At 36.3% G+C, this 72089-nt stretch overlaps 3 protein-coding genes and 1 pseudogene across 3 annotated transcripts; 2 read left to right on the top strand and 2 right to left on the bottom strand.

The window, feature by feature from the left end:
• Positions 1-26043: 26043 nt before the first annotated feature.
• Positions 26044-27189, bottom strand: LOC149021572 (putative F-box protein At5g50220). Its single transcript, XM_089147463.1, has one exon. It carries the CDS (start codon positions 27187-27189, stop codon positions 26044-26046), a length of 1146 nt encoding a protein of 381 aa, XP_089003589.1.
• A 3333-nt stretch (positions 27190-30522) lies between these two features.
• LOC149021571 (putative F-box protein At1g19160) lies at positions 30523-31665 on the bottom strand. The gene has a single exon (XM_089147462.1). The coding sequence runs from the start codon at positions 31663-31665 to the stop codon at positions 30523-30525; it is 1143 nt and encodes a 380-aa protein (XP_089003588.1).
• Positions 31666-36582: 4917 nt separating this feature from the next.
• Positions 36583-38259, top strand: LOC149021570 (glycylpeptide N-tetradecanoyltransferase 1 pseudogene; annotated as a pseudogene).
• Positions 38260-44553: 6294 nt separating this feature from the next.
• On the top strand, positions 44554-71751 carry LOC149021569 (tRNA N(3)-methylcytidine methyltransferase trm141-like; the record flags this gene model as incomplete). The annotated part of the gene is made up of 10 exons (XM_089147461.1): positions 44554-44706; positions 44791-44877; positions 66688-66792; positions 68142-68249; positions 68385-68456; positions 68548-68598; positions 69388-69450; positions 69539-69663; positions 70376-70498; positions 70708-71751. Coding segments are annotated over 9 exons (834 nt in total), but the record flags the coding sequence as incomplete, so codon positions are not given.
• Between the last annotated feature and the right edge of the window lie 338 nt (positions 71752-72089).

The following is a 72089-nucleotide window of genomic DNA, read 5'->3' as shown; positions in this document are numbered from 1 at the left end:
CATAATTACTATCTTTTTCAACTTCTTGAATTAATTTTTTTTGCATTAAGATATTTTAGATCTGATAAGAGGTTAGAAAAATATTATTTTATAGAATATACTATTTTTAATTGAATTTTAGAAGTTAATAAACAAATTTTTTTAATAATATATATATTGCTAATGTTAATTTTAGTATTTGAGGTATTATAGGATGCTTCAGTGGTTCAAGTAACAAGTTTGAACAAAATAATATGGTTTTAAGTCTGATTCTCATACTGTCAGCTTGTGTTAGGTTGAATAGTGTAAAATTCACACACATGTGAGTGTGGGGGCACGGAGACATGGTTGGGGATAGAGGATCTAGATTTCTTTGACCCTAGCCATAGCCTAGCAACTTTAAAATAAAAAGTATTTTAATTAAATAAAAAATAAGGTACACAATCAAATATGAAACTTCCAAATCTTTAGTTAGTAATTTAAAATAAAAACTATAGAAAAAAAAATTTCAGGTCATTATTATTAATTTTATATAATAATCCCTTAAGGAGACTTATACAATAGATAAATAGTCTCTATAATCTAACTTAGGTTATTTGACATGAAAAAATAGCATTTTTCAGTTTTTTATTATTATCTATATCCTGATAAATTTGATATAAAATAATAATCAATTACATGAACAATAGAAGAAGAAAAAAATATTTTAGAACCAATGCTAAACTTAGGGTCATGAATATGGTCAATATTAGCGATCGGTCGGGCTAGGCCCGACAAGAAAAACACTAATCCAAGTTTGCTCTTGGCTTTAGTTTAACGCTATAATATTTGGCTCTAACCCACCCTCAAAGTCAAAATCTTGAGCCGAGACCCTACTCTGGCTCAAGACAGGACATGGTCGCCAAGGTTAAACTTGCAGTCCTACTTTTTAGCTTCATGGAGTGTGTGTATGTGTTTTTTCTTTTTAGTCCTTAATTCTTAATGTTAGATTCTTGATCAATATTTTATTGCTCCCTTATTCCTAAAACTCTCCTACTCTAACTTTTATATTTGATCTCCCAAAAAACTCAAACTCCCACTTTTCTTTATTTCCTAATGTTTTTAAATACTTAAGTTACTCTATCTTTTTATTTTTCTTTAACTTAGTTGGTTTCTTTCTTTTAAGTTGAGTGGGTTCATATTCTTTGGTTCAAACTTATTTTGTTGTATATTTTCTAACATTGAAAAATAATAACTATAATCAATTTCAAAATTCACTTAAAGTATTTTATTCTTTAAATATTATTTTTAACCTCTCCAAAAGTAAACTTAGGGCACTCCACGATAGTCATTGTTATAAAAGTAGTCGTAATTATTATATTTTTCAACTTCTTGAATTAATTTTCATTTTGTATTAAGAGCCTATGATAAATATACACTTACCGATCATATTTGGTTTTCTCCAATGCCTTAAGTCTTCTCGTTAGTAATCTTGTTACTTCAATGATCATACGAATCCTTTTTATATGTCAAGCAAATTATGTCTAGGATATAAAACACAAAAATGGTATAAACAAACATTATGGGAAAGGAGTTGTTATAACAAAAGATCATGTGATTTTGTGCATCAGTATTCATACCTACGGCATGTTGTCCACGCTCTATAATTTTACATACAATTAGTTACAGTATGGGGTTGGCTCAGCTAGCAAATGTCTTATATTATGAGGTTAAAGTTCGAATATTCTTAGTAACAAGGCTAAAGCCCTACCGTTATTTAAATTATATATAAAAAATTATCCATTGACACTATAGTTGAGGTCTTCATAAGTGGGCCCAGATGAAACATTGATATTAAAAAAAAAAAAAAAAAAAAAAAAAAACCAAAATCCTTAGAATGTTAACTATTACATTATATTACAATTAACAATGTTAATTTTATAAGGAAATGATAACTTTACCACTATGTGATAGGCATTGTTAACTCTTTCTTCTTACCAAAAACAAAGAATAGGAATTGTTAAAAATGTCATAGGTTAACTTTGATTAAGATATAAGGTTCAGGAAAACGAAACAGATTCATTTGCAATTGCTTAGAGATTAATAAAGAAAAATATGTAAATTTTTTTTGGAATCATCTGATCCCATTAATGACCCAAAGATGTTAATGTTTACAAAGATTCATATTTCTTAGTTATTACTCTTCATAAATTGCGACGTAGAGACAATATGTAATTGAATATTAGAGTAAAACCATTAGAAAAGTTCAATACACCGTTGTTACTTGTTGCAGAAGTTGATTTAGTGTTTTGGTTTTAGACATTACAGGGATGATTATAACAAAAATAAAAGTGGGTAAATTTATCAATATTGATCTCTTTTACTCGAACAAGAATAATATAGTAGTAATAAAATTGGTGGCAATGAACCTTTTTATGTGAATAAAGTTCATCAGGATAGTTCTTATTTCATATTATGTTGTACAATTGGAGAACTGTTTGCTAAGTTGCTCGGTCTAGTTCCTATAATTGTATAACCCACAATTGTTGTTGGAAACATATTACCACAATGCAATCATATAAGATAAATAAAGTAGAATCATAAATATGAAAACTCATTAACTCCGCCAATGTTTTGCTGCCGGTCCCAAGCCCGGGTAAAGGAGGAGGGTTGGTGCGTCAGGTCGGCAGCCGGCACCGGAAAAAATCTAGCCAAACCTTTTTTCATGGATTCGACCTTATATGATAAAAGCTATGCTAGGGCGTTCCCCGACAAAAGAAGCGACGCGCTACACTATGGCTCGGGTGTAGTGATAAGTGGGCAATGGTTAGCTAGGGCGTCCCCCTGGTAGCGACGCGTCGCATCGGCGTCCGGATGCGGTGATAAGTAGGCAAGGGTTCCAGCGCCGTGGACGAGTGCGGGTAAAGAAGCTAGTCCATAAGCGTAGGATTAGATTGGCATCTTGGAACATAGGATCTTTAACTGATAAGAGCTTAGAATTGATTGATGTTATGAGGAGAAGAAGGATTAATGTAGCTTGCATCCAAGAGACTAGATGGAGGGGTAAAAAAGCCAAAGAGTTGGATGACTTTAAACTTTGGTATACTGGGGATAAAACAAATAAAAATGGAGTGGGTATAATAGTGGATAAAGATTTAAAAAATGATGTGGTGGATGTTAAAAGAGTGGGTGATAGGATTATTGCTATCAAGCTGGTAATGGAGAAAGAATGCATAAATATAATTTGTGCATATGCACCTCAAGTAGGATTAGATGAAAGTCTAAAGCTAGAATTTTGGGAAAGTATGGATGGATTAATGCAAGGAATTCGTCAAGGAGAAAAGATTATCATAGGAGGTGATTTAAATGGATATATTGGAAAAGATCAAAGAGGATATGAGAGTGTTCATGGAGGATATGGTTTTGGAGAAAGGAATGAGGAGGGGATTTCAATTTTGGATTTTGCTACTGCTTTTGATCTATCTATATTAAATATTTACTTCAAAAAGAGAGATGAACATTTAATTACTTTCAAAAGTGGACAGCATAGAAACCAAATAGATTTCTTCCTAGCTAGAAGGACTGATAGATTGTTGTGCAAGGATTGCAAGGTGATACCGGGGAAAGCTTAAGCGCACAACATAGACTTGTGGTCTTGGATATGTGCTTAGTCCCAAGAACACATAAAAGGTCCAAGGTAAACTATCCCGAATAAGATGGTGGAATTTGAAAGGAGAGTACTCTAAATCCTTCATTAATGAAGTAGTCAAACAAGGAAAATGGGATTTTAAAGGGGATACCAATGCAATGTGGAATGAGATGGCTATGTATATTAAGAAGGTGGCTAAAGATGTTCTAGGTGAATCAAAAGGAAAGACCCATTCTTATAGAGAGACGTGGTGGTGGGATAGTGAGTTTCAAGTTGCCATTAGAAATAAAAAAGCTAGTTTTAAGGCATGGCAAAGAACTAAAGATGTTGAGGATCTTCATAGGTATAGGTTGGATAGAAATGAAGCTAAGAAAATTGCAGGAAAAGCAAGGGAAAGGAAATATGAAGAGTTGTATAATAAATTGGGCACAAAGGAAGGGGGAAAATCTATTTATAAGATAGCTAAGATGAGGGATAGGAAGAGTAGAGATCTTGACCATGTTAGATGTATTAAAAATGGAGATGGTAAAGTATTAGTTTGTGAGGAGGATATTAAGAAAAGATGGGAAACCTATTTCTCTAGTTTACTAAATGAGCATTCTTCAAGCACTTATGTTTCGGACGATTACACTTTTCACCAAGGTCCTAACTTATACACGTAGAATTTCGATGTCCGAAGTAAAAGAAGCTTTAAGGAGGATGAAACTCGGCAAGACACAAGGTCCTGATGAAATCCCAATTGAAGTATGGAAGAGCTTAGGAACCCATGGACTAGTTTGGTTGACTAAGTTGTTTAATAAGATTATGAGCACAGGGAAAATGCCAGATGATTGGAGGAGAAGTGTTGTGGTTCCAATTTACAAAAATAAATGAGATATTCAAAGTTGTAATAACTATAGGGGCATTAAATTGATGAGCCATACGATGAAATTATGGGAGAGAATAATTGAAACCCGTTTGAGACACTTAACTACAGTTACGGAGAACCAATTTGGGTCTATGCCAGGAAGATTTACAATGGAGGCTATTTACTTAATTAGGAGACTTATGGAAAGGTATAGAGAATGTAGGAAAGATCTTCATATGGTATTTATTGACCTAGAAAAAGCTTATGATAGAGTCCCTAGAGCATTAATTTGGCAAGTACTAGAGAAAAGAAGTGTTGCAAGTAAATATATAGATATAGTTAAGGATATGTATGATGGTTCGGTGACTAGTGTTAGAACAAGTGGGGGACAAAGTAATGAATTCCCGATAACAGTTGGGCTACATCAAGGGTCAACTTTAAGCCCATATCTATTTGCACCGGTAATGGATGAATTAACCAAAGACATTCAAGATGAGGTCCCCCGGTGTATGCTTTTTGCGGATGATATTGTGTTGATTGATGAGACCCAAGTGGGGATTAATACCAAATTAGAATCATGGAGATTAGCTTTGGAATCAAAAGGCTTTAAACTTAGTAGATCGAAGACAGAATATTTAGTTTGTAACTTTAGTCATGATCGGCCGAGATGATGAGGTGGTGATACTTGACGATAAAGAGATTTCTCGAGTGATTGTTTTAGGTACCTAGGTTCAATCATAAGTAAAAGAGGTGATTTGGAAGATGAGGTTTCCCAAAGAATTAAAATAGGGTGGATGAAGTGGAGAGGTGCGTCCGGGGTCTTATGTGATCGGCATATTCCATTAAAGCTTAAAGGAAAATTTTATAGGACCATTGTTCGACCAGCTATGATGTACGGTGCAGAGTGTTGGGCTGTTAAAAAGAATCATATAGATAAACTCAGTGTAGCAGAAATGAGGATGCTAAGATGGATGAGTGGCAAAACTAGGATGGATAAGATAAGAAACGATCATATTAGAGTTGGGCTGGGAGTTGCTCCCATAAGTGATAAGCTTAGAAAAAGTCGTTTGAGGTGGCACGGCCATGTTCAACGGAGACCTATAAATGCTCCTGTACGGAGAAGTGATATAATCCATATTGAAGGAACTAGAAGAGCTAGGGGTAGACCTAAGATAACCTTAGGAGAAGTGGTGAGAAAGGATATGTATAGCTTAGGCCTTGTATCTAGCATGGCCTCGAATAGAACTGATTGGAGGGCAAGAATCCATGTAGCCGACCCCATTTAGTTGGGACAAGGCTTATTGTTGTTGCATAAATATGAAAACTCATGTTGTTTTAAATAGCATGAACAATCTACTTGTCGACAACTTAGTTACGTACATCCATCTAGTGATACACGAAACTTCGTAGAGTTGAAACGTGCCGGTAGTAGCCGGCACTTTCTTTAAAATATTTAAACACCGAATAGTGCATATGGTTTGATTAAGCTTTCACCCTAGTATCAGTCAAGCCCTCCATTGCAGATGGTGCACTTTGTGATTGATTGAATAAGGGATCTGTAAATTGTTTTCACAAATTTGCTTTAGGATAAAATTTAAACATATCTTCTAAAGATAATGTTTGTGCAAGAATAAACAACCCCTCCCGCCTTTAAATAGGTGAGTAAGAAACACCACCAAATGTTGTCTTCAATGAACACATCCCTTCCCTTAAGCCATATTTGTTAGCCACCAAACAAGCCTCCCATAAGCATGGCTTCAAACAGAACTGATTGGAAGGCAATAATCATGTAATCGATTCCATTTAGTTGGGACAAGGCTTATTGTTGTTTTCATAACTCATCACAAAAAGAAGATATTCCTACCTCACCAATTCATAAATTAATGGTACATAGAATATTCTTTTCAGATTGCGGAATATAAATCCAATAAAATGACCTAGTTACATTCCGCTCCAAATCCTGTACCTCCACTTTTTTTGGTACAAAATGGGCTTTATTAAGTCGAGGATGGAGATATTAATATACCTTAGCAAGATTCAAACCCATGATCTCTTCACTAAGAGGTGTTGGTTTCAACTTTCAACCACTAGAACAACTCTGCGTTGACGATCCTGTACCCCCACTACCCCTATGTCCCCAATATTTCACTCTTACAGCCCACTTGAAACAGGTGGGCTAGGGTGGCCTATGCAAGTGGGCTGGGAGAATTGGTGAAAATCATTTAGTTGAAAATGGATGGTATTGCAGGATGTGGTGAACTATATTAAGAATTATGAAGAATATCATGAGGAAAAAAGAATTTACAAAAGCAAGGACGATGATATATTCAATGCATTAGATAACATGCACAATGAGATTTTCCTAAAGGAACGGACACCAAATGCCAAATGCATTGGAACATGGGCTGTAGTTACTTGGTAGTTTTCAATGCAGAAAGTCCGTTTTACTCACAAGGGCATTTTTTATATATATGCGGAGGAATATTTCATATGTGAACAGCTACAGTCGAACACATGACCACTTCATTAAATGGTATTGGTCATTACCAATCAAGCAATCTGTTTTGACCATATTCAAGTTGTCAACAACACAATTTATTCATGACCTCTTACAAAACATCCGTAATTTTTCACTAGTTCCGACACCTCTCAAGATCAGATTAATAAAGTCACTGATTCTTCTTTTTCTTACCCTAACTGGGCCAGAGTTGAAAATGGCCGTTCAAGGAAGAGGATGAGGGTGAAGATTACAGCATGAGTTGTAGATTTGCAGCAAGTAAGAGACTGAAACAAGTGTTTCATCCAACGGGTGAAAAAGAAAAAAAAAATAAAATAATTGATTGACTGATTTATTGAATATAATAAATAAAATTAACTCTTTCAGCTAAAATTTCATTGAAAAGGATTATTTAATTGACTCTTTTAAAATAAAAAAATAATAAGTGAAAAAGAGAGAAAATCAAGTGTTAAAACTTTTAATAGAAGAGTTTCATGCAGAAGATAGGTAATTACATTATTTCCTATAAATATATAACCATATATGATGTATGGTTATAAAATGAATTCAAGTTCTTGAAAAAAAAGTTCTTCATTGTGGTCATCTTGTCCTGTCTCTCCTCTTTTAGGTTTTAGATTCGGGTTTTTGAACCTTCTTTTATTTTTGGTTCTTGGATCTCCTGTCGGTTCTTTTTCGATCTTGAACTTGCTTTCTTGGTTCTTGAATCAGTTTGCAACTTTATTCTGGAAGTTTTAATAACTACTGAAATGGTGACTCTAATCCCAGTTTAGCTTGAATTTTGATTGACTGAAATGCCATATTTTTACTACTGTTGATGTGGTGTGTATTTGTGAATATTGTTTTCCCCAGATCTGAAACTCATAAAATCAGGTAAGATATATATTTGTTCTATGTTTTAGGGTTTCCTCCAATATTTCAAAATGATTAAATTTTCCATGTGAAAGTTCAATACCCATATCCATTAATAACATCCAGTTTCTCCTTATGTTGTACAAAGCTCTTTCTGGGAGATGGTAAGCGGTTACTGGTCTTAAATTTGAAGGTAATCAACAATGCTAAGGGGTTTCTTTTGTTGTCTGCTTCTAGTTTTAATTGAAGAAAGATAAGTTGATGAGCAACTTTCTTCTGGATTATATAACAAGAACTTGGTCTTGAACGGGGAAGCAAGCAAGGGATCGGTTGATGAATATGCAGACCTGGAAATCATGTATGGTTGGAAAATGAACATTGAATATGAATTTTTTTTGGGCCAAGAACTTGCATGGAATGTGAATGATTAAAATGAAATCTACATGAGAGCAGAAGTTGCAAGTGTTATAGTTCAGCCACTGGTCATACTTTGCTGTTGGGGTTGGAACAAGACTATGTTGTAGCAGATAAGTGTAGAAGCTAATTTAAATCCCACCCACCAAATCCAGAGAATAATGGAGGAGATTTTCTTGAAAATTTTTATCTTCATGAGATTAATTTGGACTAAGAAATTTTTTTTTCATGAAAAACCGTTGGTGTTAGGAATTCACAGTTAGTTACGTGATGATGTAAGAAAAGTTAAATATTTCAAAAGGATAAAACTTTGAACGAAAAATCCATTTTTGACTCGTTTTTTCGTCTATCTCTATGTGGCTACTTCCTCTTTCGGTCATAAATCTTTACAAAGTTTGAGAGATATGCATTATGAATAGTGATTTTTAACCTTAAGATGTGGGGGGCAATATTGGAAATGGATAAATAAGAACTAGTTGAGACTATCGATGTTTGTAATAGGGGGTTATTTACCTGATAAGTTTAACTCAGAGGGTGGTATTAATATTATGGGCTAACTTAGGAGGCAGCGCTGAAAATTTCCCTAAAATTATTGGCACCTCTTGAATTATGCAATTTATTAGTTAGACCTATTATGGACATTGTTAGTATTAGTTTTTATTTATCTATTTTTAATGTTGCCCTTGCATCCAAAGGGAGAAAATGGATAAGGAAAAACAAATGAAAATAATATATTTGGGTAAACAGAAACCATATATAAGGCGTAAGAATGAAAGAATAAAAGTGGTTGCAGAGAACAGAGAAAGTGAATAGTAGTTGAGTATAGTTCATATTCTTGTCTTTTAAAAAAGTTTTACTTGCATACATAAACATTTAATTGTGATTTTATAACAGCAAGGGGTGTCATTGATATACTTTTCTCTTATAAGGGTTTGACTGATAAATTGGATAACTCTAGAAATGACATTAATTCTAAGCGATAACTCAAGCAGTGGCATTGGAAATTTTCTTTTATTTTTTGGAATTGGTAGTTTTATATTGGAAGGTAGTGACTGAAATCATGTTTTGCAATTCCCTACAATTAATCATTAGCTAATCATTGTAAGGTCTCTCGGTAGGTACGACCGTCATTTCTTAGGGAAGAGGTACGGGTTTGATTTTTTACCTAATGGTATACTATATAATACCCCCAATTTTAAGATATAAAAAAGGGTAAATATCATTTACCTCCCATCTTAGCCGAACAAATAACACTTACACCCCCTCTTAGTTGGATAATATCACTTACCTCCTCTTTTACATAGCAAATATATCAAATACCTCCGCTCTGTTAACTTTTTCCGTAAATTTAACTTTTACCATTAAATATTTTTCTAAAACTCCAAACTATCCTTAACTAAAAATATTTTTTATTTTAAACTCTAAATTACCGTAATCACCCTAGCAATTAAAATACTAATTACCCTCAATTAAAATAATTGTTAAAAACTAAAACACCATATAGTTAAAACTCAAATTATCTTTAATTATTAAAAGCCCAACATGCCACTTTTTTTCTTTTTTAATGTTTATCAAACAATTAAAAAAAATAACTAATGAATTATTTAATCAGTTAAATTTAGCGTGTAATGTTCACGTTAATTTTTACCTAGCGTGTAATACTCTTCTTAAAAAATATTTGTCAAACAATTAAAAAAACCAAAAATAGTAGTAAGTGTTTAATTTTATCAACATACCATTTTTTTAATTGCATTTTTAATTTCACTTGATAGTAGTACGTGTTTTTTTAATTGTTTGATAAAAATAAAAAATAAAAAGAAGAATGGTATGTTGGGCTTTTAATAATTAAAGATAATTTAGATTTTAACTATGGTGTTTTGGTTATAATGATTATTATAATTGAGGATAATTTAGTATTTTAACTGTTAGGGTGATTACGATAATTTAGAATAAATAATAAAAATATTTTAGCCAATGGTATTTTGGAGTTTTAGAAAAATATTTAATGATAAAAGTTAAATTTAACGGAAAAAGTTAACAGAAGGGAAGTGTTTGATATGTTTGCTAGGTAAGAGGGGAGGTAAGTGATATTATCCAACTAAGAGGGGGTGTAAGTGCTATTTGTCCAGCTAAGAAGAGAGGTAAGTGATATTTACCCTATAAAAAATCACTCGGTCAAAAAAAAAAAAAAAAAAAAATCAAAGCTACGAGGGAAGATTTTGAAATTTATGGAGAAAATTATAGGGATTTTACTAGAGGTAGTTTCTAATATAGGTTTTACTTGTTATCATTAGGTAATTTATTGTCACGTGTAACAATTCTAATGATTAATTATAGGGAATTGAAGTGACAAATAGAAGATTTAGGTTTTTTTCAATAAAAAAAAATAATAAAAAAGGTGTTTCACCATCACCATTAGCTTAGCACAGTTTGAATTCGATTATCAGCTTTTGTTACAATTCGCACTAAAAAGATTTTAGGAAGCAACAAAAACCTTATATATTTACCAAAAAAAAAAAAAAAACCTTATAATATGATTTTGACTCTAACTCTCACTCCGACTCAACTCGATCTAGCTTCTATTTTTAAGACCGTAAAACAATTGCTTTCTTTTCTACAATTTATCAAATTGCAAAAAATGTCCTCCTTTTTTCAGATAGACTAGTAGACTTAATTTATTTTTATTTTTATTTTTACTGATAATTTAGAACTACTCTATCCTACAATATGCATGATATTTTATAGATGATTTAGAACTACTCTAGCTACAATATGCATGATATATATTCCAGAAATGCATTATGCATGATTGAGGATAATAAATAATCATATCAAATCCGTATTGATAATCGGAATGTTTGTAGCTACTGTCTCTGGTTATTCTATATACTTATTTAGGTATAGTTTAATTAACACAATGACTTTCAATTTTGAAGAATGAGTTTGACATACCGGAGGCAATTGACATACCACTAATATAAGAAATCAGGTAAATTTTAATTCTAATTTCATAACAATATGAATATAGTTAAACTATTTATTTTTAATGAGTTGAATTATTATTCAAATCCTTCCATTACAAATTTTAATATATTTGATTATACATATAGACGGTTCTTGACTTGTTTATTTATTATAAACGACAATTTTGAAATATCATCATATTAGATTATTTGAATAAAATTATAATTTTCCAATTATGGAGTATAATTGTATTGAAATTGTTGTGATACTAGGTTAATATGATAAAATGATTTTTGTAGTATTTATTAATATTTTAATTTAGGTTAAAAAATTATTATTATTATTATTATTATTTTTTTAACTTCATGTATATAAAGTAACTTATCCTATCTTCTATAATTAAGGAGGAAAGTACATAACTAGTTAGTAAAATTAAACACAACAAAAAGAAATGAATAAAATATTTTAGCATTACAAAAATATCATTTATTGCCTCTCATTTAGCTCTTTTGTCTTACCACTCTAAAGAGCTTGTTGTGGAGGTAAAAATGAGCTCGGTGAAGTCAGTGTTCAGGTTATACTATTTTTAAACGGTTTTGCCGTAAAAATTCATTGCTCAAATGAGACAGTTAATCAATCCAGGCAATTATGCATTTATTGATAATTTTGTTGGCATCATTGGCAATGGTTACAACCTATTCATGCTTCAAAAAGTCTATGAAGCATAACAAAAGAAATGGTAGAATTTATTGCTATGACCTAATTTTTTTTTTGCATAGGATTTGCTGCTGGTCCTTGCTGTTCTGGTGCTGCACTTGCTACTGGCTGTACCGCTACCATCTCTTGCTGTATTTGTTGCATGTACATCTACCATCTCTTGATGTTCTGGTGCCACCTATTCATGTGGATTAGGTTGAGTTGCAACTGGCACCCGCTGGTCCTCTTTGGTTTTGTTAGCCAGCATTGGATTAGTGCTCTAATACGGTCACTTAGGACACGTTTTCTTTCCTATTTTGGAAAATGTTCATCTTCCCTGTCATCCATTTCTTTAAGCCACCTAGCGAAGCCTTGTGCAGTGAATGAAGCCTTCTGAACTGTTCAATACAAAATATTGTCATGCTTTGATTAAACTAAATCAAAAAACAACAACCACAATGTTCTTTCAACAAAATTGTAGATGGGTTTGGCCCAGTCCTATTTTTTGTTGGTGTGAGATTTTCAGCTCATAGGGCCATGCTCTGGTATAGAAATACCAATATAAGATTGGCTGAGCTACATTAGGATTGTTCATCAATTTGTTTTTATCCCTACAACCCTTTTTCCCTCTCGTTTTATCAATGAGATGTGTACGAAGTCATAACTTATATAAATTGATAGAAGTTTACATTTTCACTTCTGGTAAATCATTCCTTCACCACCAGAGGAATAGCACTACGGGAACAATCTAATTACTTTTAAAAAATTCATGGCTTTTAACATACTACAATTGACTGGAAATTTTTTTTGTCATCTCCTTTGATTTGAGGGGAGTTGATCTATTTAGAGCATTATTTGGTTTGACACAGTCAAGTTTCTTTTTGTTTCAAAATTGTTTTTATAATTTTATCCTCACTTGATAAATTTATTTGACATTTTAAATAATATTTGTAAGAATTTTTTTACACGAGTCCCCTTCATTTCTATTGAAAACGTGATGTGCCCCCTCCAAAATAAAAACCTTACAAGGCACCTTCACACTTCACACCATTAGTAAAGGTACACAATTAATTGCTTAAAGTCAAATTAATTTGTTAATATGACTACATTGGCCATAGAGTGATAAAACGATCATGCAATAGTTTTTTTAATTTGAGGAAAATTTCGATCATATAATCTAGGGTAATATGTGTTTAGGATTTTAAAATACATATTAAAAATATTATTTATGATTTTATATGAATTTATTAAGTGTGGGTAAAATGACAAAATCATATTCACGGTTCAAAGAAAACAAACGGTGTGAAGGGTGGAGGGAGTTTTGTAAAATTTTGATTTTTGGGAAGTGTTGAGTGATTCCAATCAAAATAGAGAGGGCTTATAAAAAAACTTTTTAAGATTTTAAATAAAAATTTATTTAAATGAGGGTAAAATTGTTAAATTAAAATTAAAACTAGCAAAAACCTAATATAGTCAAATATGGAGGTGATTTTGTAAAATTTCAATTTTAAAGAGAGTGCACTGAGTTTTCAATGGAAATGAAAAAGACTTCTGTAAAATATTATTATTATTATTTTTTTTTTGTGTGTAGCTATTATTAATGCAGTTAAAATAATATAAGTTGAGAACACAGAGGAGAACGTCTCCTTGGAAATGTGTAATGTGCCAGATTGCATGACCGACACAACCGACCAATCCATTGATGAAGCTTAAAATTTTGATCTAATTATCTGTTTATATGAGTATTTATTAGATCAAATGTAGTTTTCATCTGATTGGTTTCTGAATTTTCTTATTAGGGTCGTGTCAAATTATAATGTGAAGTAGTGAAATAAATTGAGGCATAAATAAATATTAAAATTGTGATGTTTATTAAAAAACTAATCATATAAAGCGTTTTTTTAAGTATCATTCAATATGCATGATATATATATATATAGTCCATAAATACATTATGCATGATTGATGATGATAAATAATTATACCAAATTCGCATAAATAATCGGAATGCTTGTGGCTATTGTCTCTAGTTATTCTATGTATTTAGGTATAGTTTAATTAACATAATGACTTTCAATTTTGAAAAAATGAGTTTGACATACTGGAGGCAATTGATATACTACAAATCTATAAGAACTCAGGTAAATTTTATTTTTAATTTCATAATAATATGAACATAGTTAAACTATTTATTTTTAATGAATTGAATTATTATCCAAATCCTTCAATTACAAAATTTAATATATTTGAATATACATATTGAATGGTTCATGACATGTTTATTTATCGATTATGAACTACAATTTTGAATTATCATTATATTAGAATTAGTTGAATAAAATTACAAATTTTCCAATTATGGAATATAATTGTATTGAAATTGTTGTGATATTAAATTAATATGATAAAATGATTTTTTTAGTGTTTATTAATATTTTAATTTTAGTTAAAAATTAAATTTAAGTAACTTATCCTATCTTCTATAATTAAAGAGGAGGGAAGTACATAACTAGTTAGTAAAATTAAACACAACAATAAGAAATGGAAAAAATATTTAGGCATTACAAAAATTAAAATATATTTTGATTGTGTTTTGTGTCGTTTCAAAAATTAATTAATTGTATCCTTGTTACTTTGCACTATCAGTCTTGGTTCATTTATTGCCTCTCCTTTAGTTATTTTATCTTCTAATTCTGATTTTCTTGATAAATTATAATTTTGTTAGCATGGTTCTGAATATCATTGGCAATCTTGACCACCTATCCATGTTTCAAAGAACTTAATGATTTCAATCGGCTTCAGAATCCTAATATTCTAGAGTATCTGAGTGGAGCAGCGAATGCATTTTTAAACCAGAAGTTCTTTAAAGCAAAACAAACTTGCAAAGGTCGCCATGGATGCTTCTTGTTAAAACTCCAAGATCCAAACACCGTTAGTAAAGAATTTTGAAGATTAATTTGTGATCAAGAAAGAATAAAAGAAATGCTAGAGAGAGAATAAAGAATGTATAAAATATGCAATAATGCAATTGAGGTTAATGTACGATACCCACTTGGTATGACTGCAGATTCTAACACCTTGGCTGCGTTTGTTTGTTTGCTGGAATAAAAGTGGGGTGGGAAAAAATGGGTGGAAAAATTCTTAAAAAATGTGTAGATTTTTTACTTTTCCCTTAAATCCCAAAATTATAAATTGTTTGGTTGCTTGGATTTGGAAAGTAAGAGACAAGCTTTCTTTAATCAAGAAAACTTGTCTGTTGATGTAACAGCCAAACTTTCCTACCCTAAGCCATTTTAAAATCTCACAAATTTGGTGGAATTTTGTGAAAAAGTAAAAAGTGGGACCCACCACTATCACTTTTCCACAAAACTCTTTCCTTTCCTTTCCTTCTCTCTCATCCCACTACATATGGGGCCCACATATTTTTTTCCCACCCCTTTTTTCCCACCCCACTTTTGCAAACAAACGCAGCCCTAATGTTCTTTTGAGATTCAGTGACGCAGATAAGAGTTTTTCTAATTCATTAAGCAAAGGTCACCCGTGCAAACTATTCATTGAGAAAGAAATGCTAATTAAAAGAAAGAAAAGGGAGGAGAATTATTGAACCAACTTAGTCAAACTAATTTGCTCTAGATATTAGTGAATTACAAGCAAAATTTTACTAATACAAGACGCATGGTTCTTATACTTATTTGTAGGGCGGCTGGGCTGGCCGAGCTTTTTCCAATCCAATCTCACAATTTATTCTTTACAGATAAGTTTTCAAGGCCAAAGATTCTTGTCCCTAACACACATGTCCTTGTCCTGACATGATTGTTTACGATCGAGTTGGAATGAGTTGGTCCTAATCTTGTCCTTCAATGGCCTAGTCCTAACCCTTGATTAGCCTTAATGGCCTTGCCTCTAGCTTAGAAATAGCTCATATGCCCTCAACTTGATTGTGCCTTTATGCTCCTACACTAACATGAGTGTGGTTCTCACACTGTTAGTTATGCTTGTGTTAGGTTGGGTAGTGTGAGATTCACACATATGTGAGTGTGGAAGCGTGGAGGGACAGTCAGGTCAGGGGTAGAGGATCTAGACTCTTTTGACTCTAGCCATAGCATAGCAACTTAAAAAAAAAGTATCTTAATTAAATAAAAAATTAGATACTCAATCAAATATGAAACTTCTAAATCTTGACTCATAATTTAAAAAATAAATAAATAAAGGAAAAAAAATTTCAGGTCATTATGATAATCCCTTAAGTAGACGTATACAATAGATAAATGGAATAACAAATTATGAATGTTTGATATAAGAATTAAAATAACAATTTTCAGGTTTTTATTATTATCTATATCCTTGATAAATTTGTTATGAAATACTATTTAATTACATGAATAATAGAAAAGAACACAATCATAGAACCTAACTTGTTAGAACTTTTAAAATGCTATTAAATCTCAGGCAAAATGAAATTAAATTGCATAATATATAAATCATCTCAAACTCCATATTCTTTACTTCATAAAACAATAAATAATTTTAAATTTATATTGTTGTCACGACCACAAAAGTAATGGCAAAAATTAAAGATACAATCAAGGCTAAACTTAAGGTCATAATGAGAGCCAATATTAGGTACTGTCGGGTTAGATCCAAGCCTGTTCTTGGCCTTAATTTAGCGTCATAATATTTTGGCTCCAACCCTCCTTCAGAACCAAAATCTTAAACCAAGACCCTATTTGGACTCAAGGTGGGACAAAGTCGTCGGGGCTAAACTTGCAGCCCTATTTTTTTAGCTTCATTGAGCGTGTGTTGGTTTTTATTTATTTATTTATTTTTAGTCCTTAATTCTTAATGATTGATTGTTGATCAATATTTTATCGCTCCCTTATACCTAAGATTCTATTTAGTGAAACTCTCATACTTAAACTTTTACATTTGATTTCCAAAAAAACCAAATTCTCACTTCTTATTCTTCTCTAAGTACTCCTCTATTTTTTTTTTAATTTAGTTGGTTTCTCTCTTAAGTTGAGTGGGTTTACATTATTTGTTCGAACTTATTATGATGTATGTTTTCAAACATTGAAATCAATATTATTAAATATTTATAAGTTGAAAAATAAAAATCTGATCAATTTCATAATTCACTTAAAAATATTTTATTTAAAGAAAAAAAAACTTTTTAACCTCTCAAAAAGTTAAACTTGGGCACTATGATAATCATTGTTATAAAGGTAACCATAATTACTATTTTTTTCGACTTCTTGAATTCATTTTTATTTTGCATTAAGATATTTTAAATCTGATAAGAGGTTAGAAAAATATTATTTTATAGAATATGATAATTTTAACTGAATTTTGGAACTTAATAATAAACGATTTATTGAATGTGGTTCTCATGCTATCAGATATACTTGTGGAGGCACGGTCAGGTTGGGGATAGAGATTAGAGGATCTAGACTTCTCTGACCCTAGTTGTAGCCCAACAACTTTAAAATAAAAAGTATTTTAATTAAATAAAAAATAAAATATCCAATCAAATATGAAACTTCTAAATGTTGAGTTAGTAATTTATAATAAAAATTAAAGTAAAAAAAACAAAAATTCATTATTAATTTTATATGATAATCCCTTAACTAGACCTATACAAGAGATAAATAATCTCTATAATATAACTTTGGTTAAATCTAGACCGTTCGACATAAAAAAATAGCACTTTTCAGGTTTTTATTATTATCTATATCCTGATAAATTTGATATCAAATAATAATCAATTACATGAACAATAGAAAAGAAAACAATCATAGAACTCTTATTGTATCAGTTGATGAAAGGGATTTACTATCCAAACTCAGATTTTTTATTTGCAAGGTTGGGGAAACCCTTCATGGGCGTGGAGAGCCAAGCAAGAAACATACTATTAACAGGTCTCAGATGGAGTGTGGGAGATAGGGTCAACATAAAGGTATGAGAAGACCCATGGATATCAGTGTAAGGGAGGAAAGTTTCTTTGGAGATAAAGCGGCCATCAGGGTGTTCAATTGAACGTGTCTCAGAACTGACTAACCAATATCATAGATGTTAGAAGATTGATCTACTCAACTCACTCTTTTCTCCAGAGGAAAGTAATGCAATTCAAGGAATTAGGTTGAGCATATTTCATCGCGAAGATCAACTGGTGTGGGGGGCAACAAAGATCCTCTAGTGGACGATATTAGGGAGTTATGCTCATCTTTCCTCTCGTGCTCCTTTTGTTTTGTTCCAACAGCGATAAACGCAGTTGCGGATGCTGTTGCAATGAGGGCCCTGTAGATCCCGTATATGACCGTTTAGCCTATTTCCATTCTTTGGCTTCAATAGTTTTTCTTTCGTTTAATGAAAATTTCTTATAAAAAAACAAAAAAAACTTTTTAGATATTTTAAAATGTTATTAAATTTCAGACAAACTGAAATTAAATTGCATAACAATATAAAACATCTCAAACTCCATATTGTTTTCTTTTCCCTAAAATAATAAAATAGTTTTAAATTGATATTATTGACTACAAAAGTCATGGTAAAAATTAGAGATATAATCAATGCTAAACTTAGGGTCATGATCATGGTCAATATTAGGGACCGGTTGGGCTAGGCCCGACAAGAAAAATACTAATCCAAGTCTGCTCTTGGCTTTAATTTAACGCAAGAATATTTTGGCCCTAACCCAACCTCAAACCAAAATCTTGAACTGAGGGCCTTCTCTAACTCAAAACAAGACAGGGTCGCTAAGGCTAAACTTGCAACCTACTTTTTAGCTTCATAGAGTGTGACTGTATGTGTTTTTTTTTTTTTTTTTAAGTTTTTAATTCTTAATGATAGATTCTTGATCAATATTTTATCGCTCCATTATACCTAAAACGCTGCTCCCCAAACTTTTATATTTTGATTCTCCCAAAAATACCAAACTCTCTTCTCTTTATTTCTTCCCTCTCTCTAAAAGTTAAACTTAGGGCACTACGATAGTCATTGTTATAAAAATAATCGTAATTACTATCTTTTTCAACTTCTTGAAATTAATTTTTATTTTGTATGAAGAGCCTATGATAAATATACACTTACGGAACATAATTGGTTTTCTCCAATGCCTTAAGTCTTCTCTTTAGCAATCTTGTTACTTCAATGATCATACGAATCCTTTTCATATTCAAGCAAATTATGTCTAGCTATGGTATAAAACGCAAAAATGATATAGATAAACATTATGGGAAAGGAGTTGTTATAACGTACAAAATATCATGTGATTTGTGCATCAGTATTCATACCTACCACATGTTGTCGATGCTTTATAATGTTACATACAATTAACTATAGTAAGGGGTTGGCTCAGCTAGCAAATGTCTTATACTATGATGTCAAAAGTTTGAATTTCCTTTTAGCGATAAAGGCTAAAGCCCTGCCATTATTTAAATTATATATAAAAAGTTATTCATTGAGACTGTAGTTGAGGTCTTCATAAATCATAAGTGGGCCCAATGAAACATAGATCCCAAAAAAAAAAAAAGAAAGAAAGAAAGAAAGAAAAACCGAAATCCTTTGAATGTTTACTATTGCATTATATTACAATTAACAATGTTATTTTATAAGAAAATGATAACTTTTTATTTGGAAGCTGACCTCGGGGAAGAGGGCTGTGTGCAAGAATCGAACCCACAATCTCTCCATTGAGAAGTATTGATCTCTACCATTCTACCAATCATGCATTAGCAATAAATGATAATTTTACCACTATGTGAATAAGAATTGTTAAAAATGTCTTAAGTTACCTTTGATTAAAATATAAGGTTTAGAAAACCAAACATATTCTATTGCAATTTCTTAGAAATTAATAAAGAAAAATATGCAAATTTTTTTTGGAATCATCTGATCCCATTAATGACCCAAAAATGTTAATGTTTACAAAGATCCATATTTCTTACTCTACATAAATTGCGACAATTAGAGACAATATGTAATTGAATATTAAAGTTAAACCATTAGAAAAAGCAATACACCGATGTCACTTGTTGCAAAAGTTGATCTAGAGTTTTGGTTTTAGACATTACAGGGATGATTTTAACAAAAATAAAAGTTGGTAAATTTATCTATATTGATCTCTTTTACCCGAGCAAGAATAATATACTAGTAATAAAAGGGGTGGCAATGAAGCTTTTTTATGGCAATAAAGTTCATCAGGATAGTTGCTATATGTTGTACAACTGGAGAACTGTTTGCTAAATTGCTCGGTCAAGTTCCTATGAATATATAACCCACAATTGTTGTTGGAAACATATTACCATAAACGCAATCATATATAAGACCAATAAAGTAAAATCACAAGTATGAAAACTCAATCTTGTTTTAAATAGTATGAATTATCTCCTTGTCGACAACTTTGTTGCATACATCCATTTAGTGATACACAAAACTTCGTAGAGTTGAAACGTGCTAGTAGTAGCCGACACTTTCTTTAAATATTTAAACACCGGATAGTGCATATGGTTTGAGTGTGCTTTCACCCCATATATTAGTCAAGCCCTCCATCGCAGATGCTGCACTTTGTGATAGATTGAATAAGGAGTCCATAAATTGTTTTCACCAATTCATTTTATAACACAATTAAACATATCTTCTAAAGATAATGTTTGTGCAAGATTAAACAACCCCTCCTGCCTTTAAATAGGTGAGTAAGAAATACCACCAATTGTTGTTTCTAATGAACATATCCCTTCCCTTAAGCCATGTTTGTTAGCCACCAAACAAGTCTCCCATAAGACATATATTGGCCATTTAGATGTCTATTAGGAAAATACCCAAAAATGTAACAAATTTTTTATTTTGAGTTTTTTGAACAAAACCATAAAATTATGACAATCCGTGACAAAATTTAAAGTTTTAGGAAAATGAAACAGTGAATACATTAGACACCATATGATACACTGGTATAAGTGTTTTTTGGACTTGAACCTACACTAAGTCTAATGAATTTTGCTATTTAGTATGGGTGAAGTCTGACTTCTTAAACATTTCATCAATGTGTAGCTGGTTAGTTCATCAGTCATATCTTATTGGTTGACTTTACGTGATAACCCTTTTATATAAAAAAAAAAAATTATAGACTTTTTTCCTCTAAAAGGGAACATTGGCTAATTAAGAGCCTATTGCTCAACTTCTTTCATTGTGGTGGTACTGCTTTACCATAATTTTAGAATGAACTTAGTACTACTTCTCAAGTTATCCAGTGACTTTGTCTTTTATCCTTTAAACCTAATTCAAGATTCAAATCTCTTCACATAGGTTGGTTGTCTATGATATAACTTTGGATAGGTTCTCAGAGCTCATTCCTCCAAATGAATCACGTTAGTGATTTTGGAGCATTACACAAGTTTTAGTCAAACTATTTCTGACTACACATTAATTGTGTTATTTTACTAGCCTCACAGGACATATGTATACTAGGCATAATGTACCTTTTAATAAAGGTATATATATGCTTTTAAGACACTGTCTTTCTTTTCCTATTGATCATGCCATTTACCATTCTTGTAAATACTCATTCTAATTTAGACATGATCATCACCATGTATCTTTCATTGTCATCTTAGCTTGTGGCTATGAATTTGGCAATTGTCACCTTGAATTCGACAAATTTATAAAACCATACACTAAGTAGACACATAAAAATTCAAAACACCTACCAACGCATGTTTAATTTATATGTTACCTCTTTGGATTTCCAACCTTCTTATGAAGGCCTTTACCAAAAAAAAAAAAAACCTCTTATGAAGGCGTAATCTAGTTGGCAATAGCCAAGAAACTTCAAAATTAACCCCCCATCGAGGTGCACATTTCACCTTTAAATCAAGATGGTGCTCAAATTCATATGAATCATATACCATTTTTTTTCAAGTAAAAACAATCATTTTACTAGACTTGTCTCTTGAGAAAAGACTTTGTACTTGAGACTCTATGTGTAAACTTGTATGCATCTCATGATAAATATAAACCACACATTTTGGATTTACCATGTATAAAATTCAAATAGCAATATCCTATTATTGTATCCCCCATATGTAGGTCATAACCCCTATACACAATAATACTAATTGAATTAGATTTACATATATCATATTTTTTCATTAATAGCCACTAAGGCCTAATCAACTTTGGGTTTAACATAAACTAGGCAAATTAGGTTTACTCAAAAGGTTTTCAAGACAATACCTCCCGTATATGATTGCAACAAATCAAGAAAATGGTCCAACACACCCATTCAAATCATCAAAATATGTATTATACCAGTGAATATCCCCCTCATTGTTTCTCTTTTATTCTAGCCAACATTGACATCATGATGGCAATAAATCTCTTGAAACCTACGTTTTCCTTTTTATAATAGCGGTTTCTACTTGACCACTAGGAAGAAACCTCCCACTAACAAAAGAGCAGGCATGTAACTTTGACCTTGCTACAGCATAGCATAATTTGTACAACAACAAAGCAAGCAACGAACTGTGATCATATCAAGAATAAATCCCGAATGCCTCATCTTAAAAAGAAGGGTAATTTTAATTTGGCCTTCTACGGTTTGGTTTATGTTATTTTTAGTCTAAAAATAACTGAAACTTTTCATTTGTCTCTCCTGTGCTATAAAAAAAAAGTCAATTTAAGGACAAATGATCATTTTTATGATCAATTTGCCTTCTTTTTTTAATATACGTTCCCACCTCAATTATTAATATCAATAATTAATCTAAGTCCAAATATTTGTTGGATAAACCTAACAACGCCTATAAAGAACCCAATCTTTCTTCGGGAGATTTCCTTCCATATTGTTATTCCTCATGGATATCTCAACCAAGGAAGTCTGCAAATCAGCCGGAGCTCCACCACAGATTGCATTGTCACTGACATCCAAGAAGCTGAGGTTCTTTAGAGAACCCAGATCGGGTAAGTCGTCAGAGAGCTTGTTTCCTTGAAGTTCTAGTCACTAACCAGACCATTGAAGCTGGAAGCAATTTAACCCTAGAGTTGGTTGTGGTCGAGATAAAGCTCCTCCAGAGCACAGAGAGAGCAAATCGAGGTGGGTATCTCACTGGAGAAATAATTTCCCCAGAGAGTGAGATGATTAGGGTAGGAATCGAAGCCAAGGAGCTTTCGGCAAGGTCTAGGGTTTCTAAGTAAAGAAGGTAGTTGCAGACTTGCAGGCAGCGGAATTTTCTTCCTTGAAGTATTGAAGAAGCTTTGCCTTCAATGGCGTGAACTAACCTGCGGATCAGAAAAAGGCTGGGACCATCAGTAGTTTTCAGAAAGTGTTGAGTCTTCGGTTTGAGTCTTCTGTTGTAGTGCAAGGATCTTTTCTCAATCACAGGTTGAACTCAATCTCAACCATATAAGCGGTTAATTTTCCTTTATTTTTTCCGGAGGAGAGGAGGTGTTCAGATGCAAATGAATTCAACATTTTTTTTAAACACGATGGTGAGTGATATAGGTAGATGATGGGTGAAGGGATTAGGGAGAATCCCTTCACCCACCTAGGGAGCAAAATGAGAGTGATACTTAATTACTTATCTCTGGGTATTTTGGTTTTTCTATACCTGCAAAGATATATGAGTCATTTCAATAACAATTGGAATGATCAAACTTTTAATCATTAAGAATGGATAACTTACAATTTTACAAAATATTGAAAATAGGTGTCATGCAATTTAGTCCACTCAGATGGACAGTTCAGGAATTTTAACTCAAATAGAAAGCTTACAAAAAAATTCTTTGGTTTTTTCTCGGAATAAAAAAGCATCCTCTGGCAATTATTCCAGGCAAACTCAATAGATCATAATCAATGTTAACTGAAGAGTCAATAAATAAACAGAAAATAAAGGGCAACGTAAAGAAATCTTGGAAAATAAAAGATACTGTAGATATTTTCGAGGAATGAAAAGGTAGGTTTGTATTTTGTACTAACTTATTAAAGAATTAATATTTTTTTTTTTGGGTGAAGGATAAAAATAATTTTAGGACTTTAGGCCTCTAACAAAAGGCTACCTTTCAATGCGCTAAAATCACACAAAAAAATGAACAACCTGCAAAAAACGTGACTGGATTGGTTGAGGAACGTCTTCGACGATCTAGTTAGTGAAAGCTCATAGCATTAAGAGAAGAAAATAGCTTGTAGAGCTCTTAATGCCAGAGAGAATAACCCAAGAGTGTGTACATGATAATGATGAATGTGTGTGTATTTATAGATCTTAGGAGATGTTACCTTATTTGTGCAGTAATAGAGTTCAAACTCTATTACTTGGATTGTAGTTGTGGAGAAGAATCTTATCCTCCAAAAGAGTTTTACTTGGATTGTAGTTGTGGAGTCTGATATGGATTCTAAGAGTAATTCAAAATACCCAATTTGATCGAATCCTTATCCCTATCTTTAGAGAGGTTGGATAGGATTCAAATTGTACACCTTGTGTATTCCAATTTAATTCGGATACGACCAAGATTTGATCCATCCGATTTTTCTTTGTTCGACCTAGGTGGGTCTATCACAAAATATCCATAACAGTTAGTAAGCAAAATAATTAACAACGATTTTTGAAAGAAATTTCGTAAACGAAAAAACTCTTGGATATTTGGAGAATATAAGGGTATTTAATATATGCGGAAAATATTTGAAAAATGTTTTCAATTAATTATGATTTGAAATGGGTATTTATCTTAAAGATATTGAAAAAAAATGAACCCATTAATATTCTTTTTATGATTTTTTTTAAAAAATACATAAACGGGGTTAAAAAACCCAAATCAATTTAAAGAGAGCTGGTCAAACGATCCACTTGAAGGAACTCCTCTATACCTTGAGGGGGTTCCTGAAAGAAATGAGTAGGAGACTCCAGCATATTTGCTTCTCTATTAGTATGAGTAATGATGATATTTCCATGCAAATCTACCAACTCTCGAATCGCCATAATAATCCTTGTCATCCTTCCTTGATTTTGAGCACTCGATTTCAAACAATCAATTGCTTGTGAAGAGTCAGACTCCACGTAAATAGGTAGCATAATTCTTTTTACTGCATAGCATATGTCTACACAAATAGCATGGAGTTCAGTTTCGAGAACACTTGTTTTGGGGATTCTATGCACAAAACCTCCCAAGTACATCCCTTCTGAGCTGCGAAAAACCCCTCCAATTTGATTGAAATCTTCTTTACCAACTGCAGCATCTACATTACATTTTAGCCACCATTCCGTTGGTCTTTTCCACTTTGCCTTTCTTCTAAGGCTTCGTGATAATGATTGTGGATTATGCTCCTGGGTCCAAGCTGCTTCCACATGTGAGTAGTACTTTTTTATCATTTCCACCCTCCCCCTGGTCGAGTGAAGTGTTCTTCATGATTATCATGATGGCGAAATTGGCTGACCATCCTTTCTGTTGTTGTGATAAATTTCCACATATGTTTAGGTAAAGCCAATCACGACGATCACAATTGAAGAAATGTCCTTGTTGATTCATTGGGATTAATCGTTTCCATACTCCACTCGCATATTGGCAATCTCTAAATACATGTAGACTAGTTTCGGCTTCATGAAGACAGAAGTTACAGAAGGAGTGGTTCATGACTCCCATTTTCCACTTCCTATCATTAGTTAGCAGCCTGTTCAGACTTAGAACCCACATGAAACAAGAGATTCTTTACCGCACCTTTAACTTCCAAATGGCCTCCCAATACCTGTTATCAAAAGAAAGGTCCACACAAAGACTATTGGAATCTTCTAACACTTCATATGCAGATTTTATTGTAAAACATCCATTCTGTGATGGATTCCATAGCCATATATCATTTCCTCCACCTGTACTTGCCGGTGGACATGCTTCAATTTTAACGCAACCATCGGAAGGTAATATATTTTTGAATTTTTCCTTTCTCCAACATCCATTTCCATCCACATATGATGATATTTTTTCCTTACTCATTGTACTGGGTATATCATATATTGCTTTTGACTTAAGGTTCTGCCCCACCTCCAGCCAATTATCTTCCTAGAATCAAGCTGCAAACCATGATACGATGATCTATGATGCAAAACCACAACATAAATATGAATTTTGGAACCAAAAATAAAATTAAAAAAAATTCTAGAAACTAAATTAACAAGTGATAAGGCTGTTGACATGTACAACCATTTCTGTGCTCTTTATATTCATTCTACTCTCCTTGTTCTCTGCCTGGAACTTCCCAGAGTTGAGATCATAGAACAGCAGATCCTGTTCATACATGGAATAGAAGATTATCACAGGTGTAGGCCTCTCCATGGCAAAAATTGGGTTAAAACAACACCGACTAGCACTAGGTTCTTCAATCGAAAACGCAAAATTGATTCTATGTTGCTTACTCCATGTTTGTTTCACAGGATCATTCAAAACCCACAAGTCCAATTCGTTGTGAGAAACCATATTAGTAAGATGGAGAGAATCCTTCAGTTTTAGTAAAACAATATCTGATACTTGTCTTGGGGTTACTGGGATTTCCATCAACTTGAAATCCTCAGTTGCAAGATCCATCTGTAAGATGTTTACTTTGGTTTGGAATTCTTTATATGTCAGCTGCCAATGTAAAGCTCCGTCGACAGAAGGTGGTTTAACTCCCGTGAACTTATCGTAGCCAGTAGGTATTTCCAAACCCCTCCATGATCCATTACAGTCACCTCGAACATCTATATCATCCACTGTAAATACACCGACTCGCTTGATTCCATATAACTCTGGATTAATATCATCATATCGATCAAAATCCACAACATCAAAGACGATCACAACCTTGTACTTCTGATTTGATTCATCATAAGCCAGCGATGTCCCCCAGTGATAACAATTGTCGCCATGGGAGAACCAATAAGGAAGTTTCAGAAACAAATTGGTGATGAAGTTACAGACGTAAAATTGATCATAAGAGTGAGTGTTGGTAAAGAGAACGAGACCATTGCAGGAGTCTCGTAGCTTTAGGTATCTCCGAATAGATTTCTGTTTGTTCCAATCGAAATCAATTAGCCCATTTTCTACCTCTAAAGAATAACTAATATAAGAAAACTTATCTGGTTCCGATGATCGATATATGATCCCAATAGATTTAGATTGTTGGAGTTGAGCTTTTGCAAATTCAGGGTTATTGATCATTGTGAACCATTCTTTGCACACACACTTGAAACGTACCAGAGATTTGGCAGGCAAGTTGAGAAGAACCTCGTTTACAAGTTCGTAAGAGAGATGACCTATGCCTTGGATTCTTTTAGCCATGCCTAACTAGTATGTGCAAGTCGATGGACTTTTAACTCTCAGCTGCTATTGCTTTTATAATCTATCTGAAAACAGACGTAGAGAAACGGGTAATAGAAGCTAGATTGAGTTGGAGTCGGAGTCGGAGTCGGAGTCATTAGGGTTTTGTGGCTTCACTCAAATCTTCTCAGTTGTTGATCAACTCAGAATCTTTACAAAAAAAAAAAAAAAAAATCACCCGAGGGTTTGAAGACCCAGATCAAAGTCTATGAGTTACAGATTCCAAAGAACAAGCACAGGGTGGCTGCCAGCCCCTGTCAGAAGTGAGGAGTTGTTGGTTAACAAATTCTTCCTCATGTATTGGCGCTGGTACACAGGGACAGGCAGTGAGCCGCTAAAGGGGTAACCGCAGAGGTGTTGAGCCTAATTCAACCCCCCGTGTCACTGTGCTTGGGGATGATGGGCGCGGGCCCAGCATGAGCCGAGGTTGTGTGCGATGGCGGTCTGAAATCGGCAAAAGGAAAATATCCAAACTATGCTAATCTAAGCGATTTTTATACAGCAGCCTGCTGGCTGCCGACGGTGGAGATTTGCCAAATGTGCAAAATGCAATCCACCGGTGTGAGATCAAAAAGTGAGGATTTAATCGTAAAATATGATTTTTTTTAATTTTTAATTTTTTATATTCAAGAATTTTAAAAGTTTGCAAATTTATGAAATAAAGTCCCTTCCGACTTTGTATCCCTTTTCTCTTTTCGCCATTCTGAAATCAATCAATCTAGTCTTTGGCTATCATAAAAATAGAGAACAAGCGAAAGCTTTTGCTTGTCCCAGGCTATAGTTCTGCTTTTCAATGTAACTTTCGCTCTCTAGAGGATTCGGTGGAGCGAAGGGCATCTCTTTTGCTCTCTAGGGCTTGAAAAATAGGAGTTTAGCTATGGCGAAAGAAGAAAAGGGATTACAATTGGGTAGAGTGTAGGGCTTCATTTCGTAAATTTGCAAACTTTCAAAAGAGTCCGAGCTCCCCCGACGGGGAGCACAAAGTGCTCCCCCGACGGGGAGCACAAAGTGCTCCCCCGATGGTTTCTGACCACACAAAGTAGTGGGGCCCACGGTGAAAACACTTTTTGGAAAACCACAAAAAAAATTTTTTAATTTTACCCGTGGGCCCCATGTTTTGTGTGGTCAGGAACCCGTCGGGGAGCACTCTGTGCTACCCCGACGGGGTGAGGATCCAGATTCCTTTCAAAACCCTTGAGTGTAAAAACAAAAAGTCATATTTATAATTAAAACCCCAACTTTTGATCTCACACCGTTGGATTGCCTTTTGTACATGTGGCGAAATCTCCACCATCCGCAGCTGGCAAAGATAAAGGGCAACTTAAAGAAATCTTGGAAAATAAGAAAGATACTCTAGATATTTTAAGGAATGTAGAGGTAGTTTGTATTTTGTACTAACTTAATTAACAATCAATATTTTCCTCTTTGGGTGGAAGATAAAATAAATGTTTTTGTTTTACCTAGTGGATGCTAGTCTTTGTGATTGGGGGCCATAGGTCCTTTGGGGATGGAATTAGGGAGGAATGTGGAGGGAACGGAGGGTCTAACCACAGACCTCTTAAAACTTTAGGCCTCTAACAAGAGGCTGCCTCCCAATGCTCTAGAAATACGCTCATAGTAAGACGAAGAGTCAACTAAAATAAAGAATAAAAATACGCCCATAGTAAGACGAAGAGTCAACTAAAATAAAAGAACAGTGGTTGAGGAAATAAATCCTGAAAAGGAGGAAAAACCTTGGATTTTTGGAAATAGATAGACATTGGATCATATTTTTTATGTTAACTTAATCGATAAAAATAAATGTTTTTTTTTTTTTTAAATCCGAAGAGTTTATATATAGGGTGGGTTTAGGGTTTAGGGTTTATATATAGGGTGGGTGAATATTACTAATATAGGTGCCGCTGGATGGGTGCGAACCGAGGAGCTCCCCATGGAAAATTGGGCTTTTAACCGCTCTACTAATCCACCATTGACAATAAAATTAAATGTTAGTAATCAAAATAATGAACAATGATTTTCGAAAGAAATCTCGAAAAGAAAAAAAACCCTTAGATATTTGGAGAATATAAGGGTATTTAAGAAAATAATTGAAAAATGTTTTCAATTAATTATGATTTGAAATTGGTATTTATTTTAAAGATATTGAAAAAAATGAACCTATTAATATTCTTTTTATGACTTCTTGTTTACATGATTAATAATTATGATTATGAATGGAAAATTACAGTTTTAGATAGGATTGAATAGAAAATTGTAATTTTGAATATTATTTATTTGTGACTTAAAAGTCTAATTGATTGAATAGATAAGGGTTTCAAGGAAACGGAAATGTAGTGGTGTCGCTTGAGTTTGTACTTTTATAATACAATAATAGTAATACCTTATATAAATTTTTTACTGCATCATGGTATTTTGATTGGTAGTTTACGGACCAAAAAGATTAGTTGATCCACTTCATCCTGTTTTCTTTCTTTACAAGAGTTGAGTTGGGAGTTCCTCTAGGCTAAACCAAGGTTACTAGTTGCAGAAGCGCTTCCAATTGAGAGTTCTATACCTCAATTCCAATCATGATCACTTTCTTCTTGGAATTCCTATGGATTCTATAAAATTGGAGGTCATTAAGTTATTAACAATTTGAGAGCTGTGGATAGGACTGTTAGATATTACTAGTCGAGGCTAAAAAACTATCGCCTATTTTTCACGACGCAAATATAGACGACGACAGCGGTGACGGGCATGTAATCGTAGGCATTTATTTTTCACGACGTTTTTGCCAAAAATGGGTTTTTTTTAGTGACTTCTACAATTCACTCATGCATGGACTCTTGTAAACCCTAATTCACTCTTGTACAGCTGTCATAACCCTAATCTATTCCCACCCGGACTCTCGTATCATAGCCATATATAATATGTATTGGAATTTATTTAAACTCCAGAACTATTCATTGCAACAATGAATATTAAAAAAAAGAAAAGAAAAAGGAAATCTGTCTTCTCTCCGAGTCACCAATAATTCAACCCTAGTTCCATCACAAACCGAGGGGTGCTTGTGAAGAATTTTTTAGTTTGTGCGAAATTTGAATGACAAAAATGAGAATAACAAGTGTCAATCAAGCTAAAGCAAATTCACCATGGGACCTCTGAATTATAGAAAGATTATCCATGTAGAGAAAATTGTGTTCACAACGAAAGCAAATTGCAAACCATGATATGATGAACTCATCTGGTGAATTCTAGAAAGAAAAAGAAAAAGAAAAAAAAAAAAAAAAAATAGATCGAATTCTAGAAACCAAGTTAGCAGGTGATAAGGCTGTTGATATGTACAACCATTTCTGTGCTCTTTATTCTCATTCTACTCTCCTTGTTCTCTGCCTGGAACTTCCCAGAGTTGAGATCATAGAACAGAAGATCCTGTTCATACATGGAATAGAAGATTATCACAGGAATAGGCTTCTCCATGGCAAAAATTGGGTTAAAACAACACCGACTAGCACTAGGTTCTTGAATCAAAAACGCAAAATTGATTCTATGTTGCTTACTCCATGTTTGTTTCACAGGATCATTCAAAACCCACAAGTCCAATTCGTTGTGAGAAACCATATTGGTAAGATATAGAGAATCCTTCAGTTTTAGTAAAACAATATCTGATACTTGTCTTGGGGTTACTGGGATTTCCATCAACTTGAAATCCTCAGTTGCAAGATCCATCTGTAAGATGTTTACTTTGGTTTGGAATTCTTTATATGTCAGCCAATGTAAAGCTCCGTTGACAGAAGGTGGTTTAAATCCCGTGAACTCATTGTAGCCAGTAGGGATTTCCAAACCCCTCCATGATCCATTACAGTCACCTCGAACATCTATATCCTCCACTGTAAATACACCAACTCGTTTGGTTCCATATAACTCTGGACTAATATCATCATATCGATGTGAATACACAACATTAAAGAGGATGATAACCTTGTACTTCTGATTTGATTCATCATAAGCCAGCGATGTCCCCCAGTGATAACATATGTGGCCAAGGCCGAACCAAGGAAATTTCAGAAACAATTCGGTGATGAAGTTACAGACGTAAAATTGATGATCATTGTACGTGCTGGCAAAGAGAATGAGACCATTGCAGGAGTCTCGTAGCTTTAGGCAGCCCCTAAGAGATTTCGGTTTGTTCAAATCAAAATCAATTCGCCCCTTTTCTACCTCTGAAGAGTAACTAACGTAAGAAAACTTGTCTGGTTCCGATGATCGATATATAATTCCACTAGATATAGATTGTTGGAGTTGAACTTTTGCAAATTTAGGGTTGTTGATCCTTGTGAACCATTCTTTGCACACACACTTGAAACGTACCAGAGAGTTGACAGGCAACTTGAGAAGAATCTCGTTTACAAGGTCGTAAGGGAGATGATGACCAGTGCGTTGGATTCGGTTAGCCATGCCTAACTAGTATGTACAAGTCGATCTACTTTTACTGTCAGCTGCTATTTGTTGGATTTTTATTTTTAAAAACTTTACCTCCCTAGTGTTGTTTTAGGGCTCTTGTTTGATTCTTGTTTCTATAGAACTCTTTTGGATGTGAAGATTCTTTTTTTTAGAAGTATGGATCTTTACCACTCAACCAACCCTACATTGGTTTGGATGTGAAGATTTTGATCCAAGTATTTTGGTAATTAGGCATATATAAGGTAATTTAATTTACCATATTTGTTTAGTCCCACATTGGATGGAGTTAATGATAATATTAATTATATATATGTTGATTGCTCCTAAGTGGGGTGCATTCTGGTAGAGAGTTAAATATGGATTACATGCAAGTGTGGTTGCAATTGTGGTCTGTAGACCCTAGTCTAACTAGTCCATGTGACATTATAATACCTTAGGTTGCCTTTGTTTGCAAAGGTGGGGTGGGAAAAAAAAAACATAACATGTGGGTCCCATGTGTAGGGATCCACATCCTCGGTAATTCCTTTCCCTACAATTCCCTATAATTCCCTCATTGGATTGTGCCATGTGGCATTTAAGTAATCCAATGGTTATCCAACAAACTAGAGTTTAAATAAAATTCAAATTTATGGGTGGGTTCAAATAAAATTCAAATTTATTTTAAATTAGATAACCGTTGGATTACTTGAATGCCACATGGCACAATCTTATGAGGGAATTACAGGGAATTGTAGGGAAGGGAATTACAGAGGATGTGAATCCCATGTGTAGTGGGGTGAGGGTGAAGGAAAGAAAAAGAAAGGGTTTTGTGGAAAAGTGATAGGGGTGGGTCCCACTTTTTACTTTTCCCAACTTTCCAAGTTGGGCTGCCACATCAGCAGACAAGTTTCCTTGAATCAAGGAAACTTGTCTCCCACTTTCCCACCCCAAACAACCAAACAATGTACCATTTTGGGATTTAAAGGAAAAGTAAGAAATCTACACTTTTTTCAAGAATTTTCCCACCCCACCTTTATTCCAGCAAACAAACGCAGCCTTAAGGAAAATATCCTATGCTAATCTAAGGGGGATGGCAAAAAGCTTATATCTAACAGCAATTAAAAGAGGTTAAAAGCCCACCAAAAAAAAAAGGACATCGCCTCCCCACTCCAACCTAAAAGAGGTTGCGTATAAACCTTTAGTTTATATAGGGTTTACCTACTATTCTCGACCGTTGGATTTGTCCATGCTCTTTCTTGGTGGCCGTTCGATCATATATCATGCTACTTGATGGTTCAATCTCCAAACTACCTCGACCAGAGTCATTGACCCGACCGTCGTCGAACCGGGTTAAGTGTTATTTTATCCTTATTATGATCTCCCAGGCCAAGTGAATGGGATGAAACTACTGATGGCTTGGTTTGCTTTTTCTCGATAGCGATCACTGAATTCGGTAGGCGGAAAACCAAACATCCTCTAGTTCTCCAAACTTTGCATTTATTACTTTGCCTGCACAATGGTACGTTCATAGAGCCATATGTGCTTTTAACCTGTGCAAATGCCACGTGGTCCTTCGGAGCTGCTGCCATCATTACCCTCTCATGCTCGAATCGTCAGCATTCTTCAACTGATGGTCCTCAACTAATCTCGTTCATTGATTTCTGCCACTAGAACCATCGTTTATCCTTGTCCGTTGATTGAGGTTAATCTCGTCCATTCAAATCATCCTCCCAATGCCTACTTAAACACCTGTGCATTCTCTCTTTTTTTCCACTTTGCCATTTTGCAAACTTGCCTGCATTCGAAGTCTACAACGAACTTATGATTTCCAGTTTCTCAGCTTCCAGCTCAAAGTTTAAGATTTAAACAAGTAAATTCCTTGTCCTCTGCTTTGTTTCTTCTCTTATTCCTTCATTTATTTTCTATTTGAGTTCGTGACCTTTCCCATAGCTTACTTAGGTTTTCATCTCTTCTCTTTCTCCAAGCGTCCTAGTAGTGAACTAGGATGGTTGGGCAGCATCCTTGCTGAGGGGATTTGCCCATTAAACCATAAGGGGTGGCGATTGGTATCTGTTCAACTGAGAGCCACCTTCTGAACTTAACTTCCCGATCACCTAGAGCCACCAGAACTCCTACCCAGGTTAATCACCCTCTTCCCATTTGTCTTGCCGAGGACAACGTTGTTCGAACAATAAAGGCTATCCGAGCACATCAGAAGATCCATGGTCTTGCCATGGAGTATGAGGTGGTTCTTTAGTTGTAGGGTTTGACACCTGGTGAGCTCTCGATTATTGCTTCATTCTTGGACAAAATTTTCCAATAATACCCTCTTTTTTTTTCTTCTTCCCCTCTTTTCATACATGCATTGAGGACATTGCATTACTTAAGTGTGGAGGGAAATAACTTCTTTGTAAATTTTAATTTTGGCTTTTGGTTAGTGTACATATCCTTTCAATTGTTATGATGTGTGAAATGAAAGTGATTTTGGTACCCGTCATGAACACATAAAAATCCTATTGAGAGGAAAGTAACTTGTATTATGTTGAGATGAAAATTTTCTTAGAAAAATAAAAAGCCCTTAACTTAGGCGTTGGACCATCTATGGTTTTGTGTTCCTTTGGCTAGGAATTGAGATCAATGTTTTGTATGGCATGACAAAAGTTCAAAAAGAAATGAAAAAAAGAGAGTAGAAAATAAAAGTTGAATTCATTGGAATTGGATAGGGCACTCCGACTAAGGAATTGAGGTGACTTGATCGAAACTCTTAAATATGAGATTATTGAAAAGAACCCTCGCATCAATGTATAAGTGAGAAAATGAGCCTGATCTGGAGCATGATGGGTTAAAGATGTGATTATGGGTCAACTCCAAAATATTTTAGAATTAAAGAAGCAAATTTTGATCTATAGCTAAGATTAGAAATTATCAATCAAATCTACAAATGTATTATTGGAAAATTCTGTAAAGAGAGTCCTAATGGAACCAAGCTGGATTGTATTCCACTCCATAAAGGAAAGTCTTGTTCATCAAGTTATAGTGCACTCTAAAAGCTTCCTTAAGTAAAAAACATGGAGAGAAGGGGTCCTTTGAATGCTTCAATATTTTATTTCCTATTTGAGACTTGATCAAAGAAGGAAAAAAAGAGGAGAAAGAATCCTATTCAGAGAAGGAAGAGAGAAAAATCCCGTTTTTGAGTGTCTCTGTCTAGTTTCGATCAAGCCTTTCATTGAATGGTCATCCGATGTTCGATCGAGCTGATTTTGGAGGAGAGTTTCACGACTTCTTGATCCTCAAATCCAACAGTGGAATTTTGCTTTTGATCTCAGGGATAAAATATAAAGCCTGCATTTTACACACTTAGAGTGATACCTTGGGCTTTATGTTGTTTTTGCAGATTTTAGGACTTTTCAAGATTTAAGCAAACATTTGGAGTTTTGGATATGAAACTTGCAATTTTACAACATGTCAAGAGGTCCGTTCAAATTTTCAAGTGCGAAAATGGGCTTGATTTGGAGCATGGTGGGCTAGAGATGTGATTATGGGCCAACTCCAAAATATTTTAGAAATAAAAAAGCAAATTTTGATCTACTAAAAATAACCGCAAGCGCATGGTATCGTGTAGTTAACGGGTCGATCTCAAAGAGATATGTCACTTAGAATTTAACCTCTTAATGGTAGCGTGAGAGTGTAACGATTCAAAATTCTTAACTAATTAATTAAACTAAATGAGCGGTCCTAACACATACATCTAAAATGATCGAATTGTGACTAAAAAAATAAAGCAAACATAACGTAACCATTCATCATATAATAAATAAATAAAGAAAACCCATAAATAAAAGGCAGGAAAAATGTGAACAATAAATAAATAAATAAATAAATAAATAAGGAAGTGATCCGAGTGTCAGCTCTAGATCGAGGGAAGGAGAGTATAATTAGGAGGACTTTGACCGTGGACCATTTGTCATAGCTTATAGTCCACCGATCGGGGGAATGAATATTAAAGAGACAAAAATGCTTAAAGTAAATAACAAAGTAATAAAAGGAAAATGGAAACATTAACCAAAGAGAGGTACGACTGTAGGCATATTTGATTAAGGACCCAGGGAAAAAGGAGAATAATAAATAAGTACTAAAAAATAAATCCTAAGTTAAGAATATGGAGGGGTAGATAAAAGCAGGAATGGAGGGGGGAGAGAAGATTATTGGCGAATATTACTTACTTGCATCTTTGAATCTCGAATAATAGAAAAAAATTTGAACAAATGATTCAAATTTCAACCAACCCTAACTACCAAATCTAGATCATGCAATTGCTAGACCTAGAAAAAAAAAATTTAATCTTCAAACTTGAAACTTGAACTAGAAGTGTGAAATTGAAGTCGCATTACATAGAAAAATTGAACCTAAACATTCAATCTAGAAATTAGAACCCCACAAAACAATCAAAGAAAACTAGAGAAAACTAAAATCTCACAAAGCAATCAAAGAAAACTAGAGAAAACCTAAATAAACTTAAGAGAAAGAAAAAGTGTAGACGGTGGCCTAAAATAAACTAAAGAAAATATGCTCCTCCAAAGCTCCAAAAAATCTTCTCATTTATTGGAATATGTTTTTCTTTTATTGAGTGATTTCCTAGATTATATGGGATATGATTCTTGACATATTTTGAATCAAATCTTCTCACTCGAGTGTTTTGGTGTACTAATTAGACTTCCAGAGGCTTCACCGTAGCACGAGGAGGTTTCATTGGGCTTTGTGCTTTCTCATAATCAAGGTGGAGACAAAAATCATTGACAATACCCATTGATTACTCTCCTTATTTTCTTTTGCTAAAGACATGGTTGTGCAAGCCAACAAAATTCCAGCAGACTACAAGGACTTTACAAGTAGTAAAAGCAGCATTTAAACACCATAAGGTCCAAGCAGTACATGAATTCAATTGTCTTAAGGTCCTGGGTTTGTGTTCTTGAACCTTCCTTTGCTCTTGGTTTTCGAAAGCTCCATTGGTTCTTTCTGGATTCTAAACGTTTCTCTGTTTCTCGAATAGTGGTTTTATGGCTTCCTCTCTGTTCTGTCTTCGATATCACCTCCGGTAACACAGAATGTGCATCCACTTGTTCATATTCTAAGTAACTAATATACTGGTTGATTTTGTAGTGTGTGCAAAAGCCACTTGCTTGTTATTAATTTACTTCTTATTTGTTCAGTTCTCTAGTAGTCTTCTTCGCAAATTGTGCTTTCTATTTGATAAAATTCACTTTTACTCAACTAATGATTGTTGAGATGTCTTAGTAGCAACTCGGGAAAGCCAGACTCTGATGCGACTCCACCTCCTGAGAATCATAGCTCAATTGGTGCCGTAGCCGAGAGAGTTCTAAGCTCACATTCTGATTTGGGGAAGAAACATCAATTCTGGGAAACCCAACCAGTTTTTCAATTCAAGGTTTTAGAGTTTCAAGAACCTTACCTGAAGGTCCACTCGAACAACTAACACTCTTTAAGTTAAGCACGAACCTTATAATCTTCCAAGTGCATATGAATGGACCACTTGTGGCATGACAATGAGGAGACCTGAATGAAGATTTACAATCTCCTTGCAAACAAGACATGTTTATATAAGTTATTGGAAAGAATTTCGTCGACCTCTTCGGCATCTTGGTTATATTAAGAGAGTTGGCACGTACACTGGTGTTTGCGTTACGGATTCAAAGAAGCTGGCTGCTTTCATTACAGGTGTCCTTGTAAAGATCAGGATCTAAGATGATGATGTTAGCATGACTGTAATTGATTTCTTATGTTTTCATAAGAAGGTTAAATCAAAGAAGCTGAATTACCAAAAAAAAAAAAAAAAAAATCAAAGAAGCTTGCACCTATTAAGATGATGGAGATTACGAGGAGGGCTTACGTGGAAAATATTTGGCAAGCGACTTATACTTCTGGAGCTGTTCTTTCGACGCCAATTTCAACTTGTGATTTTTGGTGTTGGTCATAACCCTAAAAATCTCATTCATGGTGGTTTCTCTGAACTTTGTGAAAGGATGACAATGAGCAAGACGATAGAGTATTATAAGCTGCCTGAATCAACAGTTACTCCAGGGTTCAGGAAAATGGAGCAATGTGACGTACCCTGCTGTTATAGCTCGACTGCTTAGAAACTACCTGAATCAGTTTGCTCTAGCGCAGGATTTTTAATGGGGATGATATCTCTCACTGTCTTCTTCCTAAGGAAAATGTTGTGGATAACTATGTAGTAGAGGTCCAGACACTCAAGAAGTTACTCATTTCTGCAGCTTCTACTCGCTTCCAGCATCTACACTAGGTAACCAAAAGTACGTACAAAACACTGAATGGTGCTCATTTGTACTACAATGTATCTACACAGACTCCATTGGTTCAACTAATGAAATATGTACTTAGTGTGGCAGAAAGCAAGGATTATGATGCCTTCAATGCATCAGACATCAAGCACAATCAGGCTTTCTTCAATAAAGTTGAATTTTCGCCAAATGAAGGGATGTTCTACTACTATCTATACAACTATGGATACATACTGCATTCAAACCATCTGAGCTTGGGCCTATTGCTTCACTGGTTTGGCTCAAATGAATCCTGATTTCGTAGGTTTGGGTGTTTGATAGTTGAATCTTCATTGGTAGGGGGATACAGTAGTGGTGACCTTATGCCCCCACTGTGCAATGTTCGAACTTTTGAGTTCCACCTATGCAAGCATTAACCCTATAAATTACCAGCGCAAACACTGACCCTATCAGTATAACCTCACTAGAATCCTAATTGATTGCTTTGAGCTCCCTTTAATGTGTTCTTTCTCTGAAGACAACATGGAACCAGATTTTCTTAACATGTAATATAGTATTAAGGCATTTGTAATCTATAGATAGTTGAAATTAACATGGAACCCTAAAGTGCTTTAGAAAATTTGATCACAATTCTTGTTAGGGTAGGCTTGCGAGGTGGCCACTTGAGGGAAATGGGCTTTAGGGGGTACCACGAGGTCGAACATGCCATTCCAGCCAACCACAAGAAGCCCTGTGCCGAATCATAAAGAATCATTAACATACTTGATAACCCAAATCCGCTATAAAAAATTAATCAAGGAATCAAATGGTTGGGTGGAGTGGGGAAGCTCCCCCTCATTGACTTCATCTCCATCTCCCAAAATGGGAATAACCATAAAGCTTAAAGTGAAAAGCGTAACTGATCAACAAGGAAAGCATTTTCCTGCCTGCTTCAAAACCCACCATTTATCATCCTTGGTCCAAGATAATACAACAGATTGAAATGATTAAGAATGGGACAACCATTCCAATAAAACCCGGTTCGCCCAGCCGGTCCAATAATAAATCTAAATGGGTTAATCATATATTTTCCTTTTCAATTTGATTGTACAGCTCCTACTCCTAAAATCTTAGCTTAGCATGAGATTTAAGGTGGTGGGTTGCCTATAGGATGGTCCCTATGAGGTATGAATCATGCCTGTGTAAGAGAAATGGATTCAAAATGAACCCTTTTCTCTTCCACACTATGCCATAATATATTGCTATTGGCTTAAGTATCCAAAAATCATTGCTTTATATGGGAAGCATGCATCTTCAGAGTATTTTTTTAGTCATTAGAGCAATTATATTTACCAACCTTTAACTAAATGTAACTACATTGGTCCCCCTAACAATACACTTTATCTTGTGAGATGGGATTGAACATGCTGATGCTTTTTGGTGAAATATAAAATTACTAGTGAATTCTTATAAATCTTCGACGTGTGGTTTATATTGCCAAGTGTTTCCAATATCTTTAGAAAGTATATAAAAACTATAATAAGGATATAGTGAGGTGTACATAAATTGGTGCAGATAGACCTCAAATCTCAGAAAAGTAAAAACAAATACCGTAAAATAAAAATCATCTATGATTCAATGGTTACACCTATGATTAGACTCTTTGAGACCATAAATCTCCCTATTATTGTTGAAGGTGTAAAATACTAGATGGAATTAAAAGCCCAAATCATTTCTTCCTTCCAAAAGCAAAATTTTTTGCTCTCTTTGCATCCTCAACGTCACAGTCCATAATGGAAGCTACTAGCACTTCTAGTAGTTCATGGAACTTGGTTTGTGTGAATTGACATACCCCAATAATTTGGGGCCACTGTTTGTTACTTTGACTAAGAGAACTTTTCTAGAAAAGTACTACGCTAGCTCCAAGAGCTGATCAGCTAACCAACTTGAGGATGAAAATTTGATCTTCCTTGTGTTTTAGAAGCAACACATGGCACAATGTGAGTCAAGTTCCTGATGACACATTCTAGATGAGACCCACTAGCTCTTTCTCTTTCTCTACCTCAATTCAATTCAATAGAATACTTCTGAACATGTTTTTTAGAGAGATCAAGAGATATAATATGAAAAGAAGCAGGAAAAGGAGGTGAAGTAAACGCAGGAGAAGGGAGGCATGTTTGAAATTTAGAATTACAAGGTGCATCGGTTAAAGGAAATGATCAGTAAGTGAGGTTCGTTGATTCTCTGCATCTTGGGAATGAGAGCAAATGATAATATTCTTTCTATAATGGTTCTTTTACCATTAAATTATTAGGAGAGAAACCAAAACCGATGAGTGAATAACCCACATTTATTTTATACGTAAATGAGATCACCACCACTACCACCACCACCTTCTTCCTTCTCCTCCTCTATATAAACCTGAACAGGAGCTTCACTTGTTTCTCAGAAATCACAGCAAGCTATCTAAGGCTCATTCATGTGCTTTAGAGCTGGTGGAAGGGAGAGGATGAGAGGATGGCGCAAGTTCTCTGTTGGTGAAAAGGTGATGAATTTCTTTTGCTCAACCTGGTTTATTGGAGGTGACAGAAGAGAGTGAGCACACATGGTTTTCTCTGGCATGGAAGTTCATGCTGGAAGCTCTGCGTGCTCACTCTCTTCCTGTCACAAACCATCATCAACTGGGTTATACTTTATTCCTTTTCTTATTTAGGTTTTCTTTACATATTATTTTAGATAGAAAATATTTGGTTTTGGGTTCTTATTAACCGGTTCCTGAAATCAGTTTGTTATTATGTACGTTGGTTTCAGTTTCAGTTTCAGATTGGTTTAACATATTTTGGTAAGTAAAATTACATAAAAATATGATTTTAGTGAATTTCGGGTTAGTAAGTTGATTTGGTTTTTCATCCATCTGGTTTCAGTTTCTTTCAGCAAATCAGTTTTTTGAATTCTTCAGTTGAGGGTAAATTAGGAATATGTTGCAAATGAAAACCATTAAGTTGTTAGATTGCAATATAGATGTGATAGCTCTTTATAACTATCTTATGTTCACTGTTGGATCCGATTATAAATGGGTTCTTCAGGCAGGTGCTCATAGTCATGTTTTGCTTATCAGCTTTCTCTTCTAGTTTCTGCCTTGAATAGGTTTAATATCACTGTTCCATTGATGAATTGCAGGCCTCAAATCAACTTATTGGTCTCATGTTCCTAGATGATCTAGAACTTTTTTTCCCCGGGTCCCAATGTGATTTTCTATTTCAAATCATTTCATGTTTTTCGCCAAATATCCGATTTAGTCATTATATTACTCGATTAATTGACAGTTTGAGATTTATAATAGGAACACTATGGAATCGGCATATATATACCAATTGGGGATTTTCCAACCGGGGCCCGGAAGTGATATATGGATATAATAGCTCATTAATTTAATTTTATTATTATTACTATTCTTAATTCTTTTTAGAACAAATAGAGCTTTATATATTGGGAACTGGGATATTACATAATATAAAGAGGAGCTTGGGATTTTATTGAGAATGATCTAGTTCATGCTATTTGGAGCTTCTTCCTCAATCCTTCTCAACTTGCCTCCGTCAACCAAACTTTTCTCTACCTTATCCCCAAGAAGCCTGGAGGCTCCTCCCTTTCCAATTTCCGCCCCATCTCCCTCTGTAATTTCCTCTATAAATTCATCCCCAAAATCCTTACCAATCGGCTCAAGTTTGTCTTGCCCTCTCTTGTGAGTCCTAACCAGTCAACTTTTATCTCCGGCCATAGTATCTCAGATAATAATCTCCTTTGTGCAGAAATTGTCAAACGTTTTGATAGCTCTTCCCACTCCCCAACCGCTTTCCTTAAGGTTGACCTCCACAAAGCATTTGACTCCATCCGCTAGGACTTTATTAGTGAGGTTCTCTTAGCCATGGGTTTCCATCCTCCTTTTGTCCACTAGATTGAGATCTACATCTCTACTGCTCACTTCTCCATCATCACTAATGGCTCCCCTACAGGCTACTTCCCCTCCCATGTTGGAATCCTTCAAGGGTGCCCGCTCTCCCCCTACCTCTTCACCGTAGCCCTAGAAACCTTATCCCGCTTCCTCCAATCCAAGATTGACTAGTTCCTCATTTCCCCCATTCCCAAATATAAAGCCTAAAGCGCACACATCTTGCTTTTGTTGATGATCTCATGATCTTCTCTAAAGCAGATCACTCCTCTATCTCCTCTATTCTCTCCACTCTCTCCTTCTTCAAGTCCCTGTTTGGTCTCAAAGTCAATGTTGAGAAATCCATTATTTTCATCTCGGGCACCTCTGATTCAGTTTGTTCCTCCCTCTTACAGCTCTCTCTGCTTCAAGCTTGGGAACTTCCCTGTGACCTATTTGGGACTCCCCCTTATCCCTGGTAGGCTCATCCGCCATCATTGCTCCTCTATGCTTGATCACATTAGGAAGAAACTCCAACTTTGGAAAGGCAAGTTTCTCTCTTTTGCCGGTAAAGTTGTTCTCATTCGTTTTGTCCTCTAATCCTCCTATCTCTACTAGTGTGACATCTTCCCTCTCCCCAAACTACCATCCATACCATGGAATCCCTCTTTTCTGCTTTTCTTTGGAAGGGCTAAGAATCCACTCATTTTCTCCATTCTGTCAGTTGGGCTGCCACTTGCCGGCCTAAATCTGAAGGAGGGCTTGGTATCCGTCAGATCTATGATGTTAATTTGGCTTGTCTCCCCAAACTCATATGGAAAATTGCCTCTAAACATGATTCCCTATGGGTTTCTTGGGTACACTCATATCTCCCCAAAGCGGATTCCATCTGGACTTCCCCGCTCCTCTCTACCTCTTCTTGGATATGAAAAAAACTTCTAACTCTTCGACCTCTCACCCTTTCTGCAATCTCTACTCAAATCTCCTCTGGCTCCTCCACCTCCTTTTGGCTTGACCCCTGGCATCCGATGGACATATTGTTCTCTATTATGGGTCCCCAGGCTGCTTATGATTCCCACATCCCAAAAACAATCCCCCTCTCCTCTTTCATCTCTAATGGATCTTGGCCCCTTCTCCCCACCCCCTGTCTGACACAAGTTTGGAGTTCCCTCCCCCCCCCCCCCTCCACCTTTGACATCACTGTGTGGATCCCATCCCCCACCAAAACCTTCACTACCGCCTTTGCTTGGAATCTTCTTAGATCCCATTGCCCCCTGTCCCTTAGACCCCCCTAGTTTGGTTCAAATGCCATATCCCGTGCCATTCTCTAACCCTTTGGAGATCCCTTAATTTGGCCCTCCCCACTCGAGCTTTCCTCATCAGTCGCAACATCCCAGGCAACCCCAATTGTATCTTTTGTTGGAACGGTATTGAGGACATTGACCACCTTTTCTTCACCTGTCCCTTCTCTCGCCCCATCTGGTTTTGTTAGAGATTGGAAATGGATCCTTGGAAAGTTCTTGTTCCACAATTTGTGATGGTAAGCTCGTCTTTGCTGCTACTATTCACCACATGGTGGGAGTGCAACATGAGAAGATGGACTTCCAATTCTAGTTCCCAAAGCTTGATTTGGAATGCCATATATTTTGATGTTGTTTCTAGACTTATTACTATGCCCCATCCCCTTGTTGCTGATTCTCCAAGGAATAGGTTGATTGTTAGTTCTTAGAGTCTTAGTTCTTCTCTCCTCGCCCGCTTGATTGTTTGCTCCCCCCAACTCTTCCCTTTCTTTTCTCTTTGTAATTTCCCTTTTGGTGTGGTTTATTTAATATATTTATTTATTCATCCAAAAAAAAAAAAAAAAGAGACTTTGCCCTTGGCCTCGAGGAGATTCGAATTTTGACATCCTACGTGCAAGTATTGGTATGTTACCAACTGAGCCATCCTCAAAGTGAAGTTAACCATAATTAACTCATAAACTATCATCAAGAGAATAGAATTTCCATGCATTAATTTTTCAAGCATTATTTAACTTATATTTCCTACTTTATGACCATTGGTAGATTAATCACCAATTCACAACAAGTGTTTTTTTTTTTCACCTGGGGTGATAATTCATGCACATTTTTTTGGGTAAGTAGAAGATGCATTATTTACCGCCCAAAAGGGATAGTAGGGGGAACCAACTAGGCTAGCTACCAGTGCCTAGATAACAACAATGAGCCCGACATCTCTATAAATGACCTTCTAAATTCGCTCATGAGATTTGGATTTGATATTACTGTCCAAACAAATTTTGCTCCATCATCCAAATGTGATTAATATGTACAAGCTTGAAAGAGTAGTCTTCCACAAAATCAACGATAGAAACCACCAATAGATGAAGTGAGCTATCAACAATCTATCTCGAAGGGAAGATGGTATCTTCATCTGGGCCAAATGGAGGCAAAGGCACAAATCCAACTGAATTTGTAAAGGTACAAGCGGAAAAAAGAGAGGATAATAAACGGTTTATTTTTCAAATGGTTAAAACACCGGGTCAAGTCGGGACTCGGAAACGATTGGATTTAGGAGCCACGAGGTTCACGAGCAGTTGCAGATGGGAGGAGCCATGGCAGTGGCACCACACTCTCGCTTCTCGTCTTGCTGCTTCCGTTCAAGTTCAATTTTTAAAAATGGTTTTCATCTGGATCAGCCATCACTCGTCGCTTTCTCTCTGATGTCCGATTACAACGGCAGCAGCGTCTTGCAATTTTAGGGTCAGAGCACTACCAAGAGAAGGCCACCAAGTACTGGGATCGTTTCTACAAGATTCATAACAACAAGGTCGATATGTCATTCTCATCAACACAGAAGTGTTATCTGTAACTGTGACCTAATTGTTTTACTGTTCTCGATGTGCCTTTACAGTTCTTCAAGGACCGTCATTACCTGGAGAAGGATTGGGGACGCTATTTTGCTGCTGAGAAGAACCAGGAAACGAAGGTTGTGCTTGAGGTAGATATATTGTTTCCCTGCCATTCCCTGCCATTTTTATTTTTTTGTTTACCTTTTCGCCATCATTGTTCGTTTACGCTGAGAATTTGCAAATTGCTAACGCAAGCCTTCAGATCATTTTGATGTAAACATTTTGTGCTGTATAAGCATGGTTTCATTGAATGACATACTACCGTACCTGAAAACCTCGTCAATCGTTCAATTCGCTCGCTCTTTGATGCGGTGAAGGATTGCTGATAAAATGAATCTTAATTATTTTACTGTATTTGGACTTACAACAAACAATGGAGAATCCGGTTTGAGTTATTTTTCCCTGTTAGTTCACCACAAATTATGTTTATCTCTTATTGCCTCTGTTATCCCTGGAAATTGATTAACGTCTGATGACGTGTGTTTCCTCGAGTGCTTACTAGCCAATTCAATGGAAGCCCTTTAAAATTGACTTCACTGAGCTATTTTCGGAGGCGTCAATCTGGAAGGGTTGTCCAGGAAGGGTTGTTGTGTTTTCTTAGGGCTTCACTGTTAAGATCTAACTTTGCACAGCAGCAAAATAAAATAAAACAGAGTATAGGAAGCAGAAAACAGATTATATGGGTGTTGTGGATAAAATTTGTACCGAACTGGTTTCACCTTCAGTTCAGTCTTTGACCCTGGTCGAGGACGGTTCGACCCCACGGTCGGGTTCGAACATCCGGTCTAATCATTATAGCGTGATGAGGAAGGAACCCTGTAGTTCCAAAGATAAGCATGACCTTGAGGAATTCGAGATACATGATAGAAGTTATAAACGGTTACAACTACTATGAGGAGTGGGCAATCGTGTTAATCATGGAAACCGCTTCCACTCCCGGAAAAGGGGAAAAACCCTACAATCGGACGACTACCAAGAAGGATCATGAACGAATCTGACGGTTGAGAATGAAAGGTAAACCCTTATATAATGTAGCAATAGCTACAAAGGGGAGGTGGCTGAATCGTTCTTCTTCTATTCTATATCTCAACTAAGCTCTACAACTAGCTAGGGCTCTTGTGGTGTTCCAACTACTAGCCTTCGGAGGTGGCCTCCCGACCCCAGGGTCGGGCCATGTCTAACTTTGTTTTGTAGGTCATTCCCCAGGGATCTCAAGGCTGAGCAGATTTTGGACGCATCATTTGGCGTCTCTGTGGGAATCTTGATAAAAAAGCCATCGTGTAAATCAGATCAAGAATGCAAAATCAACCCTTCGAATAACGATTAAACATGAGATGATTGGCAAGTTTGCTTGTGAGGTAATCTTGCCTTCAATTCCCTTTTTTGGTAATCCACCCATAAGGTACATGGTACATTCCTTCCTCTCTTTTGAATTAAAGTAGCCATTAGAGAGGGATTATTTAGCAAAGAAATTCCAGTTTTATGTCACTCCCGAATCGGGGCAATTAATCTGAATTATTTGAGAATTCGCTTAGTTTCATAAAAACCGATCATCGCTTCGTTGGTTTCATCGTTGATTTGCATCGATTTTTTGCATAAAATTATTGTCACAATAAATCAACCTTTATGTGCTGACAAAGGATCCGTTTTATAAAATTATGTAACGTAAAATCATATTGCAACGTGCAATAGAAAGGTTAAATTTGCATGATTTCTTTGCCTGACAATATCATTGTCACAATAAATCAACCTTTTATGTTTTCTTTTGACAAAGAATGCCTATATAAGAACTGATTGAATTATGAATAAACTATTCTTTATGTTAAAGCACTTCCTTGTGAGACCCTGTCTCCATAATTTGAACAATACCTATTTTACTCTCATCATTCTCATTTGACCTAAAAAAAGATGCATGGTTTTGCTCATGCAGGCAAAATGAGGTGGTTGAATTAATTAAAGAGCTGGAAATAAAGGGACTAAAACCGTAGTTTTAACGCTTTGATTAAAGGACTTAGCGACGATGGGGATTTGGATCAGAAATCCCAAGTCTTTTGATCGTTACCTGTCGAAAGAGCAGTTCGATCTCGACAGAGTTGTCATCCGCTGTCTCCCAAAAAAAAAAAAAAAGGAAAGGAGGTTGCTCGATCTCCAATTCTCACCATATTTAGGGGCCCAGAGCCCGAATCCCTTTGAAGACTAAAAATCAAATCTAGGTTCATAGGATATGTAGAGGCACAAAAAAGAAAAAAAGATCAAATGTGGACGAAAACATCACATTCAATTAGAAGATTTTGAAGGATTCTTCATGAGAAGGGCTATACGTGATAGTCAAACTAGATGGTTTAGGAGTGCAAAAGTTGAAGAACTTCGCTACCTATCGTGGAATGCAAGACATCTCAAAAAGTTTCAATGCAAGTCAAGCTTCAAACACCAAATCTCTTTTGAATAGAGGCATGACATGATAGGGAGCATGGATGGCACCGATCAAATCAAGAGGCTTCGGCTATGCCCGAGTGAGAACTCAATAAGACTTCCTAAAGATGGGGCTTCGGTTATGCCCGAATGAGACCTCCCATAGAAGCATCGGTTCAGCCCGAATGAGACTTCCTAAAGATGGGGCTTCGGCTATGCCCGAGTGAGACCTCCCAGCGAAGCATCGGTTCAGTGTGAACGAGACTTCCAAAGATGGAGATGAGGCATCGGTTTAAAACCCGAATGAGACCTCCGAAAGCTTAAAGAATTTTTCAGAAAATCCTTAAGTATGTTGATTACGAGGCATCGGTTTAAAATCCGAATGAGACCTTCGAAAGCTTAAAGAAATTTTCAGGAAATTCTTAAGTATGTTGATTACGGGGCATCGGTTTAAAACCCGAATGAGACCTCTGAAAGCTTAAAGAATTTTTTAAGAATTCTTAAGTATGTTAATTACGGGGCATCGGTTTAAAATCCGAATGAGACCTTCGAAAGCTTAAAGAATTTCTCAGGAATTCTTAAGTATGTTAATTACGGGGCATCGGTTTAAAACCCGAATGAGGCCTCTGAAAGCTTAAAGAATTTTTCAGGAAATTCTTAAGTATGGGGCATCGGGTGGAAACCCGAATGAGTTCTCTAAAAGTTTAGGAATTCTAAGGAATTCTTTTAAGTATGTTGATTACGGGGCATTGGTTTAGAACCCAAATGAAACCTCTGAAAGCTTAGGAATTCTCAGGAATTCACTAAGTACGAGGCTTCGGTTCCGACCGACTAAGACCTTCCAAAGACGATGCTTCAACTATGCCCGAGTGAGACCTCCCAAAGAGGCATCGGTTTAAAACCCAAGTGAGACCTCCAAAAGCTTAGAAGAATTCTCCGGAATTCTCTAATTCAAGGCTTTGATTCCGACCGACTAAGACCTTCCAGCAAAGGCTTTGGTTACGACCGAATGAGACCTCCCATAAAAGCTTCGGGCTTCCTAAAGGAGACCTAAGAAAGAGGGCCTCGGATTTTCTGAGTAAGACCCTACAATGCACCTGTCAAGAATTTACTACGATCGGGTTATCATCAAAGAAGATTGTTGGGCTTCAGATTTCCCGAATAAGACCTCTTAATGCTTAGTAGCACACCACTGAAGCAGATGTGCAGTAGCAATAAATATGATTTTTTCAAGAATGGAAGAACGTTTCGTCTGACAAAGCAAACCAAGCATTCGGTTTGGGTGCTTCTCCCGAACGCTCGGCTTAGGGGGCTTATGTTGTGGATAAAATTTGTATCGAACCGGTTTCACCTTCGGTTTAGTCTTTGACCCCGGTTGAGGACGGTTTCACCCCACGGTCGTGTTCGGACATCCGATCTAATCATTATAGTGTGATGAGGAAGGAACCCTGTAATTCCAAAGATAAGCATGACCTCGAGGAATTCGGGATACATGATAAAGTTATAAACGGTTACAACTACTATGAGGAGTGGGCAATCGTGTTAATCATGGAAACCGCTTCCACCCCCAGAGAAAAGGGAAAAACCCTACAATTGGACGGCCACCAAGAAGGATCATGAATGAATCTGACGATTGAGAATGAAAGGTAAACCCTATATAATGTAGCAATCGTTACAAATGGGAGGTGATTGAATCGTTCTTCTTCCATTCTATCTCTCAATTAAGCTCTACAACTAGCCATGGCTCTTGTGGTGTTCCAACTATTGACTTAGCCTTCGGAGGTAGCCTCCCGACCCCAGGGTCGGACCACGTCTAACTTTGTTTTGCAGGTCATTCCCCAAGGATCTTAAGGCTGAGCAGATTTAATGATGTGTCCAAAAATTGTTCAGCCCTCGGATTCCTGCAAAACAATGTCAGATGTGGGCCAACTCGGCGGTTGGGAAGCCACCTCCGAAGGTTGAGTCAGTAGTTGGAACACCACAGAGCTCTGGCTAGTTGCAGAGCTTAATTGAGAGATAGAATGGAAGAAGAACGATTCAATTACCTCCCCTTTGTAGCGATTGCTACATTATATAAGGGTTACCTTTCATTCTTAACCATTAGATTTGTTCATGATCCTTTTTAGTGGCCATTCGATTGTAGGGTTTTTCCCCTTTTCTCGGGTGGAAGTAGTTTTCATGATTAACACGATTGCCCACTCCTCATAGTAGTTGTAACCGTTTATAACTCTATCATGTATCTCGAATTCCTCGAGGTCATGCTTATCTTTGGAACTACATGGTTCCTTCCTCATCACGCTATAATGATTAGACCGGATGTTCGAACCCAACAATGGGGTTGAACCGTCTTCGATCGGGGTCAAAGACTGAACCAAAGGTGAAACCGGTTCAGTTCAAATTTTATCCACAACATAAGACCCCCAAGCCGAGTGTTCGGGAGAAGCCCCCAGATCGAATGCTTGGTTGCGATGCGACGTCCTTCCACTTGAAAAATCATAGTTTGCCCGCCCTCGTTGGTGCCAACATTAAGAGGTCTTATTCGGGAAATCTGAAGCCAGTCAATCTTATTTGATGATAACCCGATCGTAGTAAATTCTCGATAGGTGCATCGTAGGGACTTACTCGGATAATCCGAGGCCCTCTTTCTTAGGTCTCCTTCAGGAAGCTCGAAGCTTTTATGGGAGGTTTCATTCGGTCGTAATCGAAGCCTTTGCTGGAAGGTCTTAGTCGGTCGGAATCAAAGCCTTGAATTAAATAATTCCGGAGAATTCTTTTAAGCTTTTGAAGGTCTCACTCGGGTTTTAAACCGATGCCCCATTCTTAATGAATTCCCCCAAGCTTTCAAAGGTCTCATTCGGGTTTTAAACCGATGCCCCATAATCAACATACTTAAGAATTTCCTGAAAAATTCTTTAAGCTTTCAAAGGTCTCATTCGGGTTTTAAGCCGATGCCCCATAATCAACATACTTAAGAATTTCTTAAAAAATTCTTTAAGCTTTCGGAGGTCTCATTAGGGTTTTAAACCGAGGCCCCGTAATTAACATACTTAAGAATTCTTGAAAAATTCTTTAAGCTTTCAAAGGTCTCATTTGGGTTTTAAACCGATGCCCCTTAGTCAATATACTTAAGAATTTCCTGAAAATTCTTTAAGCTTTCGGAGGTCTCATTCGGGCTTTAAACCGATGCCCCATAATTAACATACTTAAGAATTCCGGAAAAAATCTTTAAGCTTTCAAAGGTCTCATTCGGGTTTTAAACCGATGCCCCTTAATCGGCATACTTAAGAATTTCCTAAAAAAATCTTTAAGCTTTTGGAGGTTTCATTCGGGTTTGAAATCGATGTCCCGTAATCAACATACTTAAGAAATTCCTTAAAAATTCTTTAAGCTTTCGGAGGTCTCATTTAGGTTTTAAACCGATGCCCCGTAATTAACATACTTGAGAATTTCCGAAAAATTCTTTAAGCTTTCGGAGGTCTCATTCGGGTTTTAAACCGATGCCCCATAATTAACATACTTAAGAATTCCTAAAAAAATCTTTAAGTTTTCAGAGGTCTCTTTCGGTTTTAAATCGATGCCCTGTAATCAGTATACTTAAAAATATCTTGAAAAATTCTTTAAGCTTTTGGAGGTCTCATTCGGGTTTTAAACCGATGCCTCATAATTAACATACTTAAGAATTTCTGAAAAAATCTTTAAGCTTCCAGAGGTCTCATTGGGGTTTTAAACCGATGCCTCGTAATCAACAAACTTAAGAATTTCCTGAAAATTTTTTAAGCTTTCAGGTCTCATTCGGGTTTTAAACCGATGCCTCATCTTTGGAAGGCTCACTCGGGCAAAGCCGATGCTTTTTTGTGAGGTCTCACTCGGTCATAACCGAAGCCCCATATTTGGAAGTCTCACTCGGGCAAAGCCGATGCTTCGTTTTGGAAGTCTCACTTGGGCTAAGCCGATGCTTCGTCTTTGGATGTAACCGAAGCTTTTGAATTAGAACTTTAGCATTGCCAATCCTGTATGCTTCCATTCAAAGGAGATTTGGTGTTTGAAGCTTGATTCGCATTGAAACTTTTTGAGATGTCTTGCATTCCACAATCAGCAGCTAAGTTCTTCAGCTTATACGCTCCCGAACCAGCTGGTTTGATTATCATATATGGCCCTTCTCATAAAGGATCCAACTTCTTTTGGTGACGTGGATCTAATGCCAAAGTGCTTCTGAGGATAAAATCCCTCGATCAAAATTGTCGATGCTTTACTTGGGTATTATAATGGTGTAAATAATCCACTTGATCGAACGAACGTTGCCTCCATCCTGAGCGTTGTTTCCTGCCCTGATTACCAATCGGCACCTCCGATCTTTGCCCCTTTTCAAGTATCTTCTGATCTTAATAAATTCTCGATCGTATTAAATTCTCGAAGGTAATAAACTCCCGATCCACTCAATTGTTGTAAATTCTCGATCCACTCGATCATTGATGTTCTCGGTCATAATAACATTCATGTTCAACACGATCATGCAACCCACGATCTTAGTCCTTTTTCCGCTCCCAATGATGATCTTGATCACGATTACATTTACAAACATTGCGATCTCTGTTGTATTCTTTCTCCTTGTTCCTTAATCTTGTAAGTTGTACAGATTTGCCAGGGGGTTGCATCACCACCTGATATGGAAAGATCGTACCCGACTGGGTTTGGGCCCGAATGTGGCAACTGGGCCTGGACCCGAACACCACCATTGCAGAATATCTTTTGAAGCTTTGAGGTCTCTTAACCTCGCTTCCTGCTAGTTTGCTCACGTTCGAACTTTTGAACGTGGCTTTGATTGCTGATTTCTCTTCTTATGGTTGGTTGGCAGCGTTATTTTTCAGCTTTTCTAGACTAGAGAAAGTCGAAGCGGCTGGCGATGAAGTGGAGGACTCTCCACCTTTCATCACGAGTCTTTCGGAACATCACTCCCAAGACTCATGTTGTCAAATAAACATAGGCTCTCTTTTTTCTCAAAATGAACATTCTCATTAGCTCAAATAATTGAGTATCAAACATTTATGATCATTATATCTCTTAGTAACTCTTCATCAAGTTTTGATGTTGATCTAAGTTCTATCCATTTAAAAATAACAAATATGCATGTTTGGAGTACTACTACCAAGTTGTTTTTAGTCACAGCAATAATTGTAGGGTGTTCAACCAGATAGTTGGATCTTGAAGATGAATTAGAAATATCTAACCATTTCAACATGGAAAAATAAGTATGCCTCGAAGCTTAGGATGAGCAGACTTGATTTGATTATGTCTAGCCTTTCCATCTACTTGTGGGCCAGAGCAAATCGATTTTCTCTAAATTGCAATATAAAAACTATGCACAGCTTCCCCCTAGTCCAGTTCTAAAACTAAAGGTAATCAGAGGATCAAACTTTCAAATTGGCTAGACTTACCTGTTTGTGTTGTGCACGCCCACCTGCACTATTGAGAAGATGATGCAGCAGCAGCAGTGTTTTCTCTGATTTCTTGGTTCTTTCACCACAGACTTGTCTTTTTCACAGTCTTTCATCAGTATAATATATGGCCTTTCACCAACCATTTCAACTTGACATACAGCTTGAGCAGCTCGCATGAAGATTACTAGATCTCTAGAGATGACAGAGGACAAATTTGTGAGGAAATTACGCAGAGTAAGCCTTCCATTAGAGTGTCTATTTGTGGCAGCCACAAGACTATGCCTGATCTCAGATTCCATTGCTTGGTGTAGAGTCTGGGGATGTTCAAGAATATGACGGACTATAGTAGCAGCAACATTGTCAAATCCAGCAAACAGACTAGTTCTTGGCAAAGACAAGAGAGAAGGCAAGCCACCAACATCAAGAAAAGCCACAGCAGCAAAGTGCGTTCTTGTAAGGGTAGCACATAACTGAAGGACAACATGCATAATCTCAGAAGGTAGCTGATTCTTTATACATCTACAGGCAATCTCAATAAGTGGCTTTTTGATCATTTTCATCTATATATCGTAGAGGCGAGCCCAATGCAGCTATTCTTCTGCTTATCCCCATCAATAGTGAAAGCAGCCTTGAGGCTTCCGACTTCATCTTTTTTCAGCTGCTCTGAGATATCTGAATTTAGCTTCAGATCCACTTGCAGCAGTCTATCTGTTGCAAGAAAAGCAGTGGTCACCCACTTTGGAACTTGGACTTCATTCCCATCATGCATGCTAAGATTCCACTGAGCAAGCAATTCTGAACCAATCTTGATCAGCCCATTTTGGCATGCAACTTCTCGAGTAGCTATGTTTTCATGAAGAACCAATGCAAGAACATGAAATAGAGCAGATAGCATTGCGTTGTTTCCACAATCTGAAATTGAACTACAAAGCTTAACATGTTCAATAACACTGGAAATAACTTTTGACCTGTATTGACCATCATGTTGGGAGCACAACATTACAAGCAAGTCCCGAATAGGAAAAACCAATGGTTCATTCATCTGCAAAAGTCTAGGAAGTGCCCAGTTTCTTTCCCTTAATGAGACTGAGAACAGCTCCGGCAGGCACAACCCACCTCCAATTTGATCGTTACTGATTTCTAGGCTTTGGTTTCTCATATGAATTCCTGCATTTGGTGCCAAAATTCTGATCACCAAGGAATCTACTTCACCTCTAGTGATCAGTAAGGCTGGGAGATACACAGTGTTCATAACTATTCTGCGACTCTAAAAGAACCGAAAACGACCCAACGAGCGGCTTCGGTAACTCCCAAGTCGGAATCTCCAGTGAAGATTAAGTCTCCGAAGAAGGTTGTGGCTCCTCCTTCTCCTGTTCAGTCTCCTTGCAGCAGTTCGAGAAGCCTGCATCGTCTAATTCTTATGTGTCTGGATTTTCTGGAATGTTGTTGCTAAAGTTTAGAAAGCCAATTCGAGTAGCAATTCCTTCGTCTGCGGTTTCGGGAATGCTCACAAATCCGCTGATGGCGTCACTGTCAAATTGTTGGCTGCAAAGCTTAATGCCCTTCTTTATGCTCGGTACAACATGCTTTCTTCTTCTTTTTTTTGTTTACAACGGATGACAACTTTGTCGAAATTGAACTGCTTTCGGCAGGTAACGATTGGAACAAAAGACTTGGGATTTCTGATCCAAATCCCCATCGTCTCTCAGTCCTTTAATCATAACGTTTAAACTATAAACATCTGGTTTTAGTCCCTATATTTCCAGCTCTTTAATCAATTCAACCACCTCAGACGTTTTGCCTCACAAGGGCAAAACCCTGCATCTTTTATGAGGTCAAATGAGAATGATGAGAGTAAAATAGGTATTGTTCATATTCTAGAGACAGGGTCTCACAAGAGCCAAAGAAGGTGCTTTAACATAAAAGAATAGTTTATTCATAAATTTAAATCAGATCTCTTTATGTAACCGTATTTGATCAAAAGCAAACATAAAGAATAATTTATTGTGGCAATGATATTGTCAGGCAAAGAAATCATGCAAATTTAACCTTTTCGTTGCACATGATTCGGACGAATATAATTTTATAGTAATATAATTTTATAAAACCGATGAAATCAACGAAACTAGTGATCAGTTCCTACAAAACTAAGCGAATTCCCAAATAATTCAGATTAGTTGCCCCGATTCGGGAGCGACATAAAACTGGAATTTCTTCGCTAAATAATCACTCTGTAATGACTACTTTAATTCAAGGGAAGAAGGAATGTACCACGTACCTTATGGGTGGTTTACCGAAAAAGGGAATTGAAGGCAAGATTACCTCACAAGTGAACTTGCCGATCATCTCATGTTTAATCGTTACTTGAAGGGTTGATTTTGCATTCTTGATCTTACACGATGGCTTTTTGATCAAGATTCCCATAGACGGCACCAAATGATGCGTCCAAAAATTGTTCAGCTTCTCGGATTCCTGCAAAACAACGTCAGATGTGGGCTGACTCGATGGTTGGGAAGCCACCTCCTAAGGTTGAGTCAGTAGTTGGAACACCACAGAGCTCTGGCTAGTTGCAGAGCTTAATTGAGAGATATAATGGAGAAGAACGATTCAATTACCTCCCCTTTGTAGCGATTGCTACATTATATAGGGTTTATCTTTCATTCTCAACCGTCAGATTCGTTCATGATCCTTCTTGGTGGCCGTCCGATTGTAGGGTTTTTCCCCTTTTCTCGGGGGTGGAAGCGGTTTCCATGATTAACATGATTGCCCACTCCTCATAGTAGTTGTAACCGTTTATAACTCTATCATGTATCCCGAATTCCTCGAGGTCATGCTTATCTTTGGAACTATAGGATTCCTTCCTCATCACGCTATAATGATTAGACCGGATGTTCGAACCCGACCGTGGGGTTGAACCGTCCTCGACCGGGGTCAAAGACTGAACCGAAGGTGAAACTGGTTCGGTACAAATTTTATCCACAACAATGGGGAACTTCAAAATGCTGCACTCTTTACTAAATACGATCAGGTTTAAATAAACCAAAACAACAACAAAAAATACCAAAGAAAAAACCCAGATCAAGTTTCCCACGATTACTAAGTAACAGAATAAAAAATAATGAATTTTCTGCTCCTAAAAAACAGCAACTACTTGGACTTAATCATCTTGGACTCAATCCTAAATACTCAGTCAAACTCAACTACTTGGAGTCAATCCTAAATACTTGGTCAAATAAAAAACAGAAACTACTTTGATTCCAACAATCCCTCCCTTAAACTGAAAATTTTCAAGTTATCAGTTTAATATGGATTCTCCAACGTTCAAACTCCAAGCATTTTTCTTAGCATAAAAAATGCAGCCAACTTGAGAGACTTTGTAAAAATGTCAGCAACCTCATCTTCACTTCTGCAATGGATGAGATCAATGACCCCTTCCTTGGTGAGATTCCTTAGAAAATGAAACTTCACATCAATGTGCTTACTCCTTCCATGTAGAACAGAATTTCTAGAGAGTTGTATTGCTGAATTACCGTCACAGTAGATTGTCGTGGCTCCCTCTTGACGAGAACACAATTCTTCAAGAACTTTCCTCAGCCAAATAGCTTGACATGCACAAGCTGTTGCAGCTACAAATTCAGCTTCTGTTGTTGAGAGAGTTACTATAAGTTGTTTCCTTGTAGACCATGAGACAGCTGCTGAACCAAACATAAATATATAACCTGAAGTGCTTTTTTGATCCTCCACATCACCTGCAAAATCACTGTCAGTAAAACCAATTAGATCTAAATTTCCTCCTCTTTTATAAAACAGCCCATAGGTTGTTGTCCCTTTCAAATATCGTAAGATACACTTAGAAACTTGAAGGTGTTTTTCAGTGGGAGACTCCATAAATCAACTGATGAGACTAACACCATACATAATATCTGGTCTTGTTACTGTCAAGTACATAAGGCTCCCCACAATTTGCTTGTACATGGTGGTATTCACTTTTCTTCCATTAGAATCTTTAGAAAGCTTTAATCCAACCTCTTGTTTGTGTACTAACTAGATTGCAATCCTTCAATTGAAACTTCTCCAAAATCTCTTGTACATATTTCTTTTGACAAATAAAGGTGCTAGCAGTAGACTGATTAACTTCAATGCCCAAAAAATAATGCATTAGCCCAAGATGTGTCATTTCGAACTCATGCATCATTGATTGTTTAAATGAGTCCATCATGACTCTATCAATCCCTGTGTAAATGAGGTCATCTACATACAAACACACCAACAATAATATTCCACCATGACCAACCTTAATAAACAAAGTATGCTCATAAGGACTTTTAGAAAATCCTTCCTTAAAGAACTAAGCTTCAATCTTAATGTACTAAGCTCTTGGAGCTTGCTTTAATCTATATAAAGCCCTTTTTAATTTATAGACTTTGTGCTCATCATTAGACTTTACATATCCAGGAGGTTGATCAATAAATACCTGTTCTTGAAGCTCACCATGTAAAAAGGCTGACTTCACATCTAGTTGATAGATAGGCCATGCTTTTTGGGCTGCCAATGCAATAACTAGCCTGATTGTATCATGTCTTGCAACTGAAGCAAACACTTTTGTGTAATCAATGACATGCTTTTGCTTGTATCCTTTAGCTACTAATCATGCCTTATACTTGTCAACTTCTCCATTCTCCTTTAACTTTGTCTTGAAGACCCACTTTACACCAATTGTTTTGTGCCCTTTTGGAAGATCAGTTAACTCCCAAGTTTTATTCTTTTCTATGGCTGCAATTTCATCATCCATCGCCTTTTGCCATTTTTCTTCTCTGATTGCTTCTTCAAAAGTAGTTGGATCACAATCTGAAAACAAAGCAAAATTAATTAGTGGATCTTCACTTTGGCCATCTCCAATCCCTTCATAGTCTCTCATCCATGCTGGTCTTTGTCGATGACGTTGAGGACGTTCAGCATGTATTGCAGCAACTTATGTATTAACACCATTTGTATCTGATCTGGATTGCTGCTCTTTGACAAAAACATCTGAATAGTACCAGCTACAGCAGAATTTGGGGCTGCACTTGGTTGTTGGTCCACCTCATCAACTTCTTCAAAATCTTCTACAATTGTTGCTGCATTTTCAGCTTGATCAAACCATGGCCAGAACCTTTCTTCATCAAACACCACATCACGACTAATTATGATCTTTTTTTGCAACTGGATCATAAAGTCTATAGCCTTTTGTTTGATCACTTGTACCAAGAAAGACACACTTCACTCCTTTGTCATCAAGCTTATTTCTTGTCTGATCTGGAACATGGGCGCAATTGGTAGCTAAAGGATACAAGCAAAAGCATGGTATTTATTACACAAAAGTGTTTGCTCTAGTTGCAAGAAATGATACAATCAGGTTGGTTATTGCATTGGCTAGCCTAGAAAAAATGGCCTATCTATCAACTAGATGTGAAGTCAGCCTTTTTACATGGTGAGCTTCAAGAACAGGTATTTATTGATCAACCTCCTAGATATGTAAAGTCTAATGATGAGCACAAAGTCTATAAATTAAAAAGGGCTTTATATAGGATTAAAGCAAGCTCCTAGAGCTTGGTACAGTAGGATTGAAGCTTATTTCTTGAAGGAAGGATTTTCTAAATGTGCTTATGAGTTTATTTTGTTTATTAAGGTTGGTCATGGTGGAATATTATTGTTGGGTGTGTTTGTATGTAGATGACCTCATTTACATAGGGATTGATAAAGTCATGATGTACTCATTTAAAACAATCGATGATGCATGATTTCGAAATGACACATCTTGGGCTAATGCATTTTTTTTGGGCATTGAAGTTAATCAATCTACTGCCGGCACCTTTATTTGTCAAAAGAAATATGTACAAGAGATTTTGGAGAAGTTTCAATTGAAGGATTGCAATCTAGTTAGTACACCAACAGAGGTTGGATTAAAGCTTTCTAAAGATTCTAATGGAAGAAAAGTGAACTGCACCATGTACAAGCAAATTGTGGGGAGCCTTATGTATTTGATAGTAACAAGGCCAAATATTATGTATGGTGTTAGTCTCATCAGTAGATTTATGGAGTCTCCCACTGAAAAACACCTTCAAGTTGCTAAGCGTATTTTACGCTATTTGAAAGGGACAACAACTTATGAGCTGTTTTATAAAAGAGGAGGAAATTCAGATCTGATTGGTTTTATTGATAGTGATTTTGCAGGTGATGTGGAGGATTGAAAAAGCACTTCAGGTTATATATTTATGCTTGGTTCAGCAGCTGTCTCATGGTCTACAAGGAAACAACCTATAGTTACTCTCTCAACAATAGAAGCTGAATTTGTAGCTGCAACAGCTTGTGCATGTCAAGCTATTTGGCTGAGGAAAGTTCTTGAAGAATTGTGTTCTCGTCAAGAGGGAGCCACGACAATCTACTGTGACAGTAATTCAGCCATACAACTCTCTAGAAATCTTGTTCTACATGGAAGGAGTAAGCACATTGATGTGAAGTTTCATTTTCTAAGGAATCTCACCAAGGAAGGGGTCATTGATCTCATCCATTGCAGAAGTGAAGATGAGGTTGTTGACATTTTTATAAAGTCTCTCAAGTTGGCTGCATTTTTTAAGCTAAGAAAAATGCTTGGAGTTTGCATGTTGGAGAATCCATATTAAACTGATAACTTGAAAATGGTCAGTTTAAGGGAGGGATTGTTGGAATCAAAGTAGTTTATGTTTTCTATTTGACCGAGTATTTAGGATTGAGTCCAAGTAGTTGAGTTTGAACGAGTATTTAGGATTGAGTCCAAATAGTTGCTGTTTTTTAGGAGCAGAAAATTCAGTCTGTTTTATTCTGTTACTTAGTAATCGTGGGAAACTTGATCTGGGTTTTTTTCTGGTATTTTTGGTTGTTGTTTAGGTTTATTTAAACCTGTTGTATTCCGTTAAGAGTGCAACATTTTGAAGTTCTCCGTATACTCTGTTTTCTGCTTCCTATACTCTGTTTTATTTTGCTGTTGTGCAAATTTTTCTGCTTCCTATACTCTGTTTTATTTTATTTTGCTGTTGTGCAAGGTTAGCTGTTTATTTTTGGTTGTTTTCAAGCTTCTTTCTTGCAGAATTGGGGGCTGCACTTGGTGGACCAACAACCAAGTGCAGCCCCAAATTCTGCTGTACCTGATCTGGATTGCTGCTCTTCGACAAAAACATCTGAATGAGTACCAGCTACAGCAGAATTTGGGGCTGCACTTGGTTGGTTGTCCTCCTCATCAACTTCTTCAAAATCTTCTATAATGTTGCTGTCATTAAACACCACATCACGACTAATTATGATCTTTTTTGCAACTGGATCATAAAGTCTATAGCCTTTTGTTTGATCACTTATACCAAGAAAGACACATTTCACTCCTTTGTCATCAAGCTTCTTTTCTGTCTAATCTTGAACATGGGCATATGCTATACACCCAAAAATTCTGAAGTAATCTACTGTTGGCCTTCTTTCATTCCATGCTTCTTCAGGAGTCATATTGAGAACAACAAGTGTGGGGCTTCTATTCAAGAGATGGACACTCCAATTTACTGCTTTAGGCCAGAACTCTTTTGGAATTCTGCTTCTTTGCAACAAACTTCGGACCATGTTAAGGATGGTACGATTCTTCCTCTCACATACACCATTTTGTTGTGGTTTATAAGCTGCAGTTATTTGCCTTCGAATTCCAGGCTTCATACAAAAATCATCAAATTCAATAGACTTGTACTCACCTCCACGATCCGTACGAAGAACTTTGATTTGATTCTCACTTTTCTTTTCAATAAGACTCTTGAAACTTTTGAAAACTTCAACAGCTTCAGATTTATCTTGCAAGAAATACACCCACACCTTCCTACTAAAATCATCAATGAATGTCATTAAATATCGTTTACCTCCATTGGTCCTAGGTGATATTGGTCCGCAAAGATCTGAATGAACCAGCTCAAGCTTCTTCTTAGCCCTCCATGCCTTTCCTTGTGGAAATTGAGCTCTGGTGTTGTTTGTTAACAACACAATCTTCACAAACTCCTAATGGGATTGTGATTGGAGGGAGTCCTTCCACCATTTTCTTTTGGTGTAATGTTTGCAAGCCACCAAAATTAAGATGCCCATATCTGAAATGCCACAACCATGCTTCTTCCTTTAATTTTGTCCGTGTAGCAAGCATGAGTAGAATTATGAAGATGAAGAGGGAACATTCTATTTGATGTCATATCAACTTGAACAAGCAAGTTTTGCAGTTGATCACAAATCTTACAAACTCCTCCTTTAAATACAACTTCATACCCCTTCTCAAGTAATTGGCCAGCACTCAAGAGATTTGTTTTCAAATCAGGAACAAAAAAAACATCATTAATAATTTGAATGTTCCTTTTGAAGAGATCTTCTGTACAGTACCTTTTCCCATGACTGAAATAGTAGAGTCATCTCCAAATGTCACTTTAGATCTGTGTGAATCATTGATTGAAGAAAATGCCTCCTTATTACCGCACATATGATTGCTGCACCCAATGTCATGAACCATAAATTTGGTGAAGACATCTCTTTCTCCTGACATGCCATTAAGAGTGTCTCTCCTTCTTCTTCTTTTGCTATTGCAAAATTTGTTACTTCCTCATGCCGACTGAGATTGGTTCTACATTCAGACTTGTAATGTCTATACCTTTGGCATCTAAAGCATTCAACTTTAGATTTGTCAGTTGCCTTTGGTTTGAAACCAGTGGAATACCGTCCTTGTCCTCTGCTTCGTCCATCATCTGAGGAGAAACCTTCAGTTCTTGGATTGGAGCTACTGCTGCGTTGGTGAAATCCTCTCCCTCTTCCTCTACCAATATTAATTCTTATTGCTGAAGAATGACAAGAATCAGTATAGGTCTTCAAGGCCTTCTCCTTTGGTTCTTGTTGCAAGAGTTGTTGTTCATGAACCAACAATGACCCTTGCAGTTCATCAATTGAAAGATCTTCAAGTTCATTGGCTTGCTGAATCGAGCATCAACAAAGTAAAATTTGGCGTCAAAGAGCGGAGAATTTTTTCAATCATGGTGACCTTGTCAGTCTTGTCTCCATGGATATGCATCTTGTTGACAATTGCCATTGTCCTAGAGAAATATTCTGTAATTTTTTCTCCCGTCTTCATTCGTTGTAACTCGAACTCTCCATGAAGTTGTCGTAGTTGCTGGCGCTTTCCCCTCGTTGAGCCTTGGTGCTTCTTTTTCATGGAATCCCATATAGACTTGGAGGTGTCCTTGCATAGAATCGTCTCCAAGATTGACTTGTCGATTGCTTGAAACAAGTAATTCTTTGCTTTGAGATCCTTCAACTTTGATGCCTTAAAAACTGATTTTTGTGCTGCCGACAATTGAGTTGCATCTTCTGGTTCAAAAATACCATTCATGACAACATCCCAATATTCTTTGGGAAGAAAGTTCTCCATCAACATGCTCCAATGGTCATAGTGACCATCAAAACGAGGAATAGATGGTTGAACAAAATTATCGGCAGCCATTAGAGAATTTGGTGCTGCACTCTCTTCTCAAAAAACTGGCTTGGATACCACTGTTTAGAGCTAACGCTGCACAACAGAAAAATAAAATAAAGCAGAGTATAGGAAGCAGAAAATAGAGTATATGGAGAACTTCAAAATGCTGCACTCTTTACTGAATACGATCAAGTTTAAATAAACAAAAAACAACAACCAAAAATACCAGAAAAAAACCTAGATCAAGTTTCCCACGAGTACTAAGTAACAGAATAAAACAGAATGAATTTTCTGCTCCTAAAAAACAGCAACTACTTGGACTTAATCAACTTGGACTCAATCCTAAATACTCGGTCAAATAGAAAACAGAAACTACTTTGATTCCAACATTCACTTCAATAGCCAAACTCAAAAGGCTCCAACCTTTCGATTTTTCACTTTAGAATATTTAGGGAGCACTAGAGGTTCGTTTAGAAGACCTTCAGAAGTTCTCATGTCCATGGGCCTCTTTGCAACATTAAACAATATTACCTATATATTTTTGCAGGTGTAAAACAACCAAAATATGCATCCTAATGGCCTGACCAGATACAAAAATTTAAAATAACCTAAATAATCTAGTCCCACAAACTCAAGTAAGCTTCCGACATAGTCACTGCTTGTCTATAAAATGTATTAACTTTACTATTGTATTATAGATGGATGTTAGTTTGTCAGTCATTTTTATCAGAGTTTGACATGGACGTCCGTTGTTCAGTGAGATGAGCCTCAAGAAAATAAGGTTCAAGGACTTATGGGTAAATTTTATATTTCTAAAATTATTTCCCATTGTCTATGGGCTAATTGTATCTGACTCATCAATTAGATTAAGTCACATCTACGTGGGTTTGTCTCTAAGTTATTTGCATGAATTGAGAACTTGGAAGTGCTTTCAAAAAGGCTAGACAATATTATGATCAAATTAAAAGTGAAATAACTCGATCGAGTCGAAATCTTGAACCGAGTCTTCAGTTCAGCTGGCTTTTGAATTAAACAGCAGTATAACGACCCCTATCCTGATTGAATTGAGATATCTCAACTTGATTTTGGCAAAGATCTGCACATTTGACTTGGTTCTCCTCCAGAAACTCCATTCTTCAGCTTTCTCCAATTATTTTGCCAGTCAGACACTCCAAAGTACTCCTTTATTGTAATCAGAAGTTTGAACAGCTATATTCTTCATCATACATGTGTTTGAATGTATAAGTTGATTATTTTATATAAGTATATTATGTGTAGACTACGGCTTTTTAGATTTTTACTTCATCTTTGTCACACCCCACCCGCTGGTCTCGGTTATCCGCCCGACAACCCATGGTAGTGAACCGTCACAGGATCCACGGTCTTACCCATCAATAATAATAAACACAAGTATAGACAATCAAAAGCAAGAATAAGTGCAATAATATATCAAAAGGTTACAGGAGTCCAAATACTCCAATAAATATCCAAGAAAGAATCAAAGGAAATAATCAAGAATCAAATGTAATATCAAGTTCAGCGGAAGCAAAATAAATAAAATAAATAATCCTCTTTCCGGTTTTCTTTTCTAAATATAAAAACTGGTTTTCTAAATTAACAAGTAAAGGGGTCCTCCAATCTTTCTCCATACGATCATCAAAATCCTGGCTATCTGTCTCCGTTGGCCATCAATGGATGCTAAAAGCGCACACCAAACATCTTCAAGAGGCTTCATGCTCTGCAAGTTCATGAACCACTGTCTGTGCCACATCAGCTTCATACGAGAATGCTCTTTCATACGAATCATCTCCTAACTTCTGATGTTGTGCCACCATCTGTACAACTCATGTAATATATACAATGAAAGGAATGAGTTCTAACGAACTCAGTAAGGAACAGACAATTCTCATATATATGTCAATACAATCCACGAATGCATATATGAAATGATATGGATGGTATGCAGAAATATGAATGCTACTAAGATCTAACTATGCAAGTCTCTATCACCTGACATGCTTTAAGATATGCACCAGCCCTCCTTTGGGTAGGTCTAGTCATTCTGATCCGGCAAGGATTGGTTACCTCTGTAGGGATCCTAGGCAAAGGGGTAAGTCCACACTTGGCTCTCTCACCACGACCATTGGCAATGAGTACTGGCGCATGTCGGGGTTTGTAATCCAATGCAAATTATAATGGCAACATACTATATGAAGTCCAAATACTTCCCCTATGGCACCAACCAACTCGATTCAGTATCCTTCGCAACCTAGGAGTCTACCACTGTTGGACTCCACTCCTTAACCCTATGGTCATCCACATATTATTGGGGCGGATGCTCTCATGACTCCTCACGACACGCGGTCCGCTTCGTGGATGTCCATGAGCCTAACCCTAACATATGCAACCCTACCATTGCATAACCAATAGTGGACCACTGAGTCTCTGCACGGGACTGGTTACCGCTGTAGAATGAAACAGAGTCACGTCACCATTGTCACGGGTCACCTGGCTTCAATTCCCCTGCCGAAAGGGTAATAGCATGTGGGGTACCTAGCCATGCAATTCTTAGACTCTCTTAGGTATGTCATCCAGTAATCATGATAGTGCTAGAGGCATCAGTGAGCATGTGTCCCATACCACAACCCTCTGATATCTCCCCTCTGATATCTCCAGCCAAGATATCCCAATGGAATACCCCTTCCATCACAATTACACTACATCACTCTTTATCATACCATGAACAGTTGTGCAATATTATAAAAGATTTAGTACATCAACGAACACCACAAACAACAAGTATACAATAAGATTCACATGCTTTATACAATTACAACAAGTTACATGATCAAAGAATAGTAAATAAAACAGCTGAATCATCATGTATATGTAATTGCATATAAATAAGAATGCATGTCTTTACTTGTAATTTAGTAGGAGTCCTTTAAATTGCAATCCAAACACAATTATAAAACTTTAAGTAGAAACAGAGGACACCTATATGCAAGGTTACAAGAATGTATAAGAGTCAAGAGTCAAAACAAATCCAAAATCAAACCTACACAATCACTAGAAACCAGCCGGTTGCTTGTGCCAGTCGCTTAGGTTAAGCGACCTCCACAAGCAACCGCCCCCGTTTCACACAGTTTCCAACTCCGAAAATTAGACTTTTGATCATCCGATTTCAATCCGTTTTAGGATGATCTTAGTCCGAATTTCAATCTTAATAGGTCTATAATAAAGGGGTAAAAAGAAACCCTAAAATTAACACAGATCTAATACCCAAATCATTCCCCTTGATTAGATCCATCCATTAACAAATGCAAGGATTCGTTTCTGGACAGGATCTCATCAAAAACATTGGAAAGAGAGCTACAACTGATCAATTGGGTAATCACTAATAAAAATGGGGATGGGTTTATATAAATTAGAGGTTAAAAAGAAGAGAATTGCAGATGGAGATTCATTACCTTATCCAGAATCACCAAGAATAGAAGGGAAAAGGTTCCAAATCACTAACAACACTTCACCCACCTTCCAGCACGTTTCCATTGCCACCTAATCGCCCAAAATAGCAATCCCGAACATAATAATGCGTTAATAGGGCGAGGGATGCTATTTATAACGAACATGGGGCAAAATAGGGCATTTTCCCGCAAGCAAAAAGTGGCGGTCACTTAAGGCGGTTGCTTGGTTTAATCAACCGCCACTAGCAACCGCCCCCAAGTATATTGCTATACAAGGGTGCTTTGCTCAGGGGGTTGAAACCCAAACACAACCTAGCCCTAAACAACACATGGGAGAGGTCTTACCTTCATTCCGAACATCTCCAAACACCACTTGCCTTCTACCTGAGATCCAACTTCCCAAAGGGGCAAATTCTTCAACAAGAGAATCCAGATCCATGGGTTCTGGATATGGATCATGGACTTCTATTTGGACACTCCACAAAATTAATCCTACTAGACCTTCGGGTTCTCGGACCTGCAATACGGATTCCGGGTTAGAAATATGGGGGTTGTTACATTCTTAGTGGCTACAACTTATGGTCCAACGTAAACTCTTAAGACCAAAAATAGGCTAGACAGTGACAGCCATCATAGACCCCTCAAGATGGACAGTTGAGTTGGAAAAAGAAATTAGCAAGCAACTCACTAAAATATTGAGCTAACTCGGTTTTTAAAGGACTGAGTTGGTCCTCAAGTTCGAGTTCTTGATTTATGGTTATTTGTAGGTCTTGGTAATTATGATTGGTTTTCATCCTAGGCTTAAAGGCGATAATGATGCGAGTCCCTGTTTAGTCAGCATTTAAATATATGTACAGAGGTGTGGCTTTAATCTTGAATTGTCAAAGTAAAATTCCTTTCTAATTTTCTCTTTTTCCTGAGATTCTTTGTTGTGTTTTTCACTCTTTTTCCTTCTTTTATCCTCTTTCTTTCTTGCTCTTTTCCTTTTTTACTTTTTTTTTTTTTAAATTCAGAAGTTTGCAGAACCTGTTTTCAGTAGTTAATGGCATTCCTGTTGCAAGCTAATTTGACACTTTCAGGTAACAGGTTGGTTGTGGAGCTGGCAATACAGTATTTCCCCTTATTGCTGCGTTTCCAAACCTTTATGTTCATGCTTGTGATCTCTCACCCCATGCAATCTCTCTCATTAAGGTTTGTTCTTTGAGTTCTTCCATTCATGTCTTGAAGTTTTTTTCTTTAATTTATCCATAAAAGCAAACACAAGCACACCCTCCCCCCCCCCCCCCCCCCCCCCCCCCAAATTTATATCTTCTTCATCAATTTGCGGGGGCTTTATTAGTGCCTGTAGACATGCTTTTTTGGACCACAAAATACTATTTCTTGTATTTGTTAGCTATTTTCGTTGCACAAGAAAACCCTATACATTGTTTTGACTCTTCTTGAACTAGTCTTTCGATGCTTTCTTTTTCTCTGTTGCAATTAATGTGATCCAATATTCACTCAAGGTTGGGTTCTACCAAGTTTCTAAATGAATTTTTCTGTCCATGTATATAATGCGATTTTCTTCTCACACTGTGCTTCCGCTGAACATTTGTCAGTATATTAGTCTTGATTTTCGGCACTTCTAGTAAATCAAAAATACTTACAGCCCAAAAATAATTGATTAATCACATCAAGATTTCAGTAACAAAGGACGTAGCCGGTGAAGCCTCCTGCCATGTGAAGCTTTTACCACGTGTACTAGCATGTGCACATAATACACTCCTTCAAATCTGCAAAGAGAGTAATGAAAGCTCAAGGAGAACTATCTGATAGTGTTTGAAACACTATAATTTTGATGAAAGACCATTCATATGATAAGTCTTTGCATGAACATTTTCAGGCCAGAAAATCTTGGGGAGATTTTCAAAAATGCTGGAGCTGCAGTAATTGCAAAAGATGGCATTTCTCTATTTCTACTTCACCATTAATTAATGTTTAGAGAACAAGTAGTATAACCTTCGATTCAACCGTCACTTGTGCTCCCTCTTAATGTACTTAAAAATGATTTTGATTTTATCAATTTTGGGTTAACCATCTTGTACAATCTTTTGAAAGAAAAAACTAGTTAGTCATAATAAATTAATGGACTACTAATCCAAAATTGAAATAAATGCTACAACCTGGCCATACATCCAATTTGTCGCTGCTGCCTGGCTGCAGTTAGAGTGCTGAAATGTTGATCCGTTGTGCAAGTGCAAATATACTGACGTTTATAACACTTTATTGAGTGTAACACTGTTGTTGACAGATTCAGTATAAACTTTAAAACATATTGGATTTCCCTCCGTGATTCTAATTTCTGTAACAGATCCATACTTGTAAGCAGTCAAATAATCGTGTACCACCTGTTGTTCTCTTTGTGAACTAGGGAGAACATGGACACATTCTTCTTGTGGCTTTTTTGATTTTTTTTAACTTGTTTATCTTGTTTTCAATTTTCAATCTATATAGACATGAACTTGAAAGAAACATCCATGATTTTATGCTCATCCATGCAGTCACATGAAGGTTTTAGAGAAGACCAGGTGAATGCATTTGTCTTTGATGTCACAAGTGATGACCTCTGTCAGAAAATTGTACCTTCTTCTGTTGATATTGTGACCTTGGTAAGGAATATATAAATGTGTAGCTTGCATGCTCCATGTATAAGTTTATTTTCTCAACTATTAACTTCTTGCTATATCTCTTTGTTGCATATGTACTTAGATACTGACAAGATGATCTCCTGACATCTTAAGCAGATTTTTATGCTTTCTGCAATTTCACCCAAAAAAATGCCCCTGTTATTGCAGAACATCAAAAGAATACTTAAGGTGAGGTGAAAAATATTAATCTAGTGACATTTTTGTTGTGCCTTTTCATTTTCTTATACAACTGCCATTTGTCATTTTTGTATTTTTGCAGCCAAATGGTTATGTTCTTGTACGAGATTATGCATCTGGTGATTTTGCTCAAGTGAGTCAGCCAGTAAACCATTCCTAAAGAACTGTACCCTATTAGCATGTCCTTCTTTACATTCTACCTCATCGGGGTCAAAATTTCTGGTGGTTTGATTGGTTGTCCATTATGTGCATTGTCTGCTGGATCAACTGATATTATCAATTCATTAATGAATATCATATCTGGAGTATTCAATTTCCTTCCTGATATTCTTTTTAGCATTTTTCATTTCTTCCGAGTAAGGTTTTTTCCTCCCTTTGCCTCCCTTTTTTATCAACCATGAGAGACTAGTTGATAATTGCTTTGAGGGCTGAGGAAGCTTGTTGTTACTAGACTGCAAAATTTGGTATTTTGGGTCTCTCTGAGGAAATTTTGCTGCAGTATTGGGGTTTAATTTGGGGGAATTACTCTTTCTTTGGTGGTTAAAAGGTATGGATAACATTTTGTGCTAAAATTTAGGATATCTGTTATCTTGTTTATGTATTTGCACTGTGGCAAATACATTAGTATAATAAGTACTTCCAATGTCCTCCTTTTTACTTTTCAAGGTTATGTTCTTAATCTTACCATAATTTAATTGCTGTAATCAAGCCCGGAAAATTAATGTACTCTACCAGGAGTAACACGTGAGGTAAATCTATGGATTGGTTTGATGGACGAATAACTAGATTTCTTGATAGTCTATCTGCTAAGGAGATCTATTTACTTATTTATTTACTGTTGTTGAATAAATATAATGTTGGTTGATAGCACATTCATCTATGCTCATGGGCTTGTCAATTTGACTGATGGCTAGCTCCACAGGAGAAGCTTACCGGTAGAAATCAGATGATTGATAAGAACTTCTATGTTAGAGGAGATGGTACTGTAAGTATATTGTGGCTAGTGGTTGTTTATCCTAAAAAGCGAGATGATTGTTTTTACTTTTCTGATGGCCCTTCAATTTGGTGATCAGTGTGTCTTCTACTTCTCGGAAGATTGCTTGTCTAACTTGTTTAAAAGTGAAGGCTTCGATACTGTAGAAATTGATGTATACTGCAAACAAATAAAAAACCATTCTCGGAACATTGTCATGGATCGGTATGTTCAATTTTTTTTTCAGTATTTCAAACTATTGCAGTTCAACATTTCTCTCATTCTCTGATAATCCAATTATTTCCCTCATTCAGTATTTCCTTTTCTTCCTTTCCCTTAATGACTGTGTCTAGAATGTATTTGAATTTACATTGGTTTGTGGTAGAACTGGTTCAATGAAATATTAAATGTGCAACTTTTAACCTGGAAAATGTTGTATCTAAAACTTACTCCTGTTGCGTAAGTGTTCCATTTTCTGTTATAGATCTCAAACAATAAAATCTGACAAGATTTGATTTGGTTTAAATGCTGACTATCCTTGATCCTACATTTCCCCAGTTCTACCAATTACCCCATCCATTTTTCCTCTCTTTTTTTTTTTTTTTTTTTCCCTGGGGGGTGTTGGCAAACGCCCATCTCACCTCAATGTTGGAGCTGTCAATTTAAATTTTCCAGTGCTTTCAGTTACCTGAATGTCATTGGTTGATACCATGGACGTGTGTTCTTTTTACTTTCTTTCCTTGGATGAATTACCATGGAAGTGCAATATTTGTTCACTCTTAAACTATCACTTCTTACAAAGATGAAAACATTATGTTGTTCTCTGTATTCTAAGTTTATATCATATTCAGGAACGTGCTATTGTCTCCTCTAGATACAAGTTTCTTTGACTGTCCTTCAAGTTTGCTGACTTAGTGGTTGTGACTTCTCTTCGTAGGCGTTGGATACGAGCTGTTTTTAGTAACTTAGTCTGCCTTTATCCTCTGACAACTATCATTCCGGAGTAAAGGTGACAGTGGTGACCTGGTTTGGGCTGCAGAATATCCTCTAATTGAGTCAGGTATGGTGTTCAAGCGCATTGCTATCGTGGATACTTCAATTCAATTTGGCGGGGGGGTGGTGTCGGGTCAATAATCCCCAGGCTTAGGTTCAGCGACTTGGTGATACTTGGTATGCATTATATCCTTTGGTCATGCAGCGATTTTTTTAGTCATAGTGAAATATTGAGATAGTAAGATATTTGACTAATCATTGCTTCATAACATGCAGCTTTAAGTTGGACCTTATCACTCTTCACTGGTAGTCATTGATATCCGTTGCATTCCATCTCAGACATTGTGCTGTCATATTTGGGGCCTCCATGACATGTTGATAATCTTAAGCATGTCATATTTTCTCTCCCAACTACAACCATGTATTTGGTGTGGGATAGAATTTGCAGTAATGCCTCCGCTCCTCCTCAATGTTGCCTATGTGCCTTTGTGGCTTGCCTTGGCACCATGAGAGTTATCTTTCTGCATGTGGCCGCCATCTCAACAGCATCAGGAACTGCTCATTTTGTAGATATGCTGATTTGTGCTTACCTAACAATCTACACTGCAAATTTGAAATGATCAAATTTTAGGCTCTTTACGTGTCATTGATCATATTGGAAACCTTCTATCATGCATTAAGGTGAAATCTTCTTTCTTCATTGCTTTCATCAGGTATATTTCCAGAAATGGTAGTTGGTTGGTGTACACGGGTTGTGATCGATTGTTATCCCTACAAGATCTGAAGGGAAATTGATTTCTTGAATAAAAGGTTTTTGAGGGATTTTCTCCAAAGGGGTTTCCCACATGATGCATATTTACTGCGGAACAACATCTATCATTGTTTTATACTAGTAGCTAATTATGTCGTTCAATGAACAAGCTTAGAATTGTACCTCAAGAAAACATCAGAGAAAGCAGAAACTAAATTTAAGTATAAATATTGTAAATGTAGGAGAACAACGAATATTGTCCTTTCTTAACAGATCTACTAAATATACATATGATGCCCAGATTAGAACAGAATTCTTCCCTCTATAACACTTTCACCTGTTAAACTAGAAACCCAACATTTACATTAAAATGTAAACACAATGCTCAAGCACAGTATTGATGTAACAAAGTATGACATGAAAGCTGGAAGGGAAAAAGAAGCTGCCCTGGAAGCATAGAAGTAATAGTAAGGGAAAGCGGAAGGTGGCATTGGAGCTGGTGGTGTGTTGAGATTAGTTTTTGGGGAAGGGGGTGGTCTGCTGGATGACTGAGAAGAGTAAGATGGTGGTGGTGATGAGTAAGAAGATGATGAATGTGGTGGTGGTGGGGTTGGCGGCGGTGGCGGCAATGGTGGGAAATAGTATAACAGCGGTGGTGAATAGCCAGGAGATGGAGATGTAGGTGGTGATGGAGGTGGCAAAGAAGTAGATGCTGGAGGTGGTGAGCAGATGGAAGGACATGTTGCACAATTACTAATACATAACAGATTTGTTGCAGGGACTCCGATTTCATCCCCCATTGTTACCTGCAAAAACCAGATTGCCACCAATATTTCCATCCACAGAAGCCATGAAAGCCATTCTTTTCTTACTGATGATAAACTCTCTCCTTGACCCATCTCAACTT

Source organism: Hakea prostrata, chromosome 3, assembly GCF_041222555.1.
Source record: "Hakea prostrata isolate BN-2017 chromosome 3, UWA_Hpros_2, whole genome shotgun sequence".
Taxonomy (NCBI): domain Eukaryota; kingdom Viridiplantae; phylum Streptophyta; class Magnoliopsida; order Proteales; family Proteaceae; genus Hakea; species Hakea prostrata.
Note: the sequence above shows the minus strand (reverse complement) of the source record. Positions and strands in the feature narration are given on the sequence as shown.

Bases quoted from the DNA above. Each gene is read 5' to 3' on its own strand.
- LOC149021571 (XM_089147462.1), bottom strand. From the start codon at position 31,665: ATGGCTAACCGAATCCAACGCACTGGTCATCATCTCCCTTACGACCTT.
- LOC149021572 (XM_089147463.1), bottom strand. From the start codon at position 27,189: ATGGCTAAAAGAATCCAAGGCATAGGTCATCTCTCTTACGAACTTGTA.